Source organism: Rhinatrema bivittatum, chromosome 7, assembly GCF_901001135.1.
Source record: "Rhinatrema bivittatum chromosome 7, aRhiBiv1.1, whole genome shotgun sequence".
NCBI classification, from domain to species: Eukaryota; Metazoa; Chordata; class Amphibia; order Gymnophiona; family Rhinatrematidae; genus Rhinatrema; species Rhinatrema bivittatum.
Genome location: NC_042621.1, coordinates 16430137 through 16502225, shown reverse-complemented (window position 1 = coordinate 16502225; position 72089 = coordinate 16430137).

Sequence of the window (72089 nt, the reverse complement as noted above, 5' to 3'; positions counted from 1 at the left end):
AGAATATTCTTTTCCTGTTATGCAACATTTGAAATGTAAGAACATAAAAAGCTGACTTCAGATGTTTGGAGCTTGCATAGTTGATATTCTCAATAGTTTTCCTGACCTTCATAATATGGGCAATGTTCCCGAAATCTTTCTTAGGTGCCAAAAGTAATGTTTCTAGTACTATAGAAAACTGGTGGTAGTTGCACTCTAGTTCATACTCTGTCTTCCCATAGTTTACAGAGGCACCATGTAAACTACAAAGTCAACATAGGTTGATATTATAGATTTGGACTTGAGTAGCAGTTTTCTTATTTCTGAGAGCTCTTCACGTTCCTTTGTCATCATCTGAAGTGCATAAGTACAGTTAATGGCTTCTGGGTATTCACAAATAATTTCCAGATCAGTTATTGCTTCACAAATGGCATTCTCTATTGCTCTAAAAGCATCCTCTGTTGAATTATATTTCAGAAATGAAAAGGATGCCATTTTCTTCTGGCAGTGAATCAGTTCAAGAAGAAGTGACAGATCAAACCACAACATACCTGCACAAAGGAAATCCTCTAATACTGTGCCTGTCTGTCTAGGCCTTATGTCCCTACAAAGGCTTGAAGTTGTCTATACTGTGCCTGTCTGTCTAGGCCTTATGTCCCTACAAGAGCTTGAAGTTGAATGCTGTGCCTGCCCATCCAGGCCTTACGTCCCTACAAAGGTTTGACCTCTATCCTCAAATGCTGTGCCTGCCTGTCCATCCAGGATTTATGCTCTTATGAGGGCTTAACTTCTATCCTCGAATGTTGTGCCTGCTGCCTATCCGTCCAGGATTTATGTCCCTACAAGGGCTTGACTTCTATCCTTGAATGCTGTGCCTGCCTGTCCATCCAGGCTTTACATCCCTACAAGGGCCTGACCTCTAATGCTGTGCCTGTCTCTCCTGGCCTTTGGTCCCTACAAGGGCTTGACCTCTATCCTTGAATGCTGTGCCTGTCCGTACAGGCTTTATGTCCCTATGAGGGCTTGACATCTAATGCTGTGCCTGTCCGTCCAGGCCTTATGTCCCTACCAGGGCTTGTCCTCTAATGCTGTGCCTGTCTGTCCAGAAAGGAAGTGGCATGTATTTTACCAGTAATATATGTACCAATATGAATGTCATGCATGCTTATGTCTTCCTGATGGGACACTGGTGAGATCTGGCTGAGGCAGAGTGAGGCAGAAGCTCTAGCATGGACTGAGCTTTAGGGTGTAGTTGGGCTGTGCTGCACATCAATTAATGGATAGCTACCATACCTCATGCAATATCTGTCATCCATGAAAAAGATGCTAAAGGGTTGGCAGCTAGACCGGTCAGGCAGAATTCTTCGGGAAAGTTTCTGTGTGACAACAAGTGGTGAATATGACAAAGACAGTGGAAGATGGGCTTTCAGGGTATCCATTGCTTTGCACACTTGCTATACCTGGCAATTAAGGATGCCCTAGAGCTGGGCACCATGGACCACAGGAATCTATTCCTGAGTGCTGCAGGAAAATAGTGGGGCATTTCCATCAGAGCATGAAGGCTGGGCAGCTTCTCCTTCTTGTTATGACCATCGGTCGCAGACGGCTGCGACCAATTCAACTCACGTCATGTGCTGCCCTGTTCTCCTCTCCAGGCCTACTCACAGCTGGGGCTAGCCGCTGCCGCCACATTCCTCCAGGTTCCCAGGGTTTCTTATGGTGGCCGGGATACCACTGCCACCCATGCCAACTCTGGGTCTTCCTAGGCGCGCGTGCGCACCACCGGGCTTTCCTTTGAAGGCCCAAAGGCATGAACCTCAAGGGCATCCCCGACTAATGACATCACAAAGTTGGGATTCTTAAGCACCGCCTTCACCCCTTGCTAGCTGTCTTGGCAACAAGTTCCTTCACTACTGGTGCTTGCTCCTGTCTCTTCGGACCCGTGGTTCCTGTATTGGATCTACCTGAGACTCTGGACTGGCTCAGGTACCCGCTCCTCGGGGGCCTGCTTGCGCTCCAGTTGGAGACTTCATCTCCGGGCTTTCCCAGCTCCTCGAGTTAGCTCTGTGCCTTCCAGAGCTCCTGCCTGCCAGCCTCCCTGCTCCTCAGGGTTGTTCCTCAGAACTGCCTTACTGCTTTGGAGACTCAACTCCGCGCTTCCTTGCTCCTCGGGGCAGTACCTACATTCTACACCAGTGTCTGTACCTGCACTTCCCTGCTCCTTGGGACAGTGCCTGTGTTCTACACCAAGTGACTGTACTCTGCACCTCCTCTCTCCTTGGGGTAGTGCCTCCGTTTCTCTACCAGAGATTCCAACATACGCAGCCCCGCTCCTCGGGGTTGCTTACATCACTACTTCATTCGACTTGGACTTCCCCGCTCTGCGGGACAGCCTACGTCATCACACCAGAGCCTCCCTCGCTACACAGCCCCGCCCTTCGGGACAGTCTCTGCTGTATACCTACAGAAGTTCCTGTCTTGCACTCCCTGCTCCTCGGGGCCTGCCTAGCGCTTCTCTCTCAGAGGTTTCTGCTCTGGTACGTGCATCTCCAGTTGCCTGTATACTGTGGGTTCTCTCCGAACTTTGTTTCTTATCCCGCTCCTCGGGATCCCCCACAGTACTCTCTCTACTAGCTCCTGCAATCACGTGACTGTGACTCAGGATGCTCTGTTCCTCTACACACTATTGTATCTCCTGCTGCAGCTGACCTCGCCTCCTGATGGTGAGGACCTGTGGGGCTCCTCCCCATAGTTGGTATCAACTCTCACCTCAGACCAAGGGTCCTCAAAACCCATGAATCCTAACATATGAGAAGCAGGAAAAATTCAGGTTGCCTCCTAAGATTTTGAATCAAGATGTTGCACTCACTGGAATTCCACCTATATGATGCCGCAGAGGTTAGTGAAGCAGCAGACACCCATTCGTGATCTGTCTCTAGAAATAGAGGTATTACTCCTTGGGGCATCATGATTGGGAATAAAGAGGAATCTGATAGAAATCCTGAAGTCCTTTAAGGATGCTATGGAGGATTTGAGTTCTAGAAAATCCAGCAGTTTCAGAGTCACTGCTGACTAGGGTTACCAACTGGCTCCAGATTTACAGGACATGTTGATCAAATCCTGGTTTTACTCCCCTGCATGCAGGTATTTATAGTCTTGCATTTCATAGGAAATGCAATAGGGAAATCAGAACAAGTCCCAGCTTGCAATGGGTTAAAACCAGGACTGGATCAAGCTGTCCTGAAATTTGAGAGGCAGTTGGCAACCTTTCTGCTGACATTATAGTGCTTACCTAGCAGGCCTTCACTTACAGCCATGGGTAAAGTGCTTGTGCTACATGGTTCTATTCCCACAAGACTCACAGGTCCTTCCATGCTAGCATACCTCTTTGTGGTTGCATTCACTCATACACAGATGCACCCTGCTACACCTACCTAGGCTCTTTGTTAATTATCATGTGCAGAAGGTGAGGGCTTTGGTCATTGGGATGTCATGTTGGTTCAGTTAGCTTCTCGGAGAGGATACACAAAGATGCATGTCTGACTGTGAAATCAGGATTGAAATCAGTTGGTGTCCTAACTTCACTTGTATTTCCAATCACTTCTGAAATGTCTCCATCAGAGTATAGTTTCCAATGACTCTAAGACCACCTACATCTCTCCTAAGAAAAGGTTCACGTCATAGAAGCTCGTTCCATCAACTAACCCGTCACAGGTAGCCCTAGATATAAAGATGTCAGGTTGCTGCAAGGCCCTTGGCCATTGTAGATCATGGAAAGTCATGTGGTACTGCTGTATGTATGCATGTATGTACCCAGAAAATATGCATAGTTTGTTGTAGCGATAGCTAGTATCAGTTACAGTCCTAATACTATCTGTAGCCACGGTTAAAGCACATAGGCTAAGCTCTCTTGGGACGAACAGCTTACAGATTGCTCCATTTCCAAGGTCACTCCTACCTTTTTGTGGATTTATAGTTGAAGACCCTTGCTCATTCACATGTCTGACAGCACTTGTGGCCAAGATGGAAGCGCTGCTGTCCTCTAGGCTGTGCCTCATGTGGCGTTTGTCACTTTTACAGTTCGTGGTGAGCAGGGCAAGTGTGCTGATAGACTCTCAATCATCAGGTCTGTGTATAGCATAAAGGCTAGAGAAGGTATTGTCAGCTGATGACCTCAGGAGCCTACAAGCGACCTCCATAGACCTCCATAGCAGTGCTGAATGTATAGGTCTACTGCTCCCAGAGATCTCATGTGGTTGGCATGATGGCTTATGCCCTTTCTGTGTTGGTCTCTTGCAAGACACGTATTTAATGCCACATGAGGCCATGAAGAGCCCATATCAGTACCTCAGACAAAGTATGTGTTATATATGCCTCTGACAGATGTCTTTTATGTGGGCAGGTGTAGATAATCTTCTGTGCCAAATAAGGACTCAGACTACCTCATTAGCAGTTAGGGACAGGCTGCCACTGACATTTACACTTTCGAATAATAGGACTAGGGGGCATTCCATGAAGTTAGCAAGTAGCACATTTAAGACTAATCGGAGAAAATTCTTTTTCACTCAACGCACAATAAAGCTCTGGAATTTGTTGCCAGAGGATGTGGTTATTGCAGTTAGTGTAGTTGGGTTCAAAAAAGGTTTGGATAATTTCTTGGAGGAGAAGTCCATTAACGGCTATCAATAAAGTCTATTTAGGGGCAGATTTTAAAAGCCCGGATTGCTTTGTTTGCGCCGGATTGCGTGAACAAATCTACGCCTGTGCATAACTTTAAAAATCTACCCCTTAGGGAATAGCCGCTGCTATTAATAAATTAGTTAATTATTTTATTTTATTTATTTATTTAACGTTTTTTATATACCAACGTTCATCGAGGATATCACGTTGATATACATTGAACAGAAACATTACACCAGAGGCATTTGACAGGAAACATGATGGAATATATGATTTCAAACTTGGGTGAACAGCATAATAAAAGTGATATATAATATATTTTTAATATATATATTAATTGCATCAGTAGCATGGGATGTTCTTAGTGTTTGGGTAATTGCCAGGTTCTTGTGGCCTGGTTTGGCCTCTGTTGGAAACAGGATGCTGGGCTTGATGGACCCTTGGTCTGACCCAGCATGGCAATTTATTATGTTCTTATGTTGATGACAAACACTCAAGAACTAATGGCATTGGTCATGTGTAAGTGAACAAAATGCTGCAGTAGTCAGTACCCAATAGATATGTGTGTCAGTGTACGTCTCGGTGAGTGATGTGCTGTGTTATAGGGGTGTGCATTCGTTTGCAACATATTGGCAATCCGCAACGTATATGCCATATTCGTTGTATTCGTGGGGGTCACGAAACGTATGACGAACCCCCACAAATACAACGTATCACTAACGAATAAACCCCCACCCTCCTCACCCCCCCAAGACTTGCCAAAAGTCCCTGGTGGTCCAGCGGGGGTCCTGGAGTGATCTCCTGCACTCGGGCCGTCGGCTGCCAGTATTCAAAATGGCGCCGATAGCCTTTGCCCTTACTATGTCACAGGGGCTACCGGTGCCATTGGTCGACCCCTGTCACATGGTAGGAGGAATGGATGGCTGGCGCCAGCCAACTTTTGGCTAATCTTGGGGGATTCAGGAGGGTTGGGGGGGTGTAAATTAAATTTAAAGGGTTGGGATGGGGGTTTTTTTGGAGGGAAATGAATACATATGTAACTAATGAACGGATCAGGGTCCCCCGAGAACGGATACAATGGATTTGGGTCCCGACGAATACGAATACCAAATGGGACGTATCCATCCTTGCTGCACATCCCTACTGTGTTAGCCTCTGTCACTCTGAGTGTCTGGGGAATGATGTTGCACTCTTAGGTCTCTTTCTTACCACAACAATGCATATCCCATAGCAAGCAGTGTGTGTGCATTCATGTTGCACACACTGGCTTCGACACCAGTAATCCAGTGCTTCCACTCTTGAGTAGGGGTGCCTCAGAGAGTTGACAATATGCACTGCGTATGAATGGGCTCAAGCTTAGTACTCTTATATTCCCCCAGGCCACTCACTGTGTTTATACCTTGCATTGAGGGGGGTGGGTGTGTGTGTGTGTGTGTGAAACTTGTCAGCATCAGATCTCAAATATGCAGACTAATGTTTTGGGATGAGATGACTTCTGCCTATAATGTGCACCTTCCACCATCCTTCCCCTGAGGCTTTTCCACCTACTACCTGGAGTAAGCACAATAGTCCCATGTAATTAAGGGCGAGCAGAGTTCCAAGAGCTTCAGCTGCCAGGGAGGTTTTCCAGTTTGGGTGTTAAGCTGTCCACTGAATCTGGGCATGCTGGGATGGCAGGAACACAGAGTGGCAATGACCCCCTACTGCCATCAATGTTGGAGGTATTCAGATAAATGGTTTGGAGGAGGGTTTAGTGCCAGCATGTAGCTGATACTCAGTGTGTTTATGTGTCTGTGTGTTGGGGGGGGGGGGGGGTTATTGTGGGGCTGGTTTGCCTGTCAGGTGCCTGATGCCTGGCAGCAGTCCTATTTGAGGTTCCCTCTTTCTGGTCACTGATCTCCTTAGCCTCCTCTCTGTAGATCATATCATGGACAGGTAACATAGAGGCTGCCACCCCCTGTGATGCCACAGGGCCTCTTTCTCCCCCACCCTCCCCAGAAATGCTGTGTGTAGTAGCGAGCCAAGGTGGCGCACCCTATTTGAATCTTTGCTGCCTGTCCTGGTCCCCTCTGCTGCATGAGTGCTGCCTGCCCAACTGCTGACATTGGAAAAGTTTGGTTTGGTAACTCTGCTCCTTACCCGAGAATTGCCAGGGCTCTTGGGAGGAGGGCTGTCCCCATTTTCAGATGAGACGGCCACGAGGTTCAAGCAGCATATAGACCTGGAGCTGAGGGGAGGGGAGGCAGGGATCCTAAGAAACAGGGGAGTGGAGGCATTTCAGTGTTTGTTCCAGGCCAGGGATGGGGAGTGAAAGACATTGAACAAGCCCCTTTTTGGTGGTAGTGCTGCAGAGTGCCTCTAACAGTAGCTCCTCACCATGCTGCAGCCTGGCTAAGAGGCACTCTAAGGCAGGGGAAGGCTGGAGAGGAAGGAACAAAATATGAATTAATCTTCCAATATGAAATGAACATTGGTGGAGAGGATAGGGGCTAAGTAAAGATGGAAACCTGGGGTGGGGATGGGAGGAGGCAGGGGGAGGTGATGACAGGTAGGTGTGTGAGAGTAAAACTGATCAAGGAAGTGACTGGTGTGTCTGTGAGAGAGAGAGACTGATTGGGGGTGACTAGTGTGAAAGAGAGACTGGTTGGTGAAGTGATTGGTGTGTGTAAGAGAGAGATTGGTTGGGGGGGGTGACTAGTATGTGAGAGATTGGTTGGTGGTGACTGGTATGTGTGTGAGAGAAAGAGAGAGAGAGACTGTTCATGGAGTGGGCTGTATGAGAGAGAGACTGGTCAGGGGGAGCTGAATGGTGTGTATGAGAGAGAGACAGAGAGAGAGAGAGAGAGACTGGTCATATATTTTATTGGCCTTGAGTTTCGAGAGGGGTTGCCATCTCATCTCTCACCTCAGGCAGCAGGTTGCATTGAGCCACAGACAATTGTGTTCCTATTGCTTCACACCCCTGAGGAGATAGAGAAGCATCATGGATAAATTTAAATTCCAATCCCGAGGGTGGTAGATGACAACCAATGGTGTGGTGACTTTCAACTTTTCCTACCCACCAAGTTTGAAGAAAGTGGCCTGACTTAGGCCCAAAGGCTAAGGATCATGAGGATCAAGCTTCAGCAGCTACTACTGCTTCTGGTGTGTTCTACTGGCCTGCAAGGGAGAGGAGAAGAAGACTTGCTGAGGAGAGTAAGTAAAGGTGGCTTTCTTAAAGTTATTGTTCTTGATTGACCGCTGTTTTAACTATTGGGTATTATAGCCCGGATTTTAAAAGGGCTACGCGCGTAAAATTTGGGGGTTATGCGCGTGGCTGGGACCTGCGCACACTGGGCGCATTTTCCAAAAGGCCCAGCCACACGCATAACTCCCAATATGCATTGAAATGCCGGGCCTCAAGGAAAGGGCAAGCCAGGTCAGGACAGTGCCATTAGCCACCGTCTTGGGGAGTGCATACCGGCAGCCAGCCGGCACCCAGAGTCTACTGCTGTCCAAAGGAACAGCAAAGTAAATAACAAAAAAAATCTTATAGCTAGGAAGGGGTTAGGGATTGGAGAGGAGAGGAGAGAGGAAAAGGTAGGAAGGCTAGGTAGGGGTATAGAGAATTCCCTCCCAGTCCATTCCTTAATTGGAGCGCACTGGGAGGAAAATGGGGAAGCCCTACTAGCGTCGCCGTGCATTACTTTTTAAAATTCCCCCCTGCACACAGAGGAGGCCACCCGTCTGTACATGTGCATGTGGACATTAAAATCTGGCATGAATGTACGCGCAGGAAATGTATTTATAACATGTGCGAGCATGTTATAAAATCAGTGCATCCATGTGCGAATACCAGGAACCACATGTGCACGTGAATGTGAGTGTGCTCCTTTTAAAATCTACCCTTCAGTGAATTGTCTGCTGTTTTGAAATAGTTTACTAGTATTTGGAGAATTTTTAATTTTTATACAAGTGGCTTTCTTAAAGTTTGCTTTTCTTGATTGAATGCTGTTTTAATTATCAGGTATTATGTTATGTGCTTGCAGTTTTGAAATATTGTATTTTGTTTGTATGATCATTGGTACAATAAATGTCCTAGCTCTGCTTTGCACCTGTTGTTGGGGGTGTTCTTGTGGATGCAGAATATATGTTTATATTTAGCCCTGTGACGGTCATGTGCTCAGTGTGTCACACCTGTAAGTATCATCTGTCAGGTGTGTCCCACCAGAAAAAAGGTTGAGAACCACTGCTCTAGACAGTAGCATCATCCAGTGAAAACCAATTCCAAGCCCAAACATCCAGCTCCTTCACCTAATGATGCCAAATTGAAATGACATCAGGTCTCTTACAGGGATTCCCTCTGGCTTCTCCTTCTGTAGGGCTTTCTACCAATTTAACTGGTGTTCTTTGCCCCTCATTTGAAGCCTTGGGGTGTTCTTACTCTGGGTGGATGCTTTGCATCTCTCATGATACTTTGGGGGTCTTCAAGTCACTCTTTCAGTTGCATTAACTTTATCATTTGGACGTTTCCTACCTCTTTTAGTTCATTATTCCCTCTTCATGGTGCCTTGAGATCTTCATGCCAAAAGCAGCATATTAAAACTAGAGATGTGCATTCTTTTATCACAGGGAACCCAAACCCCGAAACAGATTTTCCCCGAACTTCGGGGAAAATTTGTTTTTCGGGTTAGTGCGGGGGGGAGGGGCACATTTATTTAAAAAAAAAATAAAAACCACCCCAACCCTTCAATTTTACTTTATTACAACCCCCCCACCATCCCCATCCGTCCCCAAGACTTACTAAAAGCCCTGGTGGTCCAGCGGGGTCCCGCGAGTGATGTTCCCTCTCGGGCTGTCGGGCCTGCTAGGAATCAAAATGGTGCCGGTGGCCCTTTGCCCTTACCATGTGACAGGGGCTACCGGTGCCATTGATCGGCCCCTGTCACATGGAAGGAGCAATGGATGGCCCGCACCATTTTCTAAGATGGTGCCAGCCGTCCATTGCTCCTACCATGTGACAGGGGCCGACCAATGGCACCGGTAGCCCCTGTCATATCGTAAGGGCAAAGAGCACCGGCGTCATTTTGAATAGTGCTAGGCCCGACGGCCCAAGAGGGAGACATCGCTCGTGGGACCCCGCTGGACCACCAGGGCTTTTAGTAAGTCTTGGGGAGGGATCAGGATGATGGGGAGGTTGTTATAAAGTAATATTGAAGGGTTGGGCTGTTTTTTCTCCGATTCGGTTTTTTTTTTTTCCATTTATTTTTCGGGTTCATTTTTCCCGATTCGTACTGCCGAAAAACGACCCACAGGAAAACTAAATTTTCCCATGAAGTGCCCAAACCGAAACCCGACCCGACACAGAAAAACGAAGCTCATCTCTATTTAAAACTAATCGGAAAAATCTCTTTTTCACTCAATGCACAATTAAGCTCTGGAATTTGTTGGCAGAGGATGTGGTCAGTGCAGTGTAGCTGGGTTTAAAAAAGGTTTGGATAAGTTCTTGGAGGAGAATTCCATTAACTGCTATTAATCTAGTTGATTTAGAGAATAGCCACTGCTATTACTGTCATCAGTAGCATGGGATTTATTTAGTTTTTGGGTACTTGCCAGGTAATTGTATATTGGATTGGCCACTCTTGGAAACAGGATGCTGGACTTGATGGACCCTTGGTCTGACCCAGTATGGCGATTTCTTATATTCTTAAGTTGTAATGAACGGCATGAAAATGAGTCCATTATGCTGTGGCGTAGTTGATGCAGCCTTGTAGGCAAACCCACAAGGCCTACACTGGAAGCTGGTGAATGTGCTCTGTAGCAGGATAGTCTGGAGCTTCACCTATACCAGCCACCTCCCTCACCAGTTCAGACCTTGGGTTCTGGTAGCCAGCAGGACTTAGGTGGGTCGCTAGAGCGGAGAAGAGAGCAAAAGTACAAGGCATGCCAGGGGGTCAAGACAAGAGGCAAGCTGGAGATATGGAGACAGGCCAAAGATCAAGGCAGGTAACAGGCAAAAATGGTCAAGCCCAAGCAAGAGGTCAGGTCCAGGTGGCAGGCAAATATGGTTGTCCAATCAAGAGGTTGATACCAGGAGATCAGGCTGCAATGGATGAAGACACATAGAGACATTGGATGAGACAAAGAGGAGGGAAAGAGGCAGGATGAGATAAGCTGGACAAGACAAGGCTGGATGAGGCAAGGCAGGATGAGACAAAGCATGATGATGCAAGGCACAAGAACACAGGACAAATTGGGAACACAGGAGCAACGAGCACTACCAAGATAAGAGACCTGTTGCTGAGACAGTGGCAGGCAGACTGAGGAGCCCTTATAAGGTAGGACCTGTTGATATCATCAGAGTGCCATGGGATCTTTAAAGGAGGAGGCTGTGAACGCACCTTAGGTGAAGCCAGAACAGTGGCAGCATTGGTGGTATGCTAGGCTGTGTTTGGCAGCATCCATGCCGCGATGAAGTTTTGGGCCTGCTGGTGTCATTGGGGTGAGTGCAGTGGCTCAGGGGGCCATCACACGAGCTGCGAATCCTAACACAAATGTTTTGACTCCATACATGCCTATGACATATTGCTATCAGCTTTCAAATTATTTCATGAGATAATCATTACATTTAGTTTCTTGCTCAGAATCAATATTTGGCAAGAAATAGATGGCAGTGGAAAGTTTTGCCAAGATACTGGTGGACATTTGAGAGAAATTCTGACTTAATAATCTTCATTGAACTGTAAGTGATTATTGCACATTTTGCAACTGGTCTGTTCTTCTACTGTACATTTCAGTATAGCATCTGCTGGGTTTTTTTTTTTTTAATACATTTGGGACTTCAATCCTCATTGCAAAATAGAATTTTAGTCGTTTCTATCAGAAATCTTTGCTCTTTGGTGCAGCTTTTATTCTGGGTCCCCTGTGCAACCTTTGTTCCAATAATAGTGAAAATGTTAACTTTTATAAAACAAAGGAAAAATATCTCTTGTCCCTAAAGAATTTTCTAGTATCTCTTTGACTGGGAGGCAAACTGTCACTTCAGTATAACTCCTGACTGAGATTGGCATATGGAGGTCTATGGGTTCCTTCTGGCTCCAACTGAAGAAATTTAACAATCTGTCCTCATTTTCTCAAAATCTTTCTTCACAGAAAATCAGGGCTCTTAATTCCTAGCTGGCATTTTATCCAAAGCAATAGCCCAGTCTCCAAAGGTTGCAAGGGTGACCCCCTTTCTTCATTTCTATAGCTGAAGAACCTTGTTCATTGTCCTTTTTTTTTTTTTTCATCTGGCCTTCTGTAACATTTTCTTTTCTTTCCTTTGCTGTTACAAGCAAGACTCTGAAAGTTTAGGTCAGTCTACAAAGTTTCAAATTATCACTAGGGTTGGAAGAGGGGGACCTTTCTATTCTTGTTGCTGGAGTCCACGTCTAGTTTATTGCCATGATGCTGCTTTCTCACTTGAACTATTTTTCTACTCATGCTTTGGATCAAGAGGCTGAGGGAGCACTGAAATATTACTATAGGTTTGGCTTTTTGACAAAATGTATTTCTGTCTATTTACACATAACTAGAGATCATATTGTCATTGCATAAAAAATTGAATAGAGCATATGTGACATGAAGGGGACTCTACCTTATTCAAACCTGTATATATCTCTTTGCTACATGTCTCTTTGCTGTATTTTGTGCGAGTACTGAATTCTAGACTTTGGACAGAAGTAAGCTTGAGTTTGAGTCTGATATCAGGGGGCTTCATCAGAATCTAGCCTTATTTATTTTCATGAAGTACTATGGGTGGAACAAGGGGAAATGGATCTGCAGAGTGAGAGTGGTCGTTTTGGAAAATGCTGCCAAGTAAAACAATTTAAGTCTGGTGATTTTAAAATTAAAGCTTGCTTTTAAAACGAACTTGGATACTGATGCTACCGAGTACATGGGATTTTATTACATTCTAATTGACAGATGGCAGTCACTATTTCAGCCATGTAATTTTGGCTACATGCAGAAGCTGAAACCATTTTTCCTTTTTATATTTTTAAATATTTTTTCCAGACATATTTATTCCTCCAAGTCCAACAGGCTTGATTTAACTGTCTTGCCTGTTAAAGGGGTTTAAATTATTGTATGCAACCAGAACAATCATTTTCCCCAATGGGAATCAGGATCCATGCTCCATAGGATCATAAGATAGATTAGAAAAATGAAGTTTAAAAAATTGGATTGCTGCTTATCTATTGAAAAGAATGGGGTAGATTTTCAAAGGGTTACACGCATAAGATACGAATGTAACCCCCGAAAACCTGCCCCTGCCTGCGCCGAGCCTATCTTGCATAGGCTCGGTGGTGTGCGCAAGCCCCAGGACGCGCGTATGTCCTGGGGGCTTCGAAAAAGGGGCATTCCGGGGGCAGGGCCATGGGCAGGGCGCCGGTCTGGGGGCGGGGCCATGGGCGGGGTGCCATTCCGGGGGCAGAGCCAAGGCCTCCTCGGTTGTGGCCCTGCTGAGGGATGGTGCGCCGGCAGCCAGCTGGCGCGCGCAAGTTACGCCTGCCCAGAGGCAGGCGTAACTTCGACAATAGAGGTCGGGGGGGGATTTAGATAGGGCTGGGGGGCAGGTTAGGTAGGGGAAGGGAGGGGAAGGTGGTGGGAGGGAATGGAGGAAGGCTACGCGGCTCAGCGCGCGCAAGTTGCACAATTGTGCACCTCCTTTCGCGCGCCGACCCTGGATTTTATAACATGCACGCGGCAGCGCGCGCATGTTATAAAATCGGGCGTAGATTTGTTCGCGCCGGGTTGAACAAACAAATCTATGCCCACGCGTATGTCTGAAAATCTACCCCATTCTGTTTACAAATTTTAAAAAGATGTTGGTAGTCTTCTATCTTTTAGGAGTGCAGAAGCTATACTTGTTGTCAGTGAACAAAAATATCAAATGTACACCTTGAAATTTAGGACATGGGGAAAGTAATATTCAATAGCTATGCCAAATAAAGTCTGCAGGTAAAAAGTGCAGACTTTAGGCCAATTATTCAAAATGGACTTATGCATAGCAGGTTGCACTAGGTATGCATGGGGACATAAAAATGGATGTTACATCTGCTCAAGAACAGGTATATCTTACCACACTTACTTTTAGGTATATACTTTCAAAATACCCAAATCCTGATCGTCCCAACTCCCCCCCCCCCCCCCCCCCATGACTATTTAGTATAAAGGTTTATATATGTTTTTTTTTATTTTATTTTATATTGATGCTTTTTTACTTTGTTTTATGTATTTTAATAATTATTCTTTTTTGACTCTTATGTATTGATTATTTTATGTTATGTTACTTGAATGGCCTTTTTGTAACCCACCTAGAAATTTTTTGATTGGTGACTTATAAATCACAAAATAAATACCTAAATAAATAGATAGATAAATAAGTATATATGAAATCATATTCTATGTACACTTTTATGTATAAAGCTAAGGGGTCTATTTTCAAAAAGCCACTTACCCACATAAAACCAGGATTTACACAAGTAAATGCCTTTGCAAACTACTTCTTTATTGCAGTACATCTAGTAAATATCTATAAAATATTATGAAGTTCTGAAAAACTTTTATCAGTTTCCGATGACCATATATTTTTTAAATTCTCAATGTTTTCAAATTTTTATATTTTAATTATTGGCTAAATGACTTAAAATTTTATAAAGCTGTCAAAGAGTCAGTTATCCTGAAAAAAAAAAAGATATTGCCACAGCAACTTTTTAAAAGTGGAGCAAGGGAAATATTGAGTGAGGACGCCAGCAGCAGGTCACCTGGGGAAACTTATTTGGGCAATTTTAGTTGAGGTATTCAGCAGGAAACAGCCGGGTAAGTCCCAGTGACCTGCCCTCCTCCACCATGACCAGATTTAGCTGGCTAATTTGAAGTCCTTCCCTTCAAATACCTCCGTGCCCCCTGTTCCTTATGCTGGTCTGTTTTGGTCAATTAATGATTTTACCTGCCTAAAACATCCACTGCAAAGGATGGGAAATTCAAAACCTTGGGTTTAGCAGGCTAAGTCCAAACCTTTACCAGACAAAACTTCCCAAATATTGGCATCTAATTTTCTACAGTCAGGGGTAGTTAAAAGCTGATCGCTGAGGATCACATGCCGGTCAGAGTTTCAGGTTATTTCTAAAAAATATGCAAGGCAGCATACAAGTGAGGCAGGGTGTATGCAAGTCTAACACATGCATATTCATTGGGGATATCTTGAAACCATGACTACCTGCAGCCCTTGCTATATGGTATTGTTACCTATTAATTCCATGTTGGCTTCAGAAAGAAGTTTGGTGACCATCTTCTAACAGTCCCCTTGCTTTATAGATGACAACCCTCTTCTCTGTAGGTATGGCAGGTCATGTTTTAGCATTACTTTAGAATGCTATAAATCCTTGATCAGCTTTTATTTAATCTTTCTCTAAATTGGAAGATAGCAATGGTCCCTGCAGATTTGGTATGAAATTGAATGAAATTTAATAAGACTGCTGAAAGTCATTTGATTGGGATTCGTAGCACTTTAATTTTAAAAGCTTAAGCAATACTGACCTCAAACAAGCTTTTGGCTAAGTGGGGAAAAATTAAATGTTTTATTTCTCTGTTCCAGTCCCTTCACTTGATAAGCACTTAATAAAATTCTAAATTAAGTTTTGACCAATTTTTAAACCGTTCCTCTCCTCAGAGATAGTTGTCCAGAGCCACTGCACTTCAGCAATAAATGCAAAAAAACAAGACAACATCTAAATGGTTTTCACACTGAGGGCCTGGACTGACTTTCTGAATAAGTGACTAGAAAATAAATATGAGATTAGTTGACATAGATTATTTCTCAAGGGAACACCTGGGGAAGTGTTAAGGACCCCAGAATAGACTTTGGGTTTCTTTGAGCCACAGGAGACCTTTCTGACTTGCTGAAGCATAAACAGAATACCTTGCAACTATCCTGCTCAATTATTTCAGCCTAGTGCACAGCATAAATAGCTGAAAGCATAAGCCTGATCTTTTTTAAATCTTTCTTTTATTTATTTAATGCCTCTTTTTGCAGTAGAGGTCCGGGTGCCTGCTAGATTAATTTTTTATGCTCACATATTTTTTATTGAATTCACAGGAACATTTTTTACACAATTTCCATTTCATGAGCATAACATTAACCTAGGAGGATACTGGTACAAGGCTATAGAACATAGTTTATCTAAAGATGAAACAAAACATGCAATTACAGTTTCTGTGATAAATAATGATCAACAGGTTTCCAGACTTACTAACATTTCTAAATTTTTTGGGTGCAGTACTTTCAAATTTTTTCTTCAAACATACTATACAAGCCGTAAAGCCCGTTAAAACGGGCTACATCCCTCTGTCTCTCACCTCCCCCTCATTCTCTCTCCCCTCACTCTTCACCACCCCCCTCCCCCACCCCCACCCACTCCTCTCCACCCTCCCTCTCCTCTCACTCAGTCCCCCCTCTCCCTCACTCCCTCCCACTCAGTCCCCCCTCTCCCTCCCTCCCACTCACTCAGTCCCCCTCTCCCTCCCTTCACCCACCTCCATTTCCTCCCGGCGCCGTAAGCGCGACTTCCCGCAACCCTCACCCGGCTCCATTAACTCCTCCCGCTCCTGCCGGCAGATCTCGGGGGGGGGTGTCACTCCCGCGCGCGCGGCAGTGACCCCCCCGAGATCTGCCGGCAGATCTGGGGAGGAGAAGCAGCGGCACCGCGCGCGCGCGCGCGGCGCCGCTGCTTCTCCTCCCGCTCCTGCGGCCCCACCGCCATTTTTTTTTCTGATCGACATCCTTGCCCGCACATGCGCAGTAGAGCTGCGCTCTACTGCGCATTTGCGGGCCGTCGGTCACAGGCCATTTATAAGGTAGATTCTTTCCAGAAGTTATTAAGGATGAGTTTTAAGGCCAAGGATAGTAAAATAGCTATCAAGGTCTTATTACAAATATAAATATCCACTTTAATTTCAATAAATCCTTAATTCTTCCCCATGTCCCTGTCCAAACCTTACCTATACACTAACAGAAATAAAACGTATGTGATAATGACCCTATTTCTTGTGGCAAAACCAACATTTATTATTTTCCTCAGCACTGAGTTTAGAGGTTTTTATTGGTGTCCAGACTGCCTCGTGAGCAAAAAAATCTGTGAATTAGGGACGCAGACATTAAAACTTGAAATGAATTGCTCAAAAAATAGTCTTCTGGGCAGATTCTATAGAGGCCTCTTAGGAGCCTATGCAATCCATTTCAGTGTGCAAGTTAAGGCCATTTTGTACACACTAAAAGTAGGCTTCTTCGTAATCCAAAAATGTACTCCATCACCAAGTAGTTGGTGCCCTCTGCCTATTTTTTGCCCATTAAAAAAACCATCTATGATGTCCATATGTGGCAAGCTGGGGAATGGACAGCATAATTATGCCAGATTTCCCTGAGATGGGCTCCGAAGTGACATCAATTTGGTGCCATCCTGAGAGCTGCTAGCACCATTTTTAAAATACAAAGAATGAGGGCAGGAGTGAGCTGGCATTGCTTCTGTCCTTTGGAAATTATAGACCCCACTTACTCTGGGGAAGTCCCTGACCCCAGACTTTTTATTTTTTTTATGTAGAATGAGAGTCAGAGGAGCACTGAGGGACTCTGTCTGGGCCTGGCCCAATCCATCCCAGAAGGCTCAGGTCCAGGCTTGATTTTTACAGGATGAAAGTGGGAGTACTTTCATAAAAGGCAATTTTTAGTTTGTTTCATTTGGAAAAAAAAAACCAAAAACTGGCCTAATTCATTAGGTTTTATACATTTGTTTGAAACAAATGCACATTCCTACCATCTAGTCTGCCCATCCACACCAAATACTCAGATCTAAAATTCTTACCACTTCCTCAGAGATCCCCTATGCTTATCCCATGAATTCAGATACTTTCTTGAATTCAGATACTCCATGCATCCACCGCTCTCTGTGAAAAGAAATATTTTCTTAGATTACTCCTGTCTAATCCCTATCACCTTCATCCCATGACCCCTCATTCCAGAGCCTCTTGTCCATTGATATTTATTTTATTTATTTATTTATTTAAAATTTTTATATACCGGCATTCATGTTGCAAACACATCATGCCGGTTTACATATAACAGGGGTGTACAGTAAACAATTCAATAACCTATTTGTGTAGAAGGAAGCAGTTACAAATAACAAGGTAATAGAACTGGGAGGAGAGAAGAAAAGAAAGAGAATAACATTAGGTATAGGTATTTACATTAGTAATAACATTTTTACATGTGGAAGTGGTAGAATCTGGCTGAATAGAATTAATCGGTGTCCGGGAAAGACATCGGTGTCCGGGAAAGACATTGACATGTTTCTATCATATCTCCCCATCCTGCCTTTTCTCTAGGGAATACACGTTTACATATTTGTCTCTTCCCATATGCTTTAAAACAAAGACCACTGACCATTTTACCAGCCACACTTTGGACTCGCTCCATCCGGTTATATCCTTTTGGACTCCAGAACTGAACACGATAAAAATGAAGTCTTACCAGAAAGTTATTCTAAAGCAACTGATGCGCCCCTGCCCGCGCTTCACGCGGACAGGGCCTTACCTCCGTGGCCTTGTGCCGCTACCGAAGCTGCTCTTCACGGCCTGGGAGGCTGCCGACAAAACCAGGCCTCGTGAGTGGGACTGCTGCTGCCTTCGAGGCAGGGAAGACATCGGGGTCCTGCCCCTCCTCTGCAGCTGGAGCCGCTGCCAGATGCCGCTCCCCTTGCAGCACTGCAAGGCCGCCGACGAAGCTCGGTCTTGCGGCTGGGCCCTGCCTTCAGGCCCTGCCCTTTCGGCCAGGCAGGGCCGAGGGGCAGGGCCCAGCCGCAAACTCTCCTATGCAGCTGGGACACCGCCTCCTTGGCCTGCCTCTTCCTGTGCAGGCTGCTGTCCATGGTCCTGCAGCCTGTCTCCGGCCTTCCTCTAGGGGTGCGGCCACACCTCCTCATTCCTTTTAAAGGGCCAGTGGTAGGAAGTGGCCACGGCCCCACCGAAGTCCCAGTCTCTGCATTCTTCCTGGGTCTGCCCTATAAAAGGGGCTTGCTTCCTTTCTTCGTTCTTTGAATCTGCTAAGATGCACGTGGAGTTCTCCTCACCTCAGATGCCTATCCAGATGCTCCTGAAGATATTTCTTCATTCTGATGTCTGTTCCTGAGTCCGGATCCTGATGTATGTTCCTGAGTCTGGATCCTGATGCCTGTTCCTGAGTCCGGGTCCTGATGTCTACTCCAAGTCCAGAAGTCAGTGAGTCCAGCTCCCAATGTCTGTTCCAAGTCCGGATGTCCATGAGTCCAGATCCCAATGTCCATTCCAAATCTGGATGTCTGTGAGTCCAGATCCCGATGTCCATTCCAAGTTTGGATGTCCGTAAGTCCAGATCCCGATCTCTGTTCCAAGTCCGGGTGTCCGTGAGTACAAATCCAGATGTCTGTTCCAAGATGTTCCATGTTTCAAGTCCTACAGTCCATTCCAAGTCCTGCAGTCCATCCCAAGATGTTCCTATTTCCAAGATGTCCCAAGATGTTCCTATTTCCAAGATGTCCCAAGATGTTCTTAGTTCCAAGATCTTCCTAGTACCAAGATGACTGTGAGTCCTCGTTCTGTGATGTTCCTTCTCCCCTTCTTGATGTCCCGGTTCTAATGCTCCAGGTCCAGTGGGACCCGTGCCTCTGGAGATTCCCTTCTTTTACTCCGAGTTTACCAGCTCCAAGGTTTTATCTGTTCTCTAGTTCTGACTCCTGAGGATCCGAGGGGTTTCCACTAACTTGCACTATGAGACTTCCTGAGCCTGTCCTGATCTCCTCGTGGTCTGCAACCAGCCCCACATGCTGTGTAGGGCACCTGAGGGTCTTGCTCATCCTCGCCTGTGTCTTTGTTCTTCGTCTGAGCCTTCAGTGTGGTCCGCGACCAGCCCCATGTGCTGTGTAGGGCACCTGAAGGACTCGCCTTCCTCATCCTAGTCTACGTCTCCCAAGTCTACATCCTAGTCCTCTTGTCTCCATGTTCTTCACCTGAGTCTTCAGTGTGGTCCGCGACCAGCCGATGTGCTATGTAGGGTGCCTGAGGGACGAGCTTCCTTTCACATCTATGTTCTAAGTCTTCATCTCCTCATCTCCAAATCCAAGTCTTCATCTCCATGACTCCATATTCCAAGTTTTCATCTCCTCGTCTCCATGTTCCAAGTCTTCATCTCCACGTCTCCACATTCCGTCCCAAGCTCCACATCTCCACGTTCCAAGTTCCAAGCTCCACTACGTACTCTTCGAGAGTCCCAAGCTCCATGTCGTCCTCTTCGAGAGTTCCAAGTTCCTCTATGTGCTCTAGCTTTCCTTGAACTCTCCAATGTTCCAAGTTCCTAGTCCTAGCCAGAGACCTATGTTGTAGCCCTGTGTTCCTAGCTCCGTCCAGCTCTGCTCCTGTGCCGCCCATCCTGCACCATATCTCACCATAGGTGCAACTCATGTCTCTACCTAAGCTGTCCTATGGCACAAGGGCTCCGCTCTCCTATGCGCTAAGTGACGCACACCGAGCCCACTCCATCGGCCCCTGAAGGCTGCGCTTGCAACAGGATGTGAAGACCAGAGCTCGGTGTGGTGTGCTGAGCTCAGTGTTGGACATTTGTCTTGATTATCTGAAGTCTGGCCTAAAACATTTTCCTAATTTCCCTGGATGTTTCCAAGTTCCTGTTTTTTGTCCCTAGTTCCTGGATTTTCTATGAACTGTCTTGTTAGCAATATTCTGTTTGCCACAAAAAAAGTTTTTGCTTGCTTGCCTTCTTCCACGTATCTGATTCCAACCCGCAAGAGTCTTATATCCAAGTCTTTGAATTACTCCAGTTCCTGTGTTCTCCCGGATCGGCTAATAGAGGTTCGGATGTCCCAATGACTTGCAGAAGGCACCTGCAATCTGATCTTCTATCTGCCGGCTCATGCCCCAGAGCCTCCTACAACCTGCAGGAGGTGCCTGCTATCTGATGATTCCTTCATCAGTTCTACAGTCCCTTTGATCATCAGGGGGTACCTGCAAGCTGTTCCTATCAGCCAGAAAAAGTCTTGAGGTTTGTCCAGCCAATGGAAGGTGTTTACATCAATCCAAGAGCTTCTATACTCTCTGTAGAGAGGTGTTATCATTCCCTGGGTTTCATTGACTGGCAGGAGGTGCTTGAACCCAGGTTTCCATGTCATCGCTACTTGCTCTGGCTCATCAAATTCAAGAACTGAACCCTGAGTTCCTGCCAGTACCCCAGGTCCTGGGTCTAACGACCAGCAGGAGGCACCTGAACCCCAGGCCTGGCTTTCTTCTATCAGTGCTACTCCAGCAAGAACCTACTTCTAGAGGCAGCCTTACATCAATGGGTTCCATGGTTCTTCAGCGTCATGCGTTCCAGCATCCTCTTATTCCTGCGTCCTTCTTTTCCTGTGTTCGTCTGTCATCTTCCTAGGTAGTACCCCCGGACTGTTTCATTGGTACTGACCTCGGCCTGATCCTTGACTACTCTGCCTGCTGCTGGCCTTGGCATGTGGCACAGTGCCTAAGGTGAAGAGACCTTGATCCAAAGGTTGTGGGTACAAGTCCCACTCTCGGTGCTTCCTAGAATTAATTCCTCGTTCGTGGATCCCAGCCCATGCATCCTTGATTCCAAGAACAGTTGTTTCTAAGCTTGTGGGTTCAAGCTCCCACTTCAAGAATTCCACAAACATTCCTGTCCCATCCCATCTGGGTTTTCTCTCCTCTTAAGTTGTACATGTGTTATGTTAATGGCAAGTTATCACTTCCTCTCATTTCAGCTCTCCAGCCAGTGAGAAGGATTTGAGGAGAGGACATTTTGAGGTGGGGGGGGGGGGGTACTGTTGCGCCCCTGCCCAAGCTTCACATGGACAAGACCTTACCTCCGTGGCCTTGTGCCACTACAGACACTGCTCTTCACGGACTGGAAAGCCGCCGACGAAACCAGGCCTTGCAGCCCGGACTGCTGCTGCCTTTGCGGCAGGGAGGATGTTGTGGTCCTGCTCCTCTGCAGCTGGAGCCACCACCGGATGCCGCTCCCCTCGCTGCACTGCAAGGCCACCAATGAAGCTCAATTTCGCAGCTAGGCCCTGCCCCTCGGCCAGGCAGGAACGTTGTCGATGCTGCCTGTCTCGAGCCCTCCTATGCGGCTGGGACGCTGTCTCCTCGGCCTGCCTCTTCCTGTGCAGGCTGCTGTCCATGGTCCTGCAGCCTGTCTCCGGCCTTCCTCTAGATGCGCGGCTGCAACTCCTCATTCCTTTTAAAGGGCCAGTGGCAGGAAGTGGCCACGGCCCCACTGAAGTCCCAGTCTCTGCCTTCTTCCTAGGTCTGCCCTATAAAAGGGGCTTGCTTCATTCCTTCATTGTCTTCACATCTGCTCAGATGCTCATGGAGTTCTCCTCATCTCAGATGCCTATCCAGATGCTCCTGAAGACGTTTCTTCATTCTAATGTCTGTTCCTGAGTCCGGATCCTGATGCCTGTTCCGGAGTCTGGATCCAGATGCTTGCTCTTGAGTCTGGGTCCCGATGTCTACTCCAAGTCTGGATGTCCATAAGTCCAGCTCCCGATGACCGTTCCAAGTCTGGATGTCCATGAGTCCAGATCCCGATGTCCGTTCCAAGTCCGGATGTCCGTGAGTCCAGTTGCCGATGTCCGTTCCAAGTCTGGATGTCTGTGACTCCAGATCCCGATGTTTGTTCCAAAGCTGGATGTCCGTGAGTCCAGATCCTGATGTCTGTTCCAAGTACGGATGTCCGTGAGTCCAGATCCCAATGTCTGTTCCAAGACGTTCCATGTTCCAAGTCCTGCCATCCATTCCAAGTCCTGCAGTTCATCCCAAGATGTTCCTAGTTTCAAGATGTCCCAAGATGTACCTAGTTCCAAGATGTCTGTGAGTCCTCATCCTGTGATGTTCCTTGTCCCCTTCTTGATGTTGTCCCAGTCCTAATGCTCCAGGTCTGGTGGGACCCATGCCTCTGGAGATTCTGTGCTTTTCTTCTGAGTTTCCCAGCTCCAAGGTTTTATCTGTTCTCCAGTTCCAACAGGTTTCCACTGACCTGCGCTATGAGACTTCCTGAGCCTGTCCCGATCTCTACTTGGTCCGCGACCAGCCATCTGGCTGTGTAGGGCATGAATGGGACAGTGTGCTTTGCGACCAGCCCCATCTGTTGTGTAGGGCACCTGAGGGTCTTGCTCATCTCCGCCTATGTCTTTGTTCTTCATCTGAGCCTTCAGTGTGGTCCGTGACCAGCCCCACGTGCTGTGTAGGGCACCTGAGGGACTCGCCTTCCTTGTCCTAATCTACATCTCCAAGTCTACTTCCTAGTCCTCTTGTCACCATGTTCTTCACCTGAGTCTTCAGTGTGGTCCGCGACCAGCCCATGTGCTGTGTAGGGTGGCTGAGGGACTCGCCTTCCTTGCCCAAGTCTACATTCCAAGTCTATGTCTTCCAAGTCATCATCTCCACGTCTCCACGTTCCAAGTGTTCATCTCCTCATCTCCACGTTCCAAGTCTCAAGCTCCATGTCTCCACATTCCAAGTTCCAAGCTCCACGATGTACTCTTCGAGTAGCCCAAGCTCCATTTCATCCTCTTCGAGAGTCCCAAGTTCATCTCTGACTCTTTGTGCTCTTGCTTTCCTTGAACTCTCCAATGTTCCAAGTTCCTAGTCCTAGCCAGAGACCTATGTTGTAGCATTGTGTTCCTAGCTCTGTCCAGCTCTGCTCCTCCTTTCTTCTGCTATTACTCTCCCTATGCACCCAAGCATCTTTCTGACTTTTTCCATCACTTTATCTACTTATCTGGCCACCTTAAGACCATTAGATATGATCACCCCTAGATCCCACTCTTCTTTCATGCTTTCCAGTTTTCAGCTTTCGGGGGAAAGAGGTCAAATCTACCGGTTTATAAATGGTTTAAGAAAGTTGATTTATATATTTTTTTTGGTTAAATATTTGATGTCTTTTAGGCACGACACTTGGTGGTGGTTTGCTTTTTGTTTTAATTTTAGTAGTTACACAGTTTCTTTTTCATTTTTGTCCACAGACGCGTGTCTCTGAATGTAATTGTGTGTATTCAAAAGAAATTCCCTGTTTGTGCTATAAAAGTAACGGATTGAAATTTCAGTTACTTTGTATCTACATGAGGTAGGTTTGTTTTTTGTATTCTTTAAAGAGGATTGATACTTTGTTTAATTATTCTAATTATGTAAGTAACTTTGTTACTTCACGATTTTAGTGGATGGACATGGAAGTAAAACATCTTTGACAATATTCAGTCCCTGAGGAAGCCTTCTTGGAAGGCGAAATGAAGATATCTTTTGTTGGACCCATGTTTAGAAGTAGTCAAACACCCGGACCCAGGACTCATGTTTAGAACATAAGAACATAAGAAAATGCCATACTGGGTCAGACCAAGGGTCCATCAAGCCCAGCATCCTGTTTCCAACAGTGGCCAATCCAGGCCATAAGAACCTGGCAAGTACCCAAAAACTAAGTCTATTCCATGTTACCATTGCTAATGGCAGTGGCTATTCTCTAAGGGGCGGATTTTCAGAGCCCTGCTCGCGTAAATCCGCCCAAAACCGGGCGGATTTACGCGAGCAGGGCCCTGCGCGCCAGGAAGCCTATTTTACATAGGCCTCCCGGCGCGCGCAGAGCCCCGGGACTCGCGTAAGTCCCGGGGTTCTCGGAGGGGGGCGTGTCGGGGGCGTGTCGGGGGGCGGGCCCGGTCGTCGCGGCGTTTCGGGGGCGTGCCGGCAGCGTTTTGGGGGCGGGCACGGGGGCGTGGCTACGGCCAGGGGGCGTGGCCGCGCCCTCCGTACCCGCCCCCAGGTCGCGGCCCGGCGCGCAGGAGGCCCGCTGGCGCGCGGGGATTTACGCCTCCCGGAGGGAGGCGTAAATCCCCCGACAAAGGTAAGGGGGGGGTTTAGACAGGGCCGGGCGGGTGGGTTAGGTAGGGGAAGGGAGGGTAAGGTGAGGGGAGGGCAAAGGAAAGTTCCCTCCGAGGCCGCTCCGATTTCGGAGCGGCCTTGGAGGGAACGGGGGGAGGCAGCGCGGCTCGGCGCGCGCAGGCTATACAAAATCGATAGCCTTGCGCGCGCCGATCCAGGATTTTAGTGGATACGCGCGGCTCCGCGCGTATCTACTAAAATCCAGCGTACTTTTGTTTGCGCCTGGAGCGCAAACAAAAGTAGGCTGTTCGCGCTCGTCTGAAAATCTACCCCTAAGTGAACTTAATAGCAGGTAATGGATTTCTCCTCCAAGAACTTATCCAATCCTTTTTTAAACACAGCTATACTAACTGCACCAACCACATCCTCTGGCAACAAATTCCAGAGTTTAATTGTGCATTGAGTAAAAAAGAACTTTCTCCGATTAGTTTTAAATGTGCCCCATGCTAACTTCATGGAGTGCCCCCTAGTCTTTCTACTATCCGAAAGAGTAAATAACCGATTCACATCTACCCGTTCTAGACCTCTCATGATTTTAAACACCTCTATCATATCCCCCCTCAGTCATCTCTTCTCCAAGCTGAAAAGTCCTAACCTCTTTAGTCTTTCCTCATAGGGGAGTTGTTCCATTCCCCTTATAATTTTGCTAGCCCTTCTCTGTACCTTCTCCATCGCAATTATAACTTTTTTGAGATGTGGCGACCAGAATTGTACACAGTATTCAAGGTGCGGTCTCACCATGGAGCGATACAGAGGCATTATGACATTTTCCGTTTTATTCACCATTCCCTTTCTAATAATTCCCAACATTCTGTTTGCTTTTTTGACTGCCGCAGCACACTGAACCGATGATTTCAATGTGTTATCCACTATGACACCTAGATCTCTTTCTTGGGTTGTAGCACCTAATATGGAACCCAACATTGTGTAATTATAGCATGGGTTATTTTTCCTTATATGAATCACCTTGCACTTATCCATCACCTTGCACCTATCATCTGGATCCACATGAAGAAGTTTATTATCTTGACCTATATATTTTTTAAGTAATGGATATTTGCAGTTTAAATTGGGAAATATACTGATTTGAGAATTTTTGTAATTTATGTACACTGTTATTTCAAGTGCAATATGCTGTTTTAAAATGTTGGATGAATTGTGTGTGTGTGTGTTAGTTTAGCTTTTAGAGTGTCTATATAGGTGAGTGTGTAATTTTGTCAAATAAACGTTATACACATTGGGGTACATTTTAAAACACAGCGCGCATTAGGGGTGTGCATCCGTTTTCGACGTATTGGAGATTAGAGATGTGAATCGTGTCCTCGATCGTCTTAACGATCGATTTCGGCTGGGAGGGGGAGGGAATCGTATTGTTGCCGTTTGGGGGGGTAAAATATCGTGAAAAATCGTTAAATCGTGAGCCGGCACATTAAAACCTCCTAAAACCCACCCCCGACCCTTTAAATTAAATCTCCCACCCTCCCGAACCCCCCCCAAATGACAAATAACCTGGGTGTTGGCGCCTCGCTGAACGACCTCCTGCAGTCGATCTCCTGCCGGCGCCATTTTCCGTACGGAAAACGATTCGTGGCGGGAAATCGTTCCCTGACCCCCGCTGGACCTCCAGGAACTTTTGGCCAGCTTGGGGGGGGCCTCCTGACCCCCACAAGACTTGCCAAAAGTCCAGCGGGGGTCCGGAAGGACCTCCTGCCGTGGAATCGTGTTGTTCTATGGCCGCCGCCATTTTTCGGCGCCATTTTGGAAAATGGCGCCGGCTGAAGACAACAAGATTCAATAGCAGGAGCCCATTCCGGACCGCTGCCGTTCCGGACCGCCGCTGGATACCCAGGTTATTTAAGTCATTTGGGGGGGGTTCGGGAGGGTGGGAGATTTAATTTAAAGGGTCGGGGGTGGGTTTTAGGGGGTTTTAGTGTGCCGGCTCACGATTCTAACGATTTATAACGATAAATCGTTAGAATCTCTATTGTATTGTGTTCCAGAACGGTTTAAGACGATATTAAAATTATCGGACGATAATTTTAATCGTCGAAAAACGATTCACATCCCTATTGGAGATCCGCAATGTATTTTGTCCTATCCGTTAAATACGTTGGGAGGCGAAACGCATCGCGACTCCCCACATATTTAACATATTATCTGTTTAATTCGGTGCGCCCAATGGCGCGCGCTTTTCTTCATCCCCATTAGCTACTTGCTACCTATGATTTGCACAAAATGGCAGTGCCCCTGCGGTAACCATGCCAACCTGTCTGACCCTTTCCTGTGAGTCACAGTGACTCACAGGAAAGGGTCGGACAGGTCGGCATGGATACCGGAATGCAGCGTATCCGCGCTGACATTTTCTGAGCTGCACTGAATGCAGCCAATAGCGCTGTCATTCAGTGCTCTCTGTTGATTTTACTGATGAGCCAGCAGTATATAAACATCAGCACGAGGAGCCACGCACTTATTTCAAGCAGTGCTGTGGGGAGGTGGGCTGGGTGGAAGAGGGAGGAGGCTGAACTAAGAGAGATAGGCTACTAGTAAAGGAAAGAAAATTATTCTTTGTTTTGCTGCAATGCCAGGGTCAGCTACAGCTAGTCCTGTTTCTTTCAAGCTGTTTATTTTAGTCATCTCTGACTGAGAAGAGAACCTGTGCTAGGTCAGCTAGCAATGACCACCATTTAGGGTGTTGGGCTGGCTTGGAGAGAGATATTATTTTCAATTTCATCCATTTTTCTGGATTGACAAAAATTCCTGCTTTTTTTAATTCCAATTACTTAGTCTCTCAGTGCACTGGGCTTCACTGGGCAGTTTAACAGGCTGGGTCTGTGCAGTCAAGTGCCCAGGGAGTCTGCCTCTTTTGTGCTTACAAGCAAGCAGCTTCTGTGTGCACGCCACAGACATTAGTGCACAGCCAGGCACCGTGACAGTGGGCAGTGGGTAGTTTTAACAGACTGATCCTATTGGGTGGGTCTGTGCAGTCACGTGCCCAGGGAGTCTGCCTCTTTTCTGCTTACAAGCAAGCAGCTTCTGTGTACACGCCACACACATTAGTGCACAGCCAGGCACCATGACACTGGGTACTTTTAACAGACTGATCCTAAGTATTTGGTAGGGTCTGTGCAGTCAAGTGCCCAGGGAGTCTGCCTATTTTGTGCTTACAAGCAAGCAGCTTCTGTATGCACGCCACAGACATTAGTGCACAGCCAGGCACCGTGACAGTGGGCAGTGGGTAGTTTTAACAGACTGATCCTAACTATTGGGTGGTCTGTGCAGTCAAGTGCCTAGGGAGTCTGCCTCTTTTGTGCTTACAAGCAAGCAGCTTCTGTGTACACGCCACACACATTAGTGCACAGCCAGGCACCGTGATAGTGGCATGGGCCATCCAGTGCTCCTACCATGTGACAGGGGCCGACTAATGGCACGGATACCCTGTCACATGGTAAGGACAAAGGGCCATCGGCACCATTTTGATTAGTGGCAGCCGACAGCCCGGGAGCGGGAGATCACTCCCGGGACCCCCACTGGACCACCAGATACCTGTAAAATGTTTTGGGGCGGGGGTCGGGAGGGTGGGGGAAGCAAAGGGATTAGTTTTAAAGGGTCGGGGTGGGTTTAGGGGTTAGGGGTTATTTTTGTGTGCCGTTTTTCCCACCCTCCCCCAAAATGATAAGAGAACCCCCACAATCAATATCGTGGGGTTACCCTATCCTTTCTGGGGAGCCCCCAATTTCTGACGATTTTGAAAATATCAACGATATTTTCAATCATCCAAAGCCCGATTCACATCCCTAGTGCTCACCCTACCAACCCCCAACTAACCAAATGTAAAAAAATACAATGCAGCATTAATGGGTCAAGAGCTACCCTACTCCTTGTGCAATATTTTTTACAAATCACTGAGCCCCTTCTTGCTCCCACTCACTCAAAACCTCTATCACACCCCCTGGACCCCTCCATCCACCCAAAGCCCCAGCAGAAAGTGTGGCATTATATTCCTCACTCCCAGCCACTTCCAGCCTTAATCTGACAATACTGGAAGCATACGATAATAACATTGCTGTCAGAGCAGTATAATATTAAAAGGAAGACTACCACTTAGAGATTACTGTAAATGAACACTGTACTCAATTACCACATGAAACTTTAATATTGGAAATTGCATCTGTTTTAATCAGATCTCCCTTTTGGTATTTATATTGTAGCACTGTTCTGTTGGGCACTTGGCTTCCATTCTTGCTGCAAGCAGGTAATTTCTCTCACTGCATTTGCATACATGAGCTCCATGCCTGCAAAAGACTGGTTTCCATCATTGCACCTCTATTGGAATAAATTGCAAGCACTATGTTTGAAAGGATATTAAAAACAAATAGAGAAGACTTTGTTTAAAATCATTCTTTTTCCATAATTGCACCCTGATATAAGTGTATGAATTACTTATGGTAACATTCTTAACATAAAAAAGGGTACAGTAGCCCCCCTTTATGTCTGGTTTGAAGATCCCTAACTTAATACAACCTTCCAAGTTTAACTTAGAAGGGAATTTTCTAAAGAAATCCTCAGTCCTGTCTGCTATATTTATTTCATTTCTGTGGTACACCCTAGGATAGATAGTGACAAGTAGATGGTGACTCTATGAGAAATGGAACAAACCTAGAAGATTCTGATTTCAGAAGCTGGATTTGGATATTAAATCTGCTGTTTAAAATTGCCTCAATTAGTATACCTCACCAATGGAACTATATCACTGAATTTTTAAAGTACATTTATCTTTTGTTACTATTATTAAATACAGCATATATATATTATATATATATATATATATATATATACACACTAATAAATTGTTTATTTTTTTTTTTTGGGGGGGGGGGGTTAATTTTTTTTTTCTGCACAATTCTGAATAAAAATGTATCCTTGGGCCTTGGTCTATATACCCTAGATGAGGCCTTGGCTTTGTGCCTAGGCACCAGTGTCATACTAGGTAGGGCGTAGGCCGCAGCCCTTATTTTGGGCCTCATCCTACAGTTTAGACTTAGGCCTGATGCAATGATTTCAAATTAATGCAACAAATAAGATTCATTTTAGAGCCACCTGAATGAAACAAATTGCCCTTATTCGTCACATTTTTTAAATTTGTTTGAAACAAATGCACATCCCTATTGCTTATATTAGGATTAATAGGCATCTTATAGTTCGTCTTAAACATATGAAACTGCATTGTGATGTTGGGATAATGTGGAGGCATTTTCACCTGACAGAATGGACATTCTGCTGTCATTTCAGAACTTAGAATAGACGTGCACACACCAGAGCCAGACAGTCTTGCGATGGGCTAGGAAATGGCTGTCTCAGAAAGTCCATCTGCTTCTGTAGATAAGAGCAGTCAGACACCATTGGCTGCAAGCCCAGACCTGGATGATGGCCCATAATGGCCTAAGGTCCAGAAATGAACTACCTCTAAGATCAAAATAGACCGCAAGAGAGTTTCTATAGCTTGCTAAGAATATACTGTCTCATAATAATTTGATTAAATATAGAAACTGTTCTGAAATCTTACTTTAGATGCTTTTCTTTGGAGTATTTTACAAGACAGAAATATGTTTTCCTTTCTATTAAGAAGAGATATATTAAGAAGACATACTATTGTTCAGAAAGAGGCAAAACTACAGTGAGTTCAGACAGCTCAGGATTGAGGAAGTACATTTCTGTTTCAGTGAAAGATGAGCCCAAGATGTGTACATGACATCTATCGTGTAGCTTATAGAACCCCTCTTCCCCCCCCCCCTTTCATCCTAGTTGGGGATGGTAACAGTATGGCCGAGAACAAAGCAAACTAAATTGTGTCTGTTCAGTCAGAAAGCCTTAGAGGAAGTGGTGAAGTCTAAAACTGTGAAGGACTTCAAAGGGGCGTGGGATAAACACTGTGGATCCATCAAGTCTAGAGGGCGTGAATAAAGAGGAGGCAGCAAAACACTGCACGGAGCGGCAGTAGCCACAGAGGCATTCACGGAGCGGGATGCCAGTGGCCAGTGGTTGGTGTTCCACCTTCACGGAGCGGAAGGATGGAGGGCTGCCATCCCCAAAAACAAAAAAAAACCCCAACCAAACAAAAAAAAAAACCAGGGGTGGGTAAGAGTATGGGGTAAGGGTGTGGCCTGCTTGTTACAGCGGTTGCTACCCCTAATTGAGCTGGATGTTCACTTGGATGCAGATACGGTGCTGCTCTCTACATTGGTGATGGGGTGGAGGGGAATTAGGGCTGGAGGGTACTGGAAGCCAATAGTAACAGGTGGGAGAGAGAAAAAGGGGAAAAAAATGGATAAAGTGCGTAGCTTGCTGGGCAGACTGGATGGGCCGTTTGGTCTTCTTCTGCCGACATTTCTATGTTTCTATATGATTGTTAGCCCAGATTTGGCTGTCATCCCATTACTGGATGGTAGACAAGAAGGAGTTCTGCAATTAAGGGGTATGTAAGTTAGTGGTCTGGAAATAGCCCTTGGCACTGAGTGGACAACTGACTCTTATTACTGTCCATGCAACCATAGTACCCAGTGCATTGCCTGCTCCCCCACTGAGACCCTTCTTTGTAGACCTTGCTAAGGGTGAAAGAGGAGGAACCATCACTCAGAACCTACTATATATATATCCTTCATCCTGGTCATTCCTATCTGCTCAGGTGTATACAGTATATGCTCTTTCATATGGTATTATATTTATATACTCAGCTGTTTGCTAGGCTAAAATATAATCCGAATGCTTTGCTGCTACATTGCTGATTTCATTACCTATACTTTTTGGGGAAGTGTTTGCTATGAACAATACTACTCGTATAAGTTCTTGTGTGGGAATGAAGCTCAGATATATTCTTTTTGCTAATTTCCCTCAGTGTGTGTGTGTGCCTTATTTCCAGTGGGCTATACAAGGCAAACATCCCACCCCATGGCCACACTATACCTTGGCACAAATACCTAGCCTGAGGCTAGGCCTCAGTGTTGGAACATTTCCTGGAGCAGCATTTTGGCCCAGGAAGGCCAAGCCAGGGATGAAGAAGGCCCTTATTTTTAGGGGTTCAGGTTCTTTTGTTTAAGGTTTTTATTTTTTGCTGTGGTAAATTAATAAACCCAAAAAAATAATCATTACATGAACTGAATGAAAATTAGAAAAAAAATGAACAGAACCAAACATTTTGGGGCTGCACACCCCTAGAAAGGAATCACAGTAGGAATTTGCAGGTGAAAATTGTCATTCCTTTCAAAGTTCACCGCCATTCATTTCATTAATTTCAAACGAAAAAAAAAAAAAATAGTTTCATCTGTTTCCCATTAAAGTCAAAGGGGAAAGCAATGTAACCCATTTTGAAGGTCAAAATTGGTGTTTTCTAATCAATTCTAATGATACTTGAGGGGGTGACAACATCAAGTATATGGAACACATCAAGTATATGGAAACGTGGCACCAAAAGTGGCATGAATAGCCTAAGGCACTGTGAAGGAGCACAAGGGTACCAGCAGTAGCAGGAGTTCTCCAAGTCACCATCAGAGGAGCAAAGCAGCGGCAAGAGTTTCCAGAACATCCCAAGGTTTCAAGAAAAAGGCACAGGAAACACGAGCATTAAAACTGAAAGAGAGAGGCAAAGTGTTCACTGAGAGTGGCACAAGAAAAGGGGGGAGAGAAAGTAGCAAAGGGACAGAAAAGGCCCCAGACTCTGAGAGAGGGACAAAGCAGCAGAAGTAGTGGTAGGAAGACCAGAAAGCACCATCAGAGGTGCAAAGCAGCCACCCACAGTGGCAAGAACACCCCAAGGTGAAGAGCCTGGATGATGGAAGCAAGACAAAGTGGCAGAAAGACAGCAAGGTTGAGTATCAAAGGACCCGCAAAGTACAGCAAGAGTGGCAGCGTAAGGAGTAGTATAAGGAGTACGGCAGCAAGGCAGAGTGGCAGGGAGAGCCCCGAGGTATAGGATGAGGGGCAATGGATGACAGCAAGGCAGAGTGGCAGTGAGACCCCCCGAGGTATAGGATGAGGGGCAATGGATGACAGCAAGGCAGAGTGGCAGGGAGAGCCCCGAGGTATAGGATGAGGGGCAATGGATGACAGCAAGGCAGAGAGGCAGTGAGACCCCCGAGGTATAGGATGAGGGGCAATGGATGACAGCAAGGCAGAGTGGCAGCGAGACCCCCGAGGTATAGGATGAGGGGCAATGGATGACAGCAAGGCAGAGTGGCAGTGAGACCCCCGAGGTATAGGATGAGGGGCAATGGATGACAGCAAGGCAGAGTGGCAGTGAGACCCCCAAGGTATAGGATGAGGGGCAATGGATGAGAGCAAGGCAGAGTGGCAGCGAGACCCCCGAGGTATAGGATGAGGGGCAATGGATGACACAAGGCAGAGTGGCAGCGAGACCCCCGAGGTATAGGATGAGGGGCAATGGATGACAGCAAGGCAGAGTGGCAGTGAGACCCCCGAGGTATAGGATGAGGGGCAATGGATGACAGCAAGGCAGAGTGGCAGCGAGACCCCCGAGGTATAGGATGAGGGGCAATGGATGACAGCAAGGCAGAGTGGCAGTGAGACCCCCAAGGTATAGGATGAGGGGCAATGGACGAGAGCAAGGCAGAGTGGCAGTGAGACCCCCGAGGTATAGGATGAGGGGCAATGGATGAGAGCAAGGCAGAGTGGCAGTGAGACCCCCGAGGTATAGGATGAGGGGCAATGGATGAGAGCAAGGCAGAGTGGCAGTGAGACCCCCGAGGTATAGGATGAGGGGCAATGGATGACAGCAAGGCAGAGTGGCAGTGAGACCCCCAGGGTATAGGATGAGGGGCAATGGATGACAGCAAGGCAGAGTGGCAGCGAGACCCCCGAGGTATAGGATGAGGGGCAATGGATGAGAGCAATGCAGAGTGGCAGTGAGACCCCCGAGGTATAGGATGAGGGGCAATGGATGACAGCAAGGCAGAGTGGCAGTGAGACCCCCAGGGTATAGGATGAGGGGCAATGGACGACAGCAAGGCAGAGTGGCAGTGAGACCCCCAAGGTATAGGATGAGGGGCAATGGATGACAGCAAGGCAGAGTGGCAGTGAGACCCCCAGGGTATAGGATGAGGGGCAATGGACGAGAGCAAGGCAGAGTGGCAGTGAGACCCCCGAGGTATAGGATGAGGGGCAATGGATGAGAGCAAGGCAGAGTGGCAGTGAGACCCCCGAGGTATAGGATGAGGGGCAATGGACGACAGCAAGGCAGAGTGGCAGTGAGACCCCCGAGGTATAGGATGAGGGGCAATGGATGACAGCAAGGCAGAGTGGCAGTGAGACCCCCGAGGTATAGGATGAGGGGCAATGGATGACAGCAAGGCAGAGTGGCAGCGAGACCCCCGAGGTATAGGATGAGGGGCAATGGATGACAGCAAGGCAGAGTGGCAGTGAGACCCCCGAGGTATAGGATGAGGGGCAATGGATGAGAGCAAGGCAGAGTGGCAGCGAGACCCCCGAGGTATAGGATGAGGGGCAATGGATGAGAGCAAGGCAGAGTGGCAGTGAGACCCCCGAGGTATAGGATGAGGGGCAATGGATGACAGCAAGGCAGAGTGGCAGTGAGACCCCCAGGGTATAGGATGAGGGGCAATGGATGACAGCAAGGCAGAGTGGCAGCGAGACCCCCAGGGTATAGGATGAGGGGCAATGGATGACAGCAAGGCAGAGTGGCAGTGAGACCCCCGAGGTATAGGATGAGGGGCAATGGATGACAGCAAGGCAGAGTGGCAGTGAGACCCCCGAGGTATAGGATGAGGGGCAATGGATGACAGCAAGGCAGAGTGGCAGTGAGACCCCCAGGGTATAGGATGAGGGGCAATGGATGACAGCAAGGCAGAGTGGCAGTGAGACCCCCAGGGTATAGGATGAGGGGCAATGGATGACAGCAAGGCAGAGTGGCAGGGAGACCCCCGAGGTATAGGATGAGGGGCAATGGATGAGAGCAAGGCAGAGTGGCAGCGAGACCCCCAGGGTATAGGATGAGGGGCAATGGATGACAGCAAGGCAGAGTGGCAGCGAGACCCCCAAGGTATAGGATGAGGGGCAATGGACGACAGCAAGGCAGAGTGGCAGTGAGACCCCCAGGGTATAGGATGAGGGGCAATGGACGACAGCAAGGCAGAGTGGCAGTGAGACCCCCGAGGTATAGGATGAGGGGCAATGGACGACAGCAAGGCAGAGTGGCAGTGAGACCCCCGAGGTATAGGATGAGGGGCAATGGATGAGAGCAAGGCAGAGTGGTAGGGAGACCCCCGAGGTATAGGATGAGGGGCAATGGATGACAGCAAGGCAGAGTGGCAGTGAGACCCCCGAGGTATAGGATGAGGGGCAATGGACGACAGCAAGGCAGAGTGGCAGCGAGACCCCCGAGGTATAGGATGAGGGGCAATGGACGACAGCAAGGCAGAGTGGCAGTGAGACCCCCAGGGTATAGGATGAGGGGCAATGGATGACAGCAAGGCAGAGTGGCAGTGAGACCCCCGAGGTATAGGATGAGGGGCAATGGATGACAGCAAGGCAGAGTGGCAGCGAGACCCCCGAGGTATAGGATGAGGGGCAATGGACGACAGCAAGGCAGAGTGGCAGTGAGACCCCCGAGGTATAGGATGAGGGGCAATGGATGACAGCAAGGCAGAGAGGCAGTGAGACCCCCGAGGTATAGGATGAGGGGCAATGGATGAGAGCAAGGCAGAGTGGCAGGGAGAGCCCCGAGGTATAGGATGAGGGGCAATGGATGACAGCAAGGCAGAGTGGCAGTGAGACCCCCGAGGTATAGGATGAGGGGCAATGGATGACAGCAAGGCAGAGAGGCAGTGAGACCCCCGAGGTATAGGATGAGGGGCAATGGATGAGAGCAAGGCAGAGTGGCAGGGAGAGCCCCGAGGTATAGGATGAGGGGCAATGGATGAGAGCAAGGCAGAGTGGCAGTGAGACCCCCGAGGTATAGGATGAGGGGCAATGGATGACAGCAAGGCAGAGTGGCAGTGAGACCCCCGAGGTATAGGATGAGGGGCAATGGATGACAGCAAGGCAGAGGGGCAGTGAGACCCCCGAGGTATAGGATGAGGGGCAATGGATGACAGCAAGGCAGAGTGGCAGTGAGACCCCCGAGGTATAGGATGAGGGGCAATGGATGAGAGCAAGGCAGAGTGGCAGTGAGACCCCCGAGGTATAGGATGAGGGGCAATGGATGAGAGCAAGGCAGAGTGGCAGCGAGACCCCCGAGGTATAGGATGAGGGGCAATGGATGACAGCAAGGCAGAGTGGCAGTGAGACCCCCGAGGTATAGGATGAGGGGCAATGGATGACAGCAAGGCAGAGGGGCAGTGAGACCCCCGAGGTATAGGATGAGGGGCAATGGATGACAGCAAGGCAGAGGGGCAGTGAGACCCCCGAGGTATAGGATGAGGGGCAATGGATGAGAGCAAGGCAGAGTGGCAGCGAGACCCCCGAGGTATAGGATGAGGGGCAATGGATGACAGCAAGGCAGAGTGGCAGTGAGACCCCCGAGGTATAGGATGAGGGGCAATGGATGACAGCAAGGCAGAGTGGCAGTGAGACCCCCAGGGTATAGGATGAGGGGCAATGGATGACAGCAAGGCAGAGTGGCAGTGAGACCTCCCAAGTGTAGTATCAGGGTGTCAGGGGGTAAAGACCATTCAGTAGCGTCACTTGCACTGGTTCTTTAATGCAGGAAACCAAAGCAAAAACAAACAGATATTTCCAGACTTATGGATGCAGGAGGTAATAGCCAAAATAGGCAGGGTATAGATTCCCTTACCTGGAGTCAGAGAGAGAGAAAACCCTAACAGCTAGCAGTCCTTCTGGTACTATGTTAACTCAAAGCTCTCTGAAAATCCTTGGGAGACATTGTGCCAGCAATAGCATTTCCTTCAGGCTAGGGGGATGCTGGGAAGGGTCAAAAGGATGGGGGGTAGGCACTGCTAAGATTCCTTGTGAGTGGGTGGGCAGGAAGGGAGGCAGCCTGACCCTGTTTAATAGAAAATTGGGACCTTGGCCGGTTAGGGTTGCCAGCTGGCTCCAGATTTTCAGGGCAGGTTGATCCAGTTCTGGTTTTACCCCATTCCTTGCTGGACTTAGCTTTCCCTATCGCATTCCCTAAGAAAATCAAAACTATAAGTAAGGGCATGCAGGGAATAAACCCAGGACTGGATCAACCTGTCCTGAAAATCTGGAGCCAGCTAGCAACCCTAGAGCTGGCATACAATGCCAGCCCCTTCCTAAGTCTTTATAAAGGATTGTTGGGCGGGGGGACCATTAGGAGAGTATGGCCTGAGGGCCATTGTATTAAGCTTTGGGAGGAGAGGGAAGGGATTGGCCCTCTGAATCTTTCTTTGCTTTGATAATGACAGCACTACTTAGCCGGATATCTTTCAAGATATCCAGTTAAGTAGCAGGTTATCCAGCTACACAAGGCCAGATAACTAAAAACCTACCTGGCTAAATTCAAACATAATCAGTTAAGTTTTTTGTTATCCGACTATAGTAGCTCTCTGCTTCAACGGCAGGGGAGAAGAAAAACTGATACTTCACGCATATCCAGCATAGCTCCCTGCTTCAACAGCAGGGGAGAGGAAAAACTGATACTTCACGCATATCCAGCATAGCTCTCTGCTTCAACGGCAGGGGAGAAGAAAAACTGATACTTCACTCATATCCAGCATAGCTCTCTGCTTCAACGGCAGGGGAGAAGAAAAACTGATACTTCACGCATATCCAGCATAGCTCCCTGCTTCAACGGCAGGGGAGAAGAAAAACTGATACTTCACTCATATCCAGCATAGCTCTCTGCTTCAACGGCAGGGGAGAAGAAAAACTGATACTTCACGCATATCCAGCATAGCTCTCTGCTTCAACGGCAGGGGAGAAGAAAAAAGGATTCACACTCACAAAGCGGGGAGTAGCTGGCTTGTTACGGCGGTTACTACCCCAAACCAAATAAGCCTGATACTTCACTTTCAATGCATATCCTGCTTCAATGGCAGGGGAGAAGAAAAACTGATACTTCACGCATATCCAGCAGAGCTCTCTGCTTCAATGGCAGGGGAGAAGAAAAACTGATACTACACGCATATCCAGCATAGCTCCCTGCTTCAACGGCAGGGGAGAAGAAAAACAACCAATAAGGGCTGAATAACACAGTCTGGGTAAAACAAATAAGCATGGGTGTAGCTTGCTTATTGCGGCGGTTACTTCCCCTACTACCCATAACTAATCAAGCTTGATATTTCACTTGGTTGCAGCTCCATCACTGCTCTCTACATTAATGGTGGGGGTGGAAGGGAAATAGAACCAAGAGCTAAGAGAAACAGATAAGTATGAGAGAAAAAAAATGTGAAGCTTGCTGGGCAGACTGGATGGGCCGTTTGGTCTTCTTCTGCCGTCATTTCTATGTTTCTATGTAGCCGGATAACTTTAGGCTGGTATATTCAGTGGGACATTTCTCAGGCTGAATATATGGGATAAGTTATCTGGCTAACTTTAGCTGGATAATTTATCCTCTAATTGACCTACTGAATATGGACTGCCAAGTGTAGCATAATGGCTACAGCAGCAAGGCAGTGACATCAAGACTCCTAATACAGTAACATAGTAAATGTCGGCAGAAAAAGACCAAATGGTCAATCCAATCTGTTCAGTTCCTTGTGGTAGTAACTGCCACTCCGTGCAGGTTACTCACATGACTTTTGTTAAGGGTAGAATGTAGAGCCCCCGCAACCCTTTCAGCAGAAGAGAAGGCTCATTTGCATATTCTACCAGCAGCCCCCAGGTTAGGACTCCAGAGGTCACCACGAGCAATCCAGGCTTTGAACTCCACAGCCCCAGCTTCCAGCGGCCCCGCACCCCTTTCAGCAGAAGAGAAGGCTCATTTGCATATTCTACCAGTAGCCCACAGGTTAGGACTCCAGAGGTCACAGCGAGCAATCCAGGCTATGAACTCCATAGCCCCAGCTTCCAGAGGCCCCGCACCCCTTGCAGTAGAAGAGATCTGGAAGGTTCATTTGCATATTCTACCCGGCAGCCCCCCAGGCGAGGTCTCCAGAGGTCACAGCGAGCAATCCAGGCTTTGAACTCCACAGCCCCAGCTTCCAAAGGCCCCTCACCCCTTGTAGTAGAAGAGATCTGGAAGGTTCATTTGCATATTCTACCCGGCAGCCCCCAGGAGAGGTCTCCAGAGATCACAGCAATCCAGGCTTTGGACTCTACAGCCCCCGCTTCCAGAGGCCTCACACCCCACCTTGCAGTAGAAGCGGATCAGAAGCAAGCTACTAACAGCATGCGCACCTCAAACTTCCTTCCTATATTCATTTACCTTTCTATACCTTACCTGTTTATTAGACCTCATCTGTATTTATTTGATTGTATATGTTTCGATTTTACATGGTAATTACAAAAAATTAATTTGTTGCAGATGTTTTACATAAGGAATCTAATTCAAAAGAAGAGTCCATAAGGTGGGTAGCTAGGAAGATATAGGTAGATTAATTGGTTGATTTTAAAAGCCCTACATTTGCCAAAGCCAGGAGATACGCGCGTGACTCGACTTGGCACGCGCTGTGCAGATTTTAAAACTCACATGGGTGCACACCTAAACTTTTTCTCAATAAAAGGACCGTGGTGTATGCATGGTCTGGGTGGGGTAGGTGCAGGACATGTGTGGGCCAGTGCTGCACCATGAGGTCAGCACGTAAGTAGTTACATGCATAAGTGCACGTCTGTGTCCCCTACCATTAAACTTTACTTCTTCTTTGGATGGCATGTAAGTCATGTAACAAAAATTTGAGGCTAGTCAGCGAGGTTTTACGTCTCAGGGCTAATAGGGAGGCAAGTTAGCTAAGGGGGTTTAGGAAGTCCTCTCCTTTACTGGAGCGAACTGGGAAAAAGGCCTTTTGTGTCGCCGCACGTACCTACTAAAATTCCCCCCACTTATACGCTCGAGACACATATGCACATGTCAATATAAAACCACGCATGCATGTATGAACAGATAGATGATTTTATAATACGCACGCATATATGCACAGATACACACGTATGTTGTAAAATCGGCATGTCCATGTGAGCACGCCGGCAACACATATAAATCCATAGACTAAAATAATTTTAGGTTAGCTTTATATCCCTGCTCCCTTAAAATGTTTAAATTGATAGCAAATCATCAAAATTATGATGCAGAAAGTAAACTAGCAGCTAGAGGGAGGCTCTCCAGTCTTTTGCACTGAGTGCCACATATATGATTATCCCTAGCTGGCGAGAGATCATATGTGTGTGCTCCAAGCCCTCTTGAGAACGAGTCCGATCTCTGGAGGCTAGAGTGGTAGACCTGGAGGAGCTAAGGGAGACAGAGAAGTATATAGAGCAGACCTTAACAGACATAGTAGAGAAGTCCCACCTACAATCTGGTATCCCTGTGCTGCTTTGGAGGAGAAAGGTCACCTGGAAGGAGAGCATTAGCTTGATGAGGCAAGAAGCAATCTTGTAGCTCGGAACTGCCCTCAAGATGATGTGGTATCCTCTTGTACCAAGTATAGGTCTCCAGGGGCAAGTTCCCAGGAGGGAAGGGTTAGGACAGCCATTATAGTTGGTGATTCAATTATTAGAAAGGTTGATAGCTGGGAGCTGGTGGACATGAGGATTGCTTGGTAACTTGCCTGCCTCAAGTTAAGGAGGCGGGCCTCACACATCACATAGAAAGATTTTAGACAGTGCTGGGGAGGAGCTGGCTGTCTTGGTACATGTGGGTACCAATGACATAGGAAAGTGCAGGAGGGAGGTTCTGGAAGCCAAATTTAGGGTTTTAGGTAGAAATCCAAAACCTCCAGGGTAGCATTCTCAGAAGTGGTCCCCGTTCTACATGCAGGACTCGAGGCAGGCAGAGCTCCAAAGTCTCAATGCATGGATGAGTCGATGGTGCAAGGAAAGGGGTTTTAGATTTGTTAGGAACTAGGCTTCATTTTTTGGGGAGGGGGGGAGGCTCCACCTTAACCAGAGTGGAACCAGGCTGCTGGCACTAATCTTTAAAAAGGAGATAGCGCAGCTTTTAAACTAGATGATGGGGGAAAGCTAATAGTAACTCAGAAGCGCATGGTTCAGAATGACGTATCTTTGAAAGATACTAAGAGAACAGGGAAAATAGGACATCCTAGAAGAGAGGATGCATTGAATGCCAAAGGGGACCAGGTGCCTGTAAGTAAAGTGCAGAAAGATTCCAAATTACCCCAGTCAACTGATGAGCAGGTTGTTAATACAAACAAGAAATATACTTTGAAATGTCTATTTACAAATGCTAGACGTCTACAAAATAAGAGGGAGAGTTAAAGTGAATAGAACTGGATGAAGAGGTAGATATAATTGACATCTCAGAGGCTTGGTGGAAGGAAGAGAACCAATGGCTGTGTGATACCAGGGTTCAAATTATATCAAAATGATAGGATGGATCATCATTGGTGGAGCGGTGGCACTATATGTTAAAGAGAGCATTGAGTCAAACAGGATAAAAGTTCTGCAGGAAACAAAAGGCAATGTTGAATCGGTATGGATAGAAATTCAAGGTGAAAAGGGGAATAAAATAACAGTGGGAGTATATTACCGTCCACCTGGACAGAATGAACTAGCAGACAATGAAATGCTAAAAAAAATTAGGGAAGCTAAGACAATCAGTAGCAAAGTAATAATGGGTTATTTCAATTACCCCAGAATTGACTGGGCAAAGGTCACATCAGCACATTGTAGAGAAGTAAAGTTCCCAGATGAAATAATTGACTGCTTCATGGAGCAGCTGGAATAAGAACCAACAAGAGGGGAAACTATTTTAGACCTAGTCCTTAGTGAAACACAAGATTTGGTGCAAGAGGTAACAGTGTTGGAGCGACTTGGCAATAGTGATCACAACATTATCAAATTTGACTTAATAACTGATTGGAGCACAAACAAGAAATCCACTATGACTGCATTTAACTTTCAAAAAGGTGACTTTGATAAAATGAGGAAAATTGCTAGGAAAAAACTGAAAGGAGCCACTGCAAAGTTAAGGACAGTAACTTTAAAACAGCCGCAGTGGCCTAGATGAACACGCATATGCTGGCTCGCGCCCATGGATGTATCCATTTTATAACATGCACACATATATGTGCGTATCTTATAAAATCATTTGGACACATGTAAATGTACTTGTACCTTGTAAGTGGAAGGGGATTTTAATATACATGCACACCGATGCAATTACCAGTTAAACCAGTTCATTCCTACTTTGCCCAGTTACAGGATAGGACGTCCTAAATCCCCCTAGCTAAGTAACCTCTCTTTTACCTTACCTGCCCCAACCCTTAAAACCTCACTGACTAGCCTAGATTTACACGCCATCTATAGCAGAAGTAAAGATACACAGTAGGGGACCCCTGTGCACGCTTGTGCACATAAATACTTATGCACTGATTTCCATTTAAATTCCTGGAATGTCCATGCCCTGCCCAGATCACACCCATGCCCTTTCTTTTTTTTTGACTTTTTCTTTTGTGCACATACCAGATGATGTGCATCCATAGAAGCTTCTTAAAATACAGGCACCATGCACTGACCCAAGAGTTGCACGTAAATCTCTAATTTGGCACATGTAGGGCTTTTAAAATCTACCCCAAAGAGTTTAGCACAGGCATAGTTGTTGTTTAAAAATACCATCATGGAAGTCCAGGAGAGATATATCCCACACATTAGAAAAGGTGGAAAGAAGGCTAAACAACTACAGCCATGGTTGAAAGGTGAGGTGGAAGAGGCTATAATATCTAAACAAACTAACTGAATCAAATCTCAGTGAACCTGGAAGATATACTAGGGCAAAAGAGTAGCAAATCACCTGGACCAGATGGTATACATCCCAGAGTGCCAAAAGAACTGAGAAATGAAATTAGGACCTGCTATTCAAAATTTGTAAACTATCAATAACATCATCTATGGTACCTGAAGACTGGGGGGTTGCCAACGTAACACCATTTTTTAAAAAGGGATCAAGTGGTGATCCAGGAAACTACAGACCAGTGATTCTGACATGTGCCAGGCAAAATGTTAGAAACTATCATAAAGAACAAAACTGGTGAACATATAGAGAAGCATAATTTAAAAGGACAAAGCCAACATGGATATAGCCAAGGGAAGACTTGCCTCACAAATCTACATTTTTTTTAGGGTGTAAACAAACATGTGGATAAAGGTGAGCCAGTTGATATAGTGTATCTGGATTTCCAGAAAGCATTTGACAAAGTCCCTTAGGAAATTAGAAAATCATGGGATAGGTGGCAGTGTCCTTTTGTGGATTGCCAACTGGATAAAAGTTAGAAAACAGAAAAAAAACAGTGGAAAAAGGTGAATAGTGGAGTGCCCCAGGGATGTGTTCTGGGACCGATGCTTTTTAATATATTTATAAACCACCTGGAAATGGGAACAATAAGTGAGATGATCAAATTTGCCCATGACAGAAAATTTTTCAAAGTTGTCAAATCACAAAAGGATTGTGAGAAATTGCAAGAGTACATTGCAAAACTGGGAGACTGGGCATACAAATGGCAAATAAAATTTAATGTAGACAAGGGAAAATTGATGCACTTAGGGAAGAGTAACCCACATTATAGCTACAAAATACAAGGTTCCACAATGAGTCACCACTCAAGAAAAGGATCTAGGTGTCATTGTTGAAAATACTTTGAAATCTTCTGCTCAGTGTGCAGCAGCAGCCAAGAAAGCAAACAGAATGCTAGGGATTATTAGGAGAGGAAAGAAGAATAAAACATAGAATATCATAATGTCTCTCTATCACTCCATGGTGCAACCTCATCTTAAGTATCATGTACAGTTCTGGTCACCAGAACTCAAGAAAGAAATAGAATTAGAAAAGGTAGGAAGTCAGACCAAGCGTCCATCGAGGATCCAAGATGGCCGACGGCAAGAGACGCAGTTGAAGAGTCTCGGGTGCCAGATCAAACCATGCCACACTCAGGTAGGAAATGCAGTGCCAGGGAAAAGCATCATTACCTTCTTCTCTCTCCAAGATTTTGGGCCCGATGGACTCCCACGTTCTACGGGAATCTCAAGATCTGGGGGTCAGTTTGCTGGAGTTGAATCGGAAGGAAGAGGAACCCGACTTCTTCCCTGAACTAATGACATCATTTTCCCTGGAGCAAACGCTAACCCCAGCAAATACCATGGAGGCAAGAATTACACAGAAGCCTGAAGAAGCGGCACCGCTGAAGAGGGAGGCAACAAACCAGGCAGTGGTTGTTGCGTGCCCGACCCGCAGAGGTCCGCGGGCCGGCCCCCCACCTACCTCCGGGTATCTGGCGGTCTGCAGAGGAGACGCCGCCAACGTCTGTTCAGGCCCCGCCCCCTAGATGCGCGCGCGCACAAGGCCTGGACATTTAAAGGGCCCAGCGTGGGAAAGGAAGCCTCCACCTCTCAGGATGACGTCAGACGCTGCAGGTATTTAACCCTGCTGGATGCCCTTTTCCATTGCCTTGCATCGAGGTTCAATCTGGTAAGAGTTGCTAGTTGCTGCTTCGGATCCTTTGGCTTCTGACTTCGGCTTCTGACTCCTGGCTTTTGACTCCGGCTTCTGTCCACAGACTTCTGATCCAGCTTCGTCCTTTGGCTTCCGACTTCGGCTTCGTCCAGGAAGCCTTGCCTAAGTCCAAGCGGCTCAGGTCCTCACAAGCTCCTCTCGGGGGGTCTGCAGGCTTCCAGTGGTGACGTTCCAGTTGACCTCCTAGCTCCAGCTCTTTGTCTCCATTCCCTGGATACCGCCTCACAGGAGACCACTCATAAGTCTAAGCGGCCCGGGTCCTCACGGGCTCCTCCCGGGGGGGACCTCGGGTCTCCAGTGGTGAAGATCTCTTGGTCTCCTGTCTGTGCTGCCTCCTGGCTTCAACACCCACTGGGTATCCCCTCAGAGAGCCATCAACTGTCCTAGCTGGCCCAAGGGTCCACGAATCCAACAGTGGTAGCTGATTCTGAAATCGCCTTGGCGCCTAGAGAACAGAGGACAGTGCTGGCCTTTCCAATCTTCGGCAGCTGGATGTAGAGTCTATACATTCTGGATTATTGCCTGAACTGGTAAGGCCTGTCTCTATTACACTGGATTCCATTTGGGACGTTATACAGACTTTGAACACTAACATCTCCAGGCAATTTGGTCCGGTTCTTTCGTCTTTGGAAGTATTTGAAAAACATTTAAAAATAATAGAAACGGGTGTGACTCTAAATAAAAGTTTCTTAGAGAATGTTAACACAGAAGTCAGAAGTTTGTCAGCAGTTCAACAATCAGTGATTAAAGAAAATCAGATATTAACTAATAGAGTGGAACAGTTAGAAAACCGGATTCGGGAAAATTTTTGCATATTATAAATTTTCCTAAGGATCCTACAGTTCCACCTAAGGATATGTGGAGAAGAAATTTACTGGAAGTATTAAAAATACCAGAGCAGACTCTACCTTTGGCTTCAAGAGTTTATTATATACCACCTTTTAAGTAGGTTTCTTCGGATCAAGAGGGTTTTCAAGTTTTATCGCCAATGGAAATCCCCCAAATGGATCTATTGAATTTACTGGAGACTTCGCAAAAAGATTTATCTCCTGCAATGCCAATTTTAATTGTTACATTTTTACTTGAATCTGACCGAGATTGGGTCTTGAGATCTTTTTTTCGTCATCATGGGGACACATTTTTGGACTATAAAGTCTGCATATATCCTGATTTAGCAAAGCAAACCCAAAAGAAAAGAAAGCAATTTCTTTTATTAAGACCTAGGGCTCTAGAAATAGGTACCTTTTTTCTTTAAAAATGTTCATGCAAGTGCATCCTTAAATATCGAAATGTATCCTATATTTTTTATTGCTGTCACAACTAGTGGCTTTTTTGTCTGATAAAACTGTCCCTGCTACTAATATGGTCTCTTCTCCAATTGCCTTAGATGAAAAAAAAGTTAGATCAGCACTGATATCCATTGCAAGTTAATTTTGATCCTCGCCTAGTTTTTCCTATTTTTCCTAAGGTAGTTGAATGGGTCCCCTCAATTGAGGACTTAGGTGGAGGAGAGGAGTTGATGTTTTTTTGATAAATATGAAAAGTAAAAATTTATAATTTACAAATAATGATGGTAATAAGTATTATCATTGCATTTCCTATCGTATATACCTGGTTGGTAATGTATCCTCTTAAAAAAATTAAATTAAAAAATAAATAAAAAAAGAATTAGAAAAGTTACAGAGAAGGGCAGACCAAGATGATAAAGGGGATGGAACAAATCCCCTATGAAGAAAGGCTAAAGAGGTTAGGACTCTCAGGCCCAGCGCCACCAGGTATGCAAACCTTGCAATTGCATGAAGCAGCACCCAGTGAGGTGGCATCAGGAACAGGGAGAAGCCCATGTTGCTTCCAGTGGACCCAATCCACCAGCGGGAGAAGATTTTCGTACCGAGGGGGGGGGGGGGAGCAGGGAGGTGTGTCACTTTCATCAGCGTGGCTGTGGTACAGCTCATCCCACCACAGCCCAAAGAAAAATTCACATCCAGGTACCCCTCCTCCTTCCTGCCTATGCAACCCAGAAAGACAAACATTGCCGGAACTGTGCAGGCAGGAAGGAGGAGGAGCATTGGTCGCATGCAGAGTAGCAGTAGCGAGTGTAGCAGGGCCACCACAAATTCTACCTCGCAGCGGCCCGAGAAGATCAGGGCCACTATGGAGTCCATCCTACAGCGACCCTCAAATGGGAGGCCAAGAGGTGAGAGAGAGGCTGTCAGGCTGAGGCCCTGTAGAGTATGTGTGTGTATGAGAGTGAGTTGAGAGATTGTGTGTGAGAGACAGTGAGTTGAGAGACTGTGTGTGGGAGTAAGAGCCTGTATGATCGGAGAGACAGCATGTGAGAGCCTGTGTGAGTATGTGTGTGTGTGAGAGACAGCATGTGAGAGTGAGAACGTTTGTGTTTGTATGAGACAGTATGTGAGAGTGACAGAGCCTGTGTATGTGTGAGAGAGTCAGCATGTGAGAGACAGTATGCATTTATGTATGAGAGCATTTCAGAGTGAGTGCTGTGTATGTGAAACAGCATGTGAGTGTGAGAGCCTGTGCCTGCGTGTGTCTCTGTGAGGGAGAGAGAGAGAGAGAGAGAGTGAAACAGTGTTTGAGAATGAGAGCCTGAGTGTGTATGTATGAGAGAAAGACAGCATGTGAGACTGAGAGCCTGATTGTATGTTTGAGGGAAGAAAAGAAGAAGACAGGTGGATAGAGAAGAAACAGAAAAAAAAGAGACCCTGTGAAAATAATTGGCAAAAGACCAAGAAAGGGAAGGTGGAAAAAAAAGCCTGTGACCAACCAATTAGAAAACTAAGATCAGACAGCAAAGGTAAAAAAAAATCATTTTTTAATTTTTAGTGATTGATGTATGTTATCTTTGGGAATGTGCAAGCGTAGCACTTTCTCTATGCCAATCTCACGATGTACGAGATTAGTATGGAGGAAATGAAAGCCCTGCAAACTTTTTATACCTCTGAGCCTGTACAGAGGAGGCAGCAGAATGGGCTTCAGTACCAGTGGCAGCGATCGGCGCCTTCCCAATAGCCATGCGGCAGCATTGACAGCGGCAGCAGAGGAATGAGAGAGGCTGAGGTTGCTGCCAAAAGAAAGAGAGGGGGTCTGCCTTCAATGTGTGCAAGTGTTTGAACGGGAGCTGTGTGTGTGTGTGTGTGTGTGTGTGTGTGTGTGTTTGTGTGTGTGTGTGAGAGAGAGAGAGAATGGGTGCTGCAGCTGGATCCCAACCTTCCAGCAGCTGAAATGAAGATGAGGGCCTGATGCTGCTGGTAGATCCCAACCAAAGAAAAGCTGGAGACACCTGCGGGTTTGTCTGAGAACGAGCGTATGTGTATATGAGCTTGTATGTGTGTGTATATATAAGAAAGAGAGGAGGAAGTTTGTGCATCCCTCTTCCACCAATCCATGACAATCTCAGGATGACAGGAAATCAAAGTTCCCAGGTATGGAGAGCATGAATTTTTAAAATCCTTTTTAGTTTTATTTTTCAGGTGTTATTTGCTGTGTCTGCTGTTTTGAAATATTTTATTGGTGTTTGGGACATTTAAAATAACTTGTATATGAGTTTTTAATTATTGATCCTTTATTCATCAGCCTTTTTTGAAATATTATTAGTATGTATTTTATATTATGATTATGTTTTTATTTAATGTCTTGATTTTATTGTTTGATGTTTGAGGAATAGTGATGGTTCTGTTTTTTAATTGTTGTACTGCATAGAGTGTGTGGCTTCTTGAGGTTTCCTGTTCTATTTTGGTCTGCAAGTTAGTATTTGATCTTTATGGTTGCTCTATTCTGTATTTGGTAAGGGTCTGTTTATGTTCTGCATTTGTGACTGAAGTGAGGCATTCTCCTAACAGGAAGTGTATTAGTTTTTTAGGGCTTTCAGAAGGTCAAGCCCACACCCAACATATATCACAATAGGCCTAATACCATATGGATTCCAAGTGTCTTTTTCTAGTTGGCTTCACAGCAGGGTATATATATATATATATAATGTAAGTGGTATTTTTACCGCAGGATACTGTATTTTGATATTTTTCATGCAAAATATAAATGCATAAATCATAACTGTGTGTGTGGAATGGGACAGGGGGTATTGTGCAAGGCTATATATATTTGCTTCCCCCGGAACTAAGGCTGATACACTGCCCCAACACGTTCAAAAAAAGACTCAAGACATGGATGTTCGGTCAAGCGTTCCCATAACTCACTAAATCTTCCACAGCTACCACAGACTGTTCTCAGCGTATTGACAACCAGAACCTAGGCTCATGTTTTTTTTTTCTTCTACTCATAAGTAATAAACTTTCCCCTTCCCCATTAGCTAATCTCCCTCCCCATAGGCTTGTTCGCTCTAATAGTTCCTCTGTGCTGGTTCATAGTTATGTTATCCAAGTTCACATCCCCTGTTCATTGTAAGATATATGTTGTCATTGTTTATTATCTGTTGCAATGTAATCCGGAGTGATAGGTAACACTGTTACCTGAACTTCTGTATAGAAAAGTTATAAATAAATAAATAAATATAAGGTTCACCTAAGGTACCTAATACCCTTACACCAGCCAAGGGTTCAGGGGGAGTATGGTGTCAGTTTTTATAGTTTGTATCACTGAAGGGAGCTGGGCATTTTTTTTATGGTCCTGGGATAGAGAATGAATGAACGGCGGGGGTGGGGGAGGGGAAGCACAGTAATTGTTCGCACAGGGCAGCAAAAAAGATAGCACCAGCCCTGAGGACTCTTCAGCTTGGAGAAGAGACAGCTGAGGGGAGATATGATATAGGTCTACAAAATAATGAATGGAACGGAAGGTTAATCAGTTTTTTACTCTTTCAAAAATTACAAAGACTAGAGGACACACAATGAAGTTACTAGGGTGATATATTTAAAAATAATAAGAGAAAATGTTTTTTTACTCAATGCATAATTAAGCTCTGGAATTCATTGCCAGTGGATTATGCCAAAAGCTATTAGAGTAGCTGCATTTAAAAAAGGTTTGGACAAGTTCCTGAAGGAAAAGTCTATTAACAGTTATTACGGTAGAGTTGCAGAAATCCACTGCTTATTCTTGGGATAAGTAGCTTGGAATCTATCTACCCCTTGGGATCCTGCCAGGTACTTATAGCCTGGATTGGCCACTGTTGGAAACAGGATACTGGGCTTGATGGACCCTTGGTCTGACCCAGTATGGCAAGCCTTATATTCTTATGTTCTTAGCATTAGTTGTTAACCCAGTTCTCTGGACACACACAGTCCATCTGGATTTCAGGATATCCAACATGAATATACATGAAATAGATTTGTCTGCATTGTAGGCAAATCTGTCTCTTCCATATTTGTTTTGGATATGTAGAAAACCAGCCTGGAATGGGTTGGAAAACATTGGTATAAAGCAGTGTTTTCCAAACCTTTTCCTGGAAGCACACCCAGCCTGTCAGGTTTTCAGGATAGCCACAGTGAGATAGATTTACAAGCCCTGGGTCTCCAATATATGCAACTATATCTTATGCATATTCATAGTCATTATGGTTATTCTGAAAACCCAAATGGTTAGATGTGCCTCTAGGAGAGGGTTGGGAAACACTGATATAAAAACATAACTTATAGGGACATTTATCAAAATGCAATGTGAGGTTATCGCATGCGCATGCATTTGAGCATTATCGCAGCGAATAACACCCTACTGCACAAGATAACTACCGCATTGCGGCAGTAAAATTTAAATGTGAAAGGGGGAGGGTTTAGGGCGGGGGTTAGGGAAATGTTTTTTTCTGGTACCACTGCAGGCGATATGTTTTAGAGATTATCGCCGGCAGTAGCACTGGAAATAACACCACCTTTTATGGTGACGCTATGGGGGTGATAGTGTGCACTGCACCACCGCAATGCGGCCAGTTGCACACTATCGCCTCCCCCCCCCCCCCCCCCCCACCTTTTTCCTTCGTGGCTCATCATTCTGCTGTAAACATCAAGGAATGATGAATCCCCCTATTAGTTTGTATGAAAATGAGTTTCTAGAGTGACTCCAGTTCTGAGACCATGTATCTCTCTTGCAAATTAGGTAATAAGATTTCTCATACAAAATATTATATTGTAGATAACTGAGAATATTTATAAAATCATTTTAGATTATGGGGCTTAATCTACCTAGCTTTTTTTTTTCACATAGACACAAAACAGGAAAAAAAAAGCTTTAGGAAATCAGGTCTGTACTCTTGCTAGGGGTACAAAGACTACCACACGCGTGTTTTGTAAACCTATATTTACTACCTATAGTGTAAATTCTGTTGCAAGGATCTGATCATGTAACAACCACACTATGAATCAAATCTGACTTTTTCAGATTATTTTTTGAAAGACATAAACAGAATATATAAAGCATGTTTTTATGAATTATTTGCCTTCATTCTGGGAGTGTGCTTGTATTCTAGCGATTGATGCATATTGTGAAGCTTTTCCCTGCTAATGGATTCAGTTGTTGAGAGAATGAACAAATTCATTTTCCCATCACAGAGGCATCATCTTCAGGGCTGGTTTTTTTCGGTGTTCCTACCTCACATCAGATATTGTCCATCATTTTTATCTAAAACATCTGCCCAGCTGTAAAGCAACATCTGAGCAATTATTTGCTGGCCTTTCAAACCTGCATATTCTGAATACTTGATGAACTCCAAGTATAGTCTATAGCAAATAACGAATTACCACCTTAAAATGTTCACACTAACAGATGAATCCTCATTACTTATTCATATCACATGTTTCACTATGAAATAAAATTGCATTGGTTAGTGTGCATGAGTTTTCAGTTAAGTAACTGGGAAGCAAGGTGATTAAACATTATTTTTGCTTCCTAGTTCAATTTCTTGTTGATACAAATAACCTGCCCCATTCCACTTAAAATGTGCATAGTAAGAATATGCAAGGAGTCTTTGTTTATTTTTTTGATGCGCATACAAGAGAATCATGCAGAAAGTTAACAGATAATTACAGATTCCTCAAATTTCCATAGCACTTCAATTCATTTGTTAGATACCATTAGGTGCTAAGTGAAGCCCTTGGTAATGGCAGTACCCTTCAGCAGTAGCTCTGGAGAATATAACACTGATTGATGGCAGGTCACCTGGAATTGGTTGGCAGAATTTCCAATTTTCTGTGGGGAAATTGCTCATTTCTCGAAGTCTATTCCCATTTTTACAAGTGGACAGCAAGCTGAGATTATACATTACTATATGTCCAGCTCTAAAATTGTGATGGATGGCGCCACACAGTTAAAAAGAGTTAAACATTTCATCTAAGGGTTTTTTTTTAAAAATCAAAAGTTTTAGAACTTTATAGCATGCCTGTGCTTAATATCTATTTCTGGCATTCTTTATTGAACTGGCTAACCTATTTGATTTAAACTCATGAGAATGTGGTCACCCAGTAATTTAATGGTGGGTTTAATGTTTTGCATTGATTCTTTGCAAAAACAATTTCTATTCCATACTTCTTATTGTTCACTGTTACTTTTTCTTAAGTTTTCTCAAGGCTCATGACAAGTAACTGTAGATTATTAATATAGTATTTCAGCACCTTGAAACTTGTGTTCCAAACAAAAAATGAAATAAATTAAAAGATGAAAACAGAACACCCACATGCACATATGATATAACAAGAAGCTCTTCATAATAGGTACTGCCAGCTCAAACTTAAACGACCTTCATTTGCCTTATATTTAATCATAGGGCTAGTCCATAAATGTGGCTATTCATAATGGGTTAAATTTTTAAATGGCTGCACACGACCATGTGCGCGCGGTTCCCAGCTAGTGCACATGGATGCACTGATTTTATAGCATGCATGCGTCACCACGTGCATGTTATAAAATCCAATACCCGCACAGACATGCACGCCCAGTTTTGTATTGGTGCATGCATGTGTATGCAGGTGCCCACTCGCTTGTGCGGGGGGTGGAGGGATTTTTTAACTCATGTGCGGTGACACGATCGGGCCTTTACCCACTTCCTTCCCAGTCCACTCCAATTAAGGAGCGGACTGGGAGGAAACTTCCCTATCCCTCTAACTCACCTTCCTCCCTTTTACCCCTCTCCATCCCGACCCCTAAAACAACCCTACCTACTGTATTTTTTTTTTTTTGTTTCAAAACTTACTTGCTCCTTTGAGCAGAAGTAAGTTGTGCACGTTGGCTGACTGCCTGCACACGCTTCACCGGGACAGTGTAAAATGGCGCTGTCCCGGCCGGCCCCCCAGCCCACCCCTTTTCAACAACCCGGCACTTCCATGCATACCACGAGATATGCGCGTGGCTGGGCCGTTTTGAAAATGTGCTCGGCCTGTCCACACGCATGTCTCCCGGCATTTGCACATGCTGGGTTTGCAAAAATTTACCTGAATATTTTCAAAATTTGTGCAAGTAGAAATGACATTTTGTAGAATGATCACAGGCATTAATTCATAGAAGAGTGGCACCATATAGAGAGAATCCCACACTGTCCATGTTTCGAATAACAATTTTGCATCAGTGGGGTATTTGTCAAGATCATATGCAAGTCAAGCAATTGGGATATCAGAGTTCATTGCCAGGTATCTTCAAAAGTTTCAATTCTACAAGAAAATGGATAAAATAAATGATTTTTTTTTTAATAGAAAAAGCTCACATATAATCCATTGAAAACGGTGCAGTTGTTGAAAAGCCAACCTAGTGCTAACAGTGCCTCTGTATAATTGACACCAAAGTTTAACAGGGAAGCACAACCACTATATATCATTACCATTAAAGGAGATTGAAAAAAAATGAGAAAATTAGATCAAAGAATACCAATCTATCTCAAGATTAAGTCCATTTGGGAAAAGTGTGCCAAGATAAAATATCCAGAATTATTCCTTATAATTCAAAAGAGCTTGCCGGTCACTACCTCTTGGGGAAGGATCTAACTGTTCAAGAATGCCCCATGTCAGATCTTGAAGCTAAAGGTTCAATTCAAGGCAATGTTGAACAATCAGAGTTTGGATCTTCTGTGTGTACACCCGATATAATTCTTAGGACAGGGGCAGGTGATAAAATAAATCATATTGGTTGATCTGCAGTTAGTAGTTCCATATAATGTAATTTTTTTCTTCAACTCTGGATCAGTCCAAACTGTTGCTGCAGCCATAATGCCACAAAAGGAACAATTGCCACACGGAAAATGGCCTCTATTTAAAGGCATTATAAGAACATAAGAAAATGCCATACTGGGTCAGACCAAGGGTCCATCAAGCCCAGCATCCTGTCTCCAACAGTGGCCAATCCAGGCCATAAGAACCTGGCAAGTACCCAAAACCTAAGTCTATTCCATGTTACCATTGCTAATGGCAGTGGCTATTCTCTAAGTGAACTTAATAGCAGGTAATGGACTTCTCCAAGAACTTATCCAATCCTTTTTTAAACACAGCTATACTAACTGCACTAACCACATCCTCTGGCAACAAATTCCAGAGTTTAATTGTGCGTTGAGAAAAAAGAACTTTCTCCAATTAGTTTTAAATGTGCCACATGCTAACTTCACGGAGTGCCCCCTAGTCTTTCTATTATCCGAAAGAGTAAATAACTGATTCACATCTACCCGTTCTAGAACTCTCATGATTTTAAACACCTCTATCATATCCCCCCTCAGCCATCTCTTCTCCATGCTGAAAAGTCCTAACCTCTTTAGTCTTTCCTCCTAGGGGAGTTGTTCCATTCGCCTTATCATTCTGGTAGCCCTTCTCTGTACCTTCTCCATTGCAATTATATCTTTTTTGAGATACGGCGTCCAGAATTGTACACAGTATTCAAGGTAAGGTCTCACCATGGAGCGATACAGAGGCATTATGATATTTTCCGTTTTATTCACCATTCCCTTTTTAATAATTCCCAACATTCTGTTTGCTTTTTTGACTGCTGCAGCACACTGAACTGACAATTTCAATGTGTTATCCACTATGACGCCTAGATCTCTTTCTTGGGTTGTAGCACCTAATATGGAACCTAACATTGTGTAACAATAGCATGAGTTATTTTTCCCTATATGCATCACCTTGCACTTATCCACATTAAATTTCATCTGCCATTTTGATGCCCAATTTTCCAGTCTCAGGTCTTCCTGCAATTTATCACAATCTGCTTGTGATTTAACTACTCTGAACAATTTTGTATCATCTGCAAATGTGATTTTCTCACTCGTATTTCTTTCCAGATCATTTATAAATATATTGAAAAGTAAGGGTCCCAATACAGATCCCTGAGGTTCTCCACTGCCCACTCCCTTCCACTGAGAAAATTGTCCATTTAATCCTACTCTCTGTTTCCTGTCTTTTAGCCAGTTTGCAATCCACAAAAGGACATTGCCACCTATCCCATGACTTTTTACTTTTCCTAGAAGCCTCTCATGAAGAACTTTGTCAAATGCCTTCTGAAAATCCAAGTATACTACATCTATCGGTTCACCTTTATCCACATGTTTATTAACTCCTTCAAAAAAGTGAAGCAGATTTGTGAGGCAAGACTTGCCTTGGGTAAAGCCATGCTGACTTTGTTCCATTAAACCATGTCTTTCTATATGTTCTGTGATTTTGATGTTTAGAACACTTTCCACTATTTTTCCTGCAATGAAGTCAGGCTAACTGGTCTGTAGTTTCCCTGATCGCCCCTGGAGCCTTTTTAAATATCGGGGTTACATTAGCTATCCTCCAGTCTTGAGGTACAATGGATGATTTTAATGATAGGTTACAAATTTTTACTAAGAGGTCTGAAATTTCATTTTTTAGTTCCTTCAGAACTCTGGGGCGTATACCATCTGGTCCAGGTGATTTACTACTCTTCAGTTTGTCAATCAGGCCTACCACATCTTCTTGGTTCACCATGATTTGATTCAATCCATCTGAATCATTACCCATGAAAACCTTCTCCATTACGGGTACCTCCCCAACATCCTCTTCAGTAAACAACGAAGCAAAGAAATCATTTAATCTTTCCACGAAGGACTTATCTTCTCTAAGTGCCCCTTTAACTCCTCGATCATCTAACGGTCCAACTGACTCCCTCACAGGCTTTCTGCTTCGGATATATTTTAAGAAGTTTTTACTGTGAGTTTTTGCCTCTACAGCCAACTTCTTTTCAAATTCTCTCTTAGCCTGTCTTATCAATGTCTTACATTTAACTTGCCAAAGTTTATGCTTTATCCTATTTTCTTCTGTTGGATCCTTCTTCCAATTTATGAATGAAGATCTTTTGGCTAAAATAGCTTTGTTATACTCTGGTGGTTTAGTGTGCCCTTAGGCCTCAGCCCGACCCAGACCTTCCGAACCGAGCCAAGGGTTGACGGTGGCTCCGTGTGGCTGAATAATCGTGCCCTCGGCCAGGCCGGCAAGCTCCCATGGCCAACATCCGAGGATGATAGAAGTTGAATGGTCCTCCGACCATTCCAGGCCCTTTCGGACCTGCTGCGAGCAGCATGGAGCAGCAGGCCTGGCCTGAGGTTGAGGGCAGACAGGCCTTGAGACGTAGACATGAAGATTGATGGATTGATGCGACGGCATCACATGGCACGAAGACCTGGGTTGATGCAACGGCATCCATGGACGAAGACTCGGTGTTGATGCAATGGCATCCATGGCGAAGACACTTGACATCCACATAGGCGACACAAGGCATGGACATTGGCACTGTCTCTCAGGGGGCCCTACTCAAGCCACCCGCGGGACTGAGTCGCGAACCACCCTGTTCCAGTACGCGCCCTACACGGCCCCCAGAGGGACGGGAGTGGGACAGCACAGGAACACACAACCAGGACTTGACGGCTCAGGAGCACAGGACAACCGTCCACCAGCAGGCTAGTCCGCTCAGGAGTACTGCATCTGAGGGACCCCCGGCCTACCGGACCAGAAGGCTCGAGAGCATTGAAGGTGAGACGTAGGAAGGAACATCATGGAAGGCAGGAACACCAGTACGTAGAGGATCAAGACACCTGGACGAGGACCTCAGGCATGAAGACATAACATGGCGTGAGGAGAAGACAGCACGATGAGGAGCTCCACGAGACAAGAAGACCTTACACAGGCTCTGACAGGCAGGAGCCTCCAGAGCGAAGACTCCACGATGATGCAAGGCCAGGAACAACTGACGGAGCAGCCCTAAATAGGGCTGAGGCAGGTCCTGGAAGAAGCGTCCCCTGGATAGAGGTAATTCGTATCGGGACCTCCCGTCTATGCGTAGGAATTCGCAACTGGGAGACTAAGTCCTGCAGGATGAAATTACCTCCGGCTCCGGAATCCAGGAACGCCATCATCTCAAAGGAGCCTCTGGGATACTCCAAGGTAACAGGGACAGTACATTGAGGAGATGTAGTACACCCTAGGAGGAGCTCCTCCCGACCTACTAGGCTCTGGGTGTTTTCTGCACGCTCCTGGCAGCGTGCCAAGAAGTGGCCCTTCTGGCCACAATACAGGCACAACCTCAATGAATGCCGACGTTGCCTTTCTTCAGCAGAGAGCGGGGCCCGTCCCAGCTGCATAGATTCAGAAGTGGGAGCATCTGGATGAGAAGTCGGGTGAGGGCACAGGTCTCGGCCCACAAGCAGGACTATGGCGAGAGGAGCATTGCTCCTTGGCCCATTGCTGTAGGTGGCGGTCAATGAGGGCAGCCATCTCAATCAAGGCGTTGAGGTCCTCCGGCAGATCTCGCACAGCGATTTCATCCTTTATACGTCCAGAGAGGCCTTCCAGGAAGATGGCCTTAAGACTACCATCTTGCCAACCTACTTCCTGGGCTAAAGTCCGAAACTCCATTGCATAATCTGCCAAGGAGCGAGCCCCCTGACAAAGTTGCAGCAGGTCAATCGTAGCTGTGGCTACTCGGGTGGGCTCATCAAAGGCCTGGCAGAAGTTCATGATAAACAGTTGTAAGTCCGTTAGCGAAGAATCATTGTTTTCCCAGAGGGGAGAAGCCCAAATCAAGGCTTTCCCATCAAGCAGGGACAGGATATATGCCACTTTCACCGCATCCGAGGGGCACTGCTGAGGCAACAAGGAGAACTGTACAAAACATTGGTTCAAGAAGCCGCGGCAGGTCCTTTAATCACCAGCATAACGAGAGGGTGCCGGTAGCTGAGTCACAGAGGAGCTGTGACCCTCGGGGGCCCCGCCAGTGGAAGGCAAGGACTCCAGGCATGAGGATAGCCGTTCCACCGTGGCTGCCAAAGTATCTATGCAGATCTGGTGCTGTAGCAATCCTCCAGGACATCCCGGGCAGATCAAGGGAGCAGGTGCATCCGCCGAGTCCATGGACTTGCAATCTGTTATGGGAGTCTCTGTTTAGTGGACCCTTGGGCTAGCCTGCTGGAGACTGGGAAAGGTGATCAATGTCTCTAGTGAATAGCAGGCCGGGAGGCAGATGTTCAGGCAGGACATAGATGTTCTTCACCCTGGAAGCTGGTGCTCCCCCTGGAGAAGCCCCTAGGAGCCCAACCGCTGGGACTTAGGTGGCTTCACCCTTGGAAGCCAAAGCCCCCCTGGGAGGAGCCCATAGGGACCTGGCCGCTGGGACTTAGGCGGGTTGTGGATCAGGACAGGTAACTGGAACCAGACTAAGACAGTAGCAATACTGTAACTGGGTTCAGATTCTGGAACCAGGCAGGAACTGTAGCAGGATTCAGGTACTGGAACCAGGCAGGAACAGTAGCAGGCAGGCTGGGACTGTAGCAGGCAGGCTAGGACTGTAGCAGGCAAGCTGGGACCAGGCAGGTACTGTAGCAAGCAGGCAGGAACCAGGCAGGTAATGTAGCAAGCAGGCAGGAACCAGGCAGGTACTGTAGCAGGAACGGAGCGACGAAGCAAAGCGAGTCACTCCGGCGCACAGCGCAACAGGAAACCGGGAAGCTAACCCATTGCAAGGCAAAGACTGGATGGCCACAACTGGCTTATCAAGGCCGTGGCGTCTGACGTCAGAAGTTGGGCGGAGTCACCACTGGCGGGAAACGACCTAGAAAAGCTCCCAAGTGACGCATGTGCCTAGGAGCCGGGCGACCATGGGAGGGCGTGCAGCAGCACAGCCCCAGCGGGGACGCCGCCAACAGGGCTGCAAACCAGGCATTTGGAAGCGGGAGCAGGTCCGGGAACCCAGAGGTAAGGGCCTGGCCGCCGTGCTCGCGGCCAGAACCACACCATATTTCTGTAAGTAAAAAAACTTCTTGAAATTGAAAAAAATGTTTGCAAAAAGCAATTTCATCCAATTTCAAAATGAAGGAGGTAGATATCCTTTGTGGCTTAGGGCACTGATCCAATGTATGATATACTATTTCCAAGGATTATCTTTGGGGAATGTCAGTATATAAAGCCTTGACGTCAAGAATGACCATATACACCACTTCTGGTAATGGTGAAAGATTCTGAATGATATTAAGCATGTGCTTGAGTCTTTGATGTAAGACCATGCTTGAATTACTGTGGTCTGCAAAAAGTGTCCACAAAAATAGATAATGGCTCTAAGAATGAACCCTTGAAACTACTATAGGATGCCAGGTGGATTATACAGACACTCATGAACTTTAGGAAGTGTACAAAAAACCTGAAATTTTTGGAAAACTGATTTCTTTCTGAGTGAGAAATCCAGTGTTTTCAGCATATGTCAACTCATCTATAATTAGCTGGCTGATTTCTAAAGTAGGATCATAAGCGAGTTTCTCATAATAGGTTGAATTGGACACCTGAGAAAGAACTTCTTTGATGTACTGATCTTGACTTTGTATGATGATTGCTCCTTTGTCAGCTGGTTTAATAACCAGATCGTAATTGGTTATTGGAGATCATTAAGGTCCAAAAAGTTTGCCCAGGAAAGATTGTGAGACCACCAAGGTAAACTGCTTTCCATGTGTGTCAGATCAAAAAGAACCTAGTCCATAAATTCCTGTATAGGTGCGTCAATAGGCACAGGGGGATCCATCGAAATTTTGAATGTACAATCGGCATATCTGTAGAGCTCGTATTTAAAAAAGAAAATAGTCTGATCTGGATTAGTCTGAAAAATCTATATAGATCAATGTGACAACAAAATGTGGGTAAGCGGATACAAAGGATAAGCCTTTATTAAAGACTTGTTCTTATAGAGAAGTGAGAGACTTTCCCAATAGGTTTATGACTGTGGATATGGATGATTTTGGGAATGAGTGTATGGTTTTTGATGTGCTGGATCTTATGGATAACGAGGATCTTTGAAGCAAGGGGGCACTAATACCGAGGCTAAAGAAGGCTGATGTGCCTGGAATAGTGGCGGTCTGAATGAACCGTGGAAATTTTCATCATGCAAACCAAATAAAGAGCCATTTGAAGATTCTTGAAGATGTATTGAAGATTCAATACATGCTTTGGTTGCTTCCATAATAAATGGCTCACATTTTGTGATCATTCTTAAATCTACAGCTGAGCTCAATCAATCTGTTTATGTCTCGCTACTCTATTGTTTTTTATTGACCATTTTATCACTCTCCAGTTGTTATCATTTAAAATCTTTCCTGTCTTCCAGCTCCCATGTTTTCGCTCCCTGTTTAATATAACTTTACTAGAGATGTGTATCGTGTGATCGATCATCTTAACGATCGATTTCGGCTGGGGGGGGGAGGGAATCGGATCGTCACGGTTTTGTTTTTTAAAATATCATGTAAATCGTAAATCGGGGGAGGGCAGGAAAACCAGCACACTAAAACATCCCTAAAACCCACCCCGACCCTTTAAAATAAATCCCCCAGCTTCCCGAACCCCCCCAAAATGTTTTAAATTACCTGGGGTCTAGTGGGGGGGGGGGTCCCATTGTGATCTTCCACTCTCGGGCCACGAGTGCGTTGATAGAAAATGGCGCTGGCGCCATTTTGGTTCCTGTCCCCGTCACGAGCGTAGAAGATCGCTCCCGGACCCCCGCTGGACCCCCAGAGACTTTTGGCCAGCTTGGGGGGGCCTCCTGACCCCCACAAGACTTGCCAAAAGTCCAGCGGGGGTCCAGGAACGACCTCCTGCACTCGAATCATGTTGCCGTACGGCCGGCGCCATTTTGCCGTACGGCAATATGGCCATATGGCCGGCGCCATTTTGCAAAATGGCGCCGGCCATATGGCCATATTGCCGTACGGCAATGTCTTAAACCATTTTGCAATGTCTTAAACCATTTTGCAAAATGGCGCCGGCCATATGGCCGTATTGCCGTACGGCAAAATGGCGCCGGCTGTACGGCAACACGATTCGAGTGCAGGAGGTTGTTCCCGGACCCCCGTTGGACTTTTGGCAAGTCTTGTGGGGGTCAGGAGGCCCCCCCAAGCTGGCCAAAAGTCCCTGGGGGTCAAGCGGGGATCCGGGAGCGATCTTCTATGCTCGTGATGTTGGGGACAGGAACCAAAATGGCGCCGGCGCTACCTTTGCCCTGTCATATGACAGGGCAAAGGTAGCGCCGGCGCCATTTTCTATCAACGCACTCGTGGGGCTGAGAGTGGAAGATCACAACGGGACCCCCCCCCCCACTGGACCCCAGGTAATTTAAGACATTTTGGGGGGGGGTTCAGGAGGGTGGGGGATTTATTTTAAAGGGTTGGGGTGGGTTTTAGGGATGTTTTAGTGTGCCGGTTTTCCCGCCCTCCCCCTCCCCTCCCCCTTCCCCCGATTTACGATTTTTGATGATAAATCGGGGGAATTCCTATTAAATATCATCTCTAACGATTTTTGACGATTTAAAATATATCGGACGATATTTTAAATCGTCAAAAAACGATTCACATCCCTAAACTTTACCTTCTATATAGTTGTTAATTGGTTTCTCCCTGTTCTATTGTAAACCGGTACGATAAGACCTCGTCTTGAGTATCGGTATAGTAAAAGAATTTAAATAAAAATAAAAAAATAAATCCTGTCGTAGTTTTCAAAGCTTGTCCTGTTTAAGCAATGCTTTAATTGTTTGATCGCTAAGTTATGTTCTTTGAGGGATCTATCAAAATGATCAATAGTGGTAGTGTGTTGGAGATGAGATTGTGCAGCTTCTACTGTTGTTGATATTTCTATGGTCTTATTAGTAGTTTCAATTACGAGTAGCATAATTATAGATCTAGAGAGCATTTGTTGAGAATTACAAGCCACTTCAAATTAAACTCGTCTTGAGTGAAAATGTTAGGTTCTTTATTCATTCGCAAACCATGCAATCTCATGTACTGCAGTAGAGTGGAATATTTTTTGTAACTCTGCTTGGTCTAGGCATTTATGTTGGATAAGCAAATCAGACCAGATGGATATGTTCTCACTCGTATCTGTATCATCAATTAAAGAAGTCCCTTTTAAGACATCAGCTAGATGGTCTTCTGTATAACTGAAAACATTTAACATAAAGAAGTGGAAGATTCTTGGGATAAGCAGCTTGGAATCTATCTACCCCTTGGGATCCTGCCAGGTATTTGTGACCTGGCTTAGCAAATGTTGGAAACAGGATACTGGGCTTGATGGACCTTTTTTTGACCCAGTATGGCAAGTCTTATGTTAAGATGTGCCCAGGGGAACAGACTGTGCTTAGTTCATCTTGACACTATACAGTCCTAATATACATGAATAATAGTGTCCAGTGTAGTGCTGGGTGTTGTGCTGGAGGTGGAACCTTGGGCCGAGGTGGGGTTGACACTACCCATAGGAAGGATCCTTCCTATGCTGATGGTGGGGACCTGTAGGATCCTTCCTACAGGTCCCCACCATCAGCAGACGGAATGGGCTGAAGGACGGAGGCCAGTTGGCACTTCACCAATACCAGCCCTCATTCCCTGCGGGTGTTATGGTTAAGCGGTGTTTGGGTGGATTCTTGGGTACTGAGGCAGATGACCATGCCCACGGGAAGGAGCCCCATGCAGTGCCACAATATTGGGCTAAACGCAGACGCACAAACACAGTTCTTTTATTAAACAGCTTGAAGTGTACCACCAGATGTGGAAGTAGTGAGGTAGTCTGGATGTAGCACTCTCAGGACCCTCGGCAGAAGGAACCCTTCTCACCCCATTGGTATAGGGGAGTTCCGGTACATGTTTCCCAGCAAGGCAGCACTGTGGATGAGATAGACTGAGCATTAGATTACTCACTAGATGGTTGCTGTTAGTATGCGATTCCACCAGGATAGAAGAAGTTGGTAGTGGCACCGAGGCAGGGAGAGCAGGCCCTTGAGGAGCAAGGACCTGATCCCTGTAAGGCACCTGAAATAAAGCAGGTGGGCCCCCGAGGAGCAGGTACCCAGGTTAGCAATACCCCGAAGGGCAGAGAGAGAGCTTCCAGCGGCAGAGTAGCTTAAACCGGCCGAAACCAATCCTTTGCTAACTCAACGAGCTAGCAACAAAGTACAGGCTATATACCCAGATGGCATGGCGTCAGTAGAGGGGAACGCCCCCGAGGTTCGCGCCAATGCTGGAATAAAGACATGGGTGCCATGCATGCGTGCACCCTAGTAGACCCTTGGGAGGAACATGGTGGGAGGCAGCACCATAGCTGTTCTGGGGACGCCGGAGAGGTCGACTTGTAGACGCAGCAGCAGCCATTCTCCCAAGGGAAGCAGGAGGAGCCGTGAACAAGGTGAGGCAAATGGGGCGAAGCAGCCTAGCACCGATGGACACAACAGTACCCCCCTTCAAAAGGCATCCTCTGGACTTCCTACCTGGTCTTGGTTTCTGAGGATGCATCTTTTAGAAATCTTGTAGCATCTCTTTATCCAGTATATTAGCCAAAGGTGTCCAAAAGTTATCTTCAGGTCCATAACCTTCCCATGACAGGAAGTATTCCCATAATCTGCCTCTTTTTCTTACGTCAAGTACAGCATCTACCTTGTTCTTGATGTCTTCTTCTGCATAAGAACATAAGAACATAAGAAATTGCCATGCTGGGTCAGACCAAGGGTCCATCAAGCCCAACATCCTGTTTCCAACAGAGGCCAAAACCAGGCCACAAGAACCTGGCAATTACCCAAACACTAAGAAGATCCCATGCTACTGATGCAATTAATAGCAGTGGCTATTCCCTAAGTAAAATTGATTAATAGCCATTAATGGACTTCTCTTCCAAGAATTTATCCAAACCTTTTTTGAACCCAGTTACACAAACTGCACTAACCACATCTTCTGGCAACAAATTCTAGAGCTTTATTGTGCGTTGAGTGAAAAAGAATTTTCTCCGATGTGCTACTTGCTAACTTCATGGAATGCCCCCTAGTCCTTCTATTATTCAAAAGTGAAAATAACCGAGTCACATCTACTCGTTCAAGACCTCTCATGATCTTAAAGACCTCTATCATATCCCCCCTCAGCCGTCTCTTCTCCAAGCTGAACAGCCCTAACCTCTTCAGCCTTTCCTCATAGGGAAGCTGTTCCATTCCCTTTATCATTTTGGTTGCCCTTCTCTGTACCTTCTCCATCGCAACTATATCTTTTTTTGAGATGCGGCGACCAGAATTGTACACAGTATTCAAGGTGTGGTCTCACCATGGAGCTATATAGAGGCATTATGACATTTTCCATTCTATTAACCATTCCCTTCCTAATACTTCCTAACATTCTATTTGCTTTTTTGACTGCTGCAGCACACTGAGCACACTGAGCATCTATTAGTGTAGGTTCAGGTGTCTTGTTAGAGAACTCACTAAGGATCAATGGCTTCAATAGTGAGATGTGGAACGCATTATGGATCTTCAATTTAGGTGGTAGCTTCAGACTATAGGTGAGATTGCCTAATCATTGGAGAATGGAAAAAGGTCCAACAAAGCGTGGAGCGAAGTGAGCTGAAGGTATTTTAAGTCTTAAGTGCTTAGTGGATAGCCAGACTTTGTCACCAGGCTGGAAATCTGGAGCCTTGCAGTGGTGAACATCGTATCCTTTCTTAGCTCGAAGTCCTGCTTTGAGAAGCATCTCTTTGGTCTGAGTCCAGAGTTGTTGAATATCTTTGGTAGTAGATTGAGCTGACGGGGTTGACACGGACAATGGAAGTGGCAGTGGTGGCAATGGTAGTTGTCCGTAAACCACTTTGAATGGTGTTGATCCAGAGGATGTTGCTGGATGAGAGTTGATGGCGAATTCAGCTCAGGGCAACAGTTCTGCCCAATCATTCTGGTGGGTGTTGACGTAGGCACAAATGAATTGCTTAAGTGTCCTATTCATCCTCTTTGCCCGTTAGATTGAGGATGGTATGCTGAGGTGAAGTCAAGAGAAATATCAAACTTCTTGCACAATGCCTTCCAGAATTTAGCTGTGAATTGACTCCACAATCGGAGACCATGTGCTTAGGCAAGCCGTGTAGGTGGAAGAAGATACATGATGAAGAGCTGGGCTAGCTCCATAGCTATGGGAAAACCAGGGAGAGCCACGAAGTGAGCCATATTTGAGTACAGATCTACAGTTTCCCAAATCGTGTTGTTTCCTCTTGAGAGTGGTAAGTCCACCACAAAGTCTGTGGCAATGTGTGTCCATGGCTCGACTGGTACCGGTAAGGGTTGGAGTAAACACCAAGGATGACTGGGTGGCGCCTTCTGTCTGGCACAATTTGCACAGGAAGCAACGTAGGAGAATGTGTCTTCCTTCATGGTGGGCCACCAGTTAACCTTTTGTAGTTTAGACAGAGTTCTGCGTTGAACAGGCAGTTTAGAGTCGTGAGGCGATGCTAACAACTATTTTCTGAGGTTCTTGGGTTCATTGGTTTTTCCTGAAGGCACTGAATGAGTAGCTGCCAAAATGACTCTTTTTGGGTCAATGATGTGTTGTGGTTCCTCTGGGATATCCTCAGAGAGGAATGAGTGAGATAAGGCATCTGCTATGATGTTTTTGTCTCCAGGGCAGTATTTCAGCACAAAGTAAAATCTATTGAAAAACAGAGACCATCTCACTTGCCTATGGTTTAGGTGCTGTGTGAGCGGAGGTACTCTAAATTCTTATGGTCTGTGAAGACTGTGACTTGATGTTGTGCTCCTTCGAGTCAAGGGCACCACTCCTTGAATGCCATCTTTATTGCCAGGAGCCCTTTACCTCCTAGTCCGTAATTTTTTTCTGCAGGAGAGAAGCAATGAGAGAAGAATGAGCATGGGTGTAAGGGCTTGGAATCCCCAGCTTGGCTTAGCCCGGCCCCTACGCCAATGTCTGAGGCATCGACCTCAACGATGAAAGCTTAGTGGGATCCGGGTGTCGGAGACATAGCTTGCTTAAGAAGGCGTCTTTTACTTTCTGAAATGCAGATATAGCCTCTGTAGACCGATTAGCAACATTTGCACCTTTCTTCGTCATTGCTGTGAGCGGAACAGTGAGCGAGGAGTAGTTCTTGATGAAAGACCTGTAATAGTTGGTGAAACCTAAGAAACGTCTGAGAGCCTTCAGACCCATGGGTTGAGCCCAGTTCTTTAGGCTCTTCAGCTTCTGTGGATCCATTTGGAACCCATGGTTGGAAACAATGTAGCCCAGGAAAGGCACTGATTCCTTGTGAAATTTGCACTTAGACAACTTAGCGTAAAGATGATTCTCACAGAGTCTTTACAGCACTCTTTTGACATCCTCCAGATGAGTGGTCATGTCTTGGGAGAAAATCAAGATGTCATCTAAGTACATGATGACACATTTGTAGAGAAGATCCCTGAAAATGTTGTTCATTAAATTTTGAAAGATAGCCGGGGCGTTGCACAGGCCAAAGAGCATCACTAAATATTCAAATTGACCATTCCGGGTGTTGAAGGCCATCTTCCACTCATCGCCTGCGCGAATGTGAAGTAAGTTGTAGGCTGCTTTAAGATCAAGCTTGGAAAAGATCTTGGCTCCTTGTAGTTTGTCAAATAGCTCTAAGATGAGAAGTAGCGGGTAACAATCTTTCACAGTTATCTCATTGAGACCTCTGTAATCTATATATGGACGTAATGTTCCATCCTTCTTCCCCAGAAAAAAAGAAGCCTGTGCCAGCAGGAGACTTGGAGGGTCTTAAGAAGCCTTTTTGAAGATTTTCCTGAATATATTCGGACAAGGCTTTATTCTCTACCAATGAAAGAGGGTACACCCGTCCCTTGGGTGGTTCAGTATTCAGCTTCAGATTAATAGCGTAGTCATAGGATCTGTGAGGCGGTAGTATCTCTGCAGCTTCTTTAGAAAAAACATCTTGGAATGATGCATATTGAGGCGGCAACCCCGGCATCACTGGGGTAGTTGGCATACAGAGTATAGTAGCGACCTCCATCAGGCATTTACCATGACAATCCGGGCCGCATCTTGAAAGGTCCAGAGTAGCCCAATTGAATTGAGGCATATGTTGCTGCAGCCACGGTAACCCCAGCACTGTAGAGTGCATGGCCTTCTCTAAAACAAAGAAGGGGATCATTTCAGAATGGAGAGCACCAGTCCGCAGACATACTGGTTCGATGAGCTGGGTTACTTCACCCGGCAAGGGTTCTCCATGAATTGAAGATAGGAGTAGCAGAGACTTCATAGTGGTAGTAGGAATCCGCAAGTGCTCCACTAATTGAAGAATGAAGTTACCTCCTGCCCCTGAGTCCACTAGGGCAAGAGTCTGATACTCTAAAGATCCGCAGATCAAGGATACAGGAAGAGAGAGCAGAGGAGATGGGGCAGTAAGACCTAAGAAGAGTCCTCCCGCAGGACTTAGGTCTGCCAGTTTCCCAGACATATAGGGCAAGTTTGAACAGCAAGGCCAGCTTGTCCACAGTACATACACAGCCCCAGTTTCTTCCGTGTTCTTCTCTTTTTAGCTGTCAGATGGCTGCAGCCTAATTGCATTGGTTCTTCCTTGCCAGCCACTGGAACCAGAGGAGCAGGCCTGTGGACTTAACTTAAGTTTCACCTAGAAAGGGTCTTCTGGGAGTCTTGGTATCATGAACCTTGTCACGAAGTCGGCAATCAATCCTTGTTGCCAACTTCACTAGTTCAGCCAAGGTCTCAGGCATTTCACGAGCAGTGAGCTCGTCCTTCAGATGAGAGTTCAGTCCTTCAAAGAAGAGGGTCCTCAGGCATTTAGGTTCCCAATATAATTCAGACGCCAGTGTCTTGAATTCGTTAGTGAAGTCAGCCAAAGGTTTATTACTTTGCTTCAGGTGAACCAAAGAAGATCCTGCAGTGGTATACCAGACAGGGTCATCAAAAACTGATTTAAATAGCTCGAGGAAACCTTCAATGTCATGTAGAATAGAATCCTCGTTCTCCCACAGCGAAGAGGCTCAAGTCAACACTCTTCCGACCAGATAAGACAAGATATAGGTGGTCTTGGCATAAGCTGTGGGGAAATGGCTAGGTTGCAGGGAGAAGTACATGCAACACTGATTAATAAAACATCTGCATCTCAAAACTTCCCCCGAGAAGCATGTAGGAGCAGATAGAGGCACAATAGTCTTGACCATCACTTCTGGTGGTGTAGCTTCTTTACCTGTGGTGGTACATAGATTCATCTGTGTGTGCAGCAAGTTGAATGCAGTAGTCAAACTCTCCAGCACACTGCTGTTCGGAGATTTGCTTAACAAATCTGCTTCATTTTTTTGAAGGGGTTAATAAACATGTGGATAAAGGTGAACCAGTAGATGTAGTGTATTTGGATTTTCAGAAGGTGTTTGACAAAGTTCCTCATGAGAGGCTTCAAAGAAAACTAAAAAGTCATGGGATAGGAGGAGATGTCTTTTGTGGATTACAAACTGGTTAAAAGACAGAAAACAGAGAGTAGGATTAAATGGTCAATTTTCTCAGTGGAAAAGGGTAAACAGTGGAGTACCTCAGGGATCTGTACTTGGACCGGTGTTTTTCAATATATTTATAAATGATCTGGAAAGGAATACGACGAGTGAGGTTATCAAATTTGCGGATGATACAAAATTATTCAGAGTTGTTAAATCAAAAGTGGATTGCAATACATTACAGGAGGACCTTGTAAGACTGGAAGATTGGGCATCCAAATGGCAGATGAAATTTAATGTGGACAAATGCAAGGTGTTGCATATAGGGAAAAATAACCCTTGCTGTAGTTACATGATGTTAGGTTCCATATTAGGAGCTACCACTCAGGAAAAAGATCTAGGCATCATAGTGGATAATACTTTGAAATTGTTGGCTCAGTGTGCTGCAGCAGTCAAAAAAAGCAAACAGAATGTTAGGAATTATTAGGAAGAGAATGGTTAATAAAACGGAAAATGTCATAATGCCTCTGTATTGTTCCATGATGAGACCACACCTTGAATACTGTGTACAATTCTGGTCGCCGTATCTAAAAAAAGCTATAGTTGTGATGGAGAAAGTACAGAGAAGGGCAACCAAAATGATAAAGGGAATGGAACAACTCCCCTAAGATGAAAGGCTGAAGAAGTTTGGGCTGTTCAGCTTGGAGAAGAGATTGCTGAGGGGGGATATGATTGAGGTCTTTAAGATCATGAGAGGTCTTGAACGAGTAGATGTGAATTGGTTATTTACACTTTCAGATAATAGAAGGACCAGGGGGCATTCCATGAAGTTATCAAGTAGCACATTTAAGACTAATCGGAGAAAATTCTTTTTCACTCAACGCACAATTAAGTTCTGGAATTTGTTGCCAGAGGACGTGGTTAGTGCAGTTAGTGTAGCTGGGTTTAAAAAAGGTTTGGATAAGTTCTTGCAGGAGTAGTCCATTAACTGCTATTTATCAAGTTTACTTAGCTAATAGCCACTACTATTAATTGCATCAGTATCATGCGATCTTCTTGGTGTTTGGGTACTTGCCAGGTTCTTGTGACCTGGTTTGGCCTCTGTTGGAAACTGGATGCTGGGCTTGATCGACCCTTGTTCTGACCCAGCATGGAAATTTCTCATGTTCTTAATTGATTGCATATGGTGCGCCAGTATTGGGCCACAAATTGAAGACCCCTGTCAGAGACAATATCTTTTGGCAGTCTGTGTAGCCAGAATATATGGAGGATAAAACAGACGTGCCAATTTGGGTGCAGATGATAGGCCTGGTAGTGGAACAAAATGGGCCATTTTATGAAATCTATGTATGGTAACCCATATGACTATGTGACACTTGGATGGAGGTAAGCCCACGATGAAATCCATGGAGAGATATGTCCATGGTTCTTTGGGAGCCGGAAGGGATTTGAACAAACCCCATGGTCGGCCGACCGGGGTTTTCTGTTGAGTGCAAGTATTGCAAGAATCGACATACGCTTTAGCATCAGAGACTAGGGATGTGAATCGTGTCCTCGATCGTCTTAACGATCGATTTCGGCTGGGAGGGGGAGGGAATCGTATTGTTGCCGTTTGGGGGGGTAAAATATCGTGAAAAATCGTTAAAAATCGAAAAAATCGAAAAAACCGGCACATTAAAACCCCCTAAAACCCACCCCCCACCCTTTAAATTAAATCCCCCACCCTCCCGAACCCCCCCCCAAATAACTTAAATAACCTGCGGGTCCAGCGGCGGTCCGGAACGGGCTCCTGCTCCTGAATCTTGTCGTCTTCAGCCGGCGCCATTTTCCAAAATGGCGCCGAAAAATGGCGGCGGCCATAGACGAAAAAGATTGGACGGCAGGAGGTCCTTCCGGACCCCCGCTGGACTTTTGGCAAGTCTCGTGGGGGGTCAGGAGGCCCCCCACAAGCTGGCCAAAAGTTCCTGGAGGTCCAGCGGGGGTCAGGGAGCGATTTCCCGCCGCGAATCGTTTTCGTACGGAAAATGGCGCCGGCAGGAGATCGACTGCAGGAGGTCGTTCAGCGAGGCGCCGGAACCCTCGCTGAACGACCTCCTGCAGTCGATCTCCTGCCGGCGCCATTTTCCGTACGAAAACGATTCGCGGCGGGAAATCGCTCCCTGACCCCCGCTGGACCTCCAGGAACTTTTGGCCAGCTTGTGGGGGGCCTCCTGACCCCCACGAGACTTGCCAAAAGTCCAGCGGGGGTCCGGAAGGACCTCCTGCCGTCCAATCTTTTTCGTCTATGGCCGCCGCCATTTTTCGGCGCCATTTTGGAAAATGGCGCCGGCTGAAGACGACAAGATTCAGGAGCAGGAGCCCGTTCCGGACCGCTGCCGTTCCGGACCGCCGCTGGACCCGCAGGTTATTTAAGTTATTGGGGGGGGGGGGGTTCGGGAGGGTGGGGGATTTAATTTAAAGGGTCGGGGGTGGGTTTTAGGGGGTTTTAGTGTGCCGGCTCACGATTCTAACGATTTATAACGATAAATCGTTAGAATCTGTATTGTATTGTGTTCCATAACGGTTTAAGACGATATTAAAATTATCGGACGATAATTTTAATCGTCCTAAAACGATTCACATCCCTATCAGAGACCATAGTGGGCCACCAGAAGAACCGCTGGAGCAACGCTAGAGTTCGCGCTCTAGTGAACTTAGAGTCATGTGCCCACTGGAGGACCTTTTCACATAGTCGATGGGGCACAACAGTTTTCCCAGTTGGAACTGGGTGAGTCGCAGACAAACAAATACAAGCTGGGTCAATAATGTGACCAGGTTCTTCTGGAGTATCTTCTGGTTCAAAAGAAGATGACAAGGCATCTGAAGCAGATTTTTTCCAGTTGGGCAATAGCGAAGTTCAAAGTTGAACCTAGAAAAAAACAGGGCCCATCGAGCTTGGCAGGCTTTGTGGTGCTGGACACGGTTCAAGTGTTCCAGATTCTTGTGATCTGTGAATATGGTAAATTTATGTCGAGCATCCTCTAGCCATGGGCGCCACTCTTCTAGGGCTAATTTGAAAGCAAGTAATTCGCAATCTCCAATGCTGTAGTTTTGATCCATGGAAGAGAATTTTAGTGAATAGAAGGAGCATGGAACTAGGGATCCAGAAGTTGAACATTGGCTCAAGACCGCCTCGGTTCCAATAGCGGAGGCGTCCACCTCGACCAGAAAAGGACGGTTTGGATCTGGATGGTGGAGACAAGGTCCAGGCAAGACGGCCTCTTTGAGGCGTTGAAAGGCTTTAATGGCCTCCGGAGTCCAGTTCCAGGTATTTTGGCCCTTATGGGTCAATTCAGTAAGAGGAACCACCAATATAGAGTAATGAGGAATGAAATGGCAATAATAATTCGTGAATCCTAGAATTCATTGTAGAGCTTTAAGGCTCATGGGCCAAGGCCAATCTTGGATTACTTTGAGTTTTTCAGGATCCATAGAGAATCCTCATTGTGAAATTATATACCCAAGGAATGGCAAACTGGATTTTTCAAACAGGCATTTATCCAATTTCACGAATAGATGGCTTTCATGGAGAAGTTGAAGAACTGTGCAGATATCAGTGCAGTATGTAGCCAGATCCTTGGAGAAGACAAGAATGTCATCAAGGTATTCACTAACTTAACTTATAATAGATCCCTGAATATTTCATTAATCATTTGTTGAACTACAGCGGGAGCATTACAGAGGCCAAAGGGCATCACCAGATATTCATAATGCCCGTCTCTGTTGTTGAAAGCTGTTTTCCAGATGTCATCAGGATGGATATGCACTAAGTTGTACGCTCCGCGTAAATCCAATTTAGTGAAAATGGAGGCTCTGTGCAGTCGATCAAATAATTCAGAAATTAAGGGCAATGGCTATTTGTCTTTGCGGGTGATGGCATTTAAGCTGTGGTAATCAATACACGGTATTAGGGATCTGTCTTTCTTCGTAACAATGAAGAATCCTGCACCGGCAGATGTTGAAGGACGAATGAACCATTCAGCAAGGTTCTCCTGGATGTACTCCATCATAGCCAAGGTCTCTGGAAGGGACAGAAGGATATGTACACCCTCGGGGAGGCGTGGTCCCAGGCAGAAGTTCGATAGGA